The sequence below is a fragment of the Emys orbicularis genome, chromosome 7 (genome assembly GCF_028017835.1).
Source record: "Emys orbicularis isolate rEmyOrb1 chromosome 7, rEmyOrb1.hap1, whole genome shotgun sequence".
In the NCBI taxonomy this organism is placed as follows: Eukaryota; Metazoa; Chordata; order Testudines; family Emydidae; genus Emys; species Emys orbicularis.
The window spans coordinates 91,270,796-91,342,884 of NC_088689.1; the positions used below are offsets into that span (position 1 = coordinate 91,270,796).

At 41.5% G+C, this 72,089-nt stretch overlaps 1 protein-coding gene across 1 annotated transcript; it reads left to right on the forward strand.

Annotated features, from left to right (window-relative positions):
• The first annotated feature begins 14,144 nt into the window (after nucleotides 1-14,144).
• Nucleotides 14,145-50,193, forward strand: SLC6A1 (solute carrier family 6 member 1). The gene is made up of 14 exons (XM_065408722.1): nucleotides 14,145-14,382; nucleotides 15,061-15,192; nucleotides 16,861-16,961; nucleotides 23,582-23,691; nucleotides 23,821-23,953; nucleotides 27,506-27,640; nucleotides 27,763-27,866; nucleotides 28,246-28,370; nucleotides 35,609-35,721; nucleotides 38,120-38,251; nucleotides 38,921-39,023; nucleotides 40,788-40,888; nucleotides 46,013-46,180; nucleotides 50,089-50,193. Exons 1-14 carry the CDS (start codon nucleotides 14,145-14,147, stop codon nucleotides 50,191-50,193), a joined length of 1,800 nt encoding a protein of 599 aa, XP_065264794.1.
• The last annotated feature ends 21,896 nt before the right edge of the window (nucleotides 50,194-72,089 follow it).

Below are 72,089 nucleotides of genomic sequence, written 5' to 3' on the forward strand. Positions count from 1 at the left end.
TGCCAGGCTATGAAGACTGCAGGCTCCCTGCAAACTCAGAAAAGGGCTCAACAAAAGGGAGTGCTGGCATGCAGCAGTCTAGCGCCGTATGGCAAATCCCTCTCTAGTGGCCTGCAGGAATTGCCCTTACTACTTTGATTCTGCAAGGAGCCTTTGCTTGAAGCTTCTCCTTTCCAAGCCTTAGGGGTTCTCTCTCCTCAGCCTCTCTCTGATCAGCACAGCAGCTGCTCTGATGTCCTCTGGGCTTCCTCTCCCTCCATCCCTGGAGCGGCTGCTGGTAGAGCCTTCAGACCTTCTCTCCCTTTCTCTCTGCCTAGCAGAGTGGGCTTGCTGTGCTTCTGGGTACCATCTGCTGCTGTGTGGGTGGATGAGTGTATATGCCTGTGTGGGGTCAGCCAGAATCCTTCCAGGAACTGCCCCTGGGACAGAGCACTTCTACCTCTCTATCCTCCAGCATAGTCACTGGCTGCAATGGCTAAAGCAGGGCCCTTCCTGAACCAGGCAACCAGCTTGCAAAAGCCATATTTTAAAAAGAAATGTATAAGGCAGCTATGGCCATTGGCATCATCGGAGAAATAAAAATGACTGACCTATATGTAAGCTCCTTTCACTATCGGGATATCCAAAACACTAAACACGCGAAGGTGGCAGCCTTTAAACACTGCTCAGCAGCCCTGTACTGCTACTTCCCTAAGTGGAGAAATCCTTCTCCAACTGAAATTGCAGGGGGAATTTTAGGTAAGCACAAAGTAATCAACCAACTGAAGTGGAGCTAGGGTACCAAGTTATCACCTCTACAAGAAAAATTCCCTGGGATTTATAATGCAATAAGCAGCCAGGACCTTAGTTTTACTTCTTGTTATTCTAACAGATGGCATCTGCAGCAACCCCTTTGCTCCTGCTGTGCTTTGGGTTTTGGCTAGTGAATGCATATCATTATAAACCCATTAGCCACACACACTCTCTCTCTCTTCTGCCCCGAATCTTCCCTCCACACCACAAAGTATTGGAGAGCTACTGCAGAGCACAGTGGGTGTGGAGTCTCACTGTCTCTCTGAGGCTTTCCCTACCCTTACTGTGCAGTAGAACGGGGTGAGCTGTGAGAAAATTTTGCAAATCTATACTCCAGAATCTTATGGTCAAGTTTTAAACCAAAACTAACAGCCCTGTGACTTCAGTAAGAGGTTTGTTAAAGTGCTTCATTCTGCTTTACAAACTCAAAGATGACATGGATAAATAAACCAATACATTTTCTGTGAATATTTTTTCAAATTTTGAAATGAATTTGCTCACACTCTTTTTACATGTGCTTTCCATTCGAGTGGCTGAAGTTCTTCTGGCATGAACGCTCATGAAAAATAAATTTCAAAACTGCACTTGCTAAAACCTACCCTCGCACTTGCATGCATGAGTATTTGCTCCAGAAGTACTTTAGCACCTATCTTTTCAAGGAACAGAAAGAGCATCATGTGATTTTTCCGGCTGAAAATTAAATAATGCAGAAAAACAACTATTACTTAGCTTACCTAGATGGTACGCCCTTTGGGGCAGGGATCATCTTTTCCTTGTGTCTGTACGGTACCTAACACCACCGTGGTGTTTGATTGCCACTTCTATGTGTTTCCACAATGCAAATAATATAGAATCTTTTATACCTACTGTATCATGCATATCAGAAATACACCTCTACCCCGATATAACGCTGTCCTCGGGAGCCAAAAAATCTTACCGCGTTATAGGTGAAACCACGTTATATTGAACTTGCTTTGATCCGCCGGAGTGCTGCTTTACCGCGTTATATCCGAATTCGTGTTCTATTAGGTCATGTTATATCGGGGTAGAGGTGTACAATGAAGTCCTAGAAGGACTGTAGCAAGGCAGTATAGTCAAGTGGATAGAGCAATGGACTGGGACTCAAAGCATCTGTGTTGTAATTCCAGCTCTCTCACTAATCTACTAAGGGCATGTCTTCACTGGCAACGTTAAAGTGCTCTCCCAGTGCGCTAAGAAAACCACCACCACAGGGTCTCAACATTGATATGGCTACAGCTTTAACTTTCAGTGCATCAACTTTGTGTTTTACTCGCCGGCCAAAACAAATATCAGGAAGTCTTGCATAGTTCCAGCTTAGAGTTTTCTAATGGAAAGGGAGGTTTTCCTTATGTGTAATTATTGTACTGCTGCTTGAAAGATGATGGTTGAAAAATCTGAACCAAAAACAGGAAAAAGAAATGTTCCTTCCTTTTTTTTGGTTCATCATTTTGTTGCTCAAAGCAAAATGCAGCCCCTGTGTGACAGGGTGCTAAGCAGAAAACTGCTTAGCCACCCCTCTGTCACTCCAGCTCCAATTAGGGGAGGTGAACTGGAGCTGGGTAGATCACCTGGCCCTGATTGGGGAAGCTGAAACAGCTGCTGCCTCATCAGGCTGGGGCTGGATAAAAGCCCAGGGGAAGGAAGCCAAGGGAGGAGCTGGAAAGAGGGAAGCGGCATTAGAGGAAAGGCAGTGAGGGGAAGCAGAGAGAGAGAGAGCTTGCCCCCTCTCTCCTTCCGGTGGATTGTAAGAAGGGGATTATATGTATGGTGGAAAGGTGGTGGGAACACAACCTGTAAATTAAAGCACCAGGTGAGCACTGCACCAAGGTCTCTGTGTGACCTTCTCAGCCCAGCAGGGGCGAGCCAGGAGGGCTCTGTTATACCCTGATTTTCTCTCTGGTGTCAGCACACAGAAATCATAATTTTCAGTACTGCTGCTTACTGTTTTTTCCCCCTATTTTGTTTATTTCATAAAATGGCTTTGTGAAACCCAGCATTACTGTGACAAAACCAATCCTTAATGCCAGCATCAGATCCCCAGCTGAGAGCTCACAAGAGCTGTGGCAAACCCAATCAAGTAAATGCAAGGAAATTGAAGCTAACTTGTTTTGAAACCCATAGTAGAGGTAGCTTGAAAGGTCAGAGGTAGGACAACTGTGGGTAAGAAAAGTGTGGCTGTCCCACAGAATAACCTGCAGGGAGTTTTACATTAACCACAAGACCTGCAAAACCTCATCACCAATGTCCATCTTCGGTTTTGGCCCAAAGGATTTCCACATTGAATTCAGTGGGACTCTGCATAGCTGCAGGGTCCATGTGTAGGGGAGCTCCTTACCGTGTTGGAGCCTTAGATTTGAAATAGCCCTTAGGTTTTAAATAAGTGAATGGCCTGTCTATGCTTATTATTATTTACCTTTTGAAGAGTGCACATCTGCATTTGCCTAAAATAAGTGATTACATAGCTGGTTAGTGTCAGATATGATAACAGAATGCACATTTATGCCTCTCTAAACTGGATGGCAGGTTGCAAGGGGAGTAACTTTAGTACACAATAGGCTAATTTTTTTTAAAATGTCCATTTAGCAAGACCAGTCTAGGGTTTGAATTTTGCCCCCCAAAAGAATTCTGTTAAAAAGAATGGCCATTCAGAGCATTACAAATCTGAGTACCTGCCTACTGAGACTTGCACATCCAACTGCATTTCCTTCACTACTTGTGTCTGTGACAAGTTCCAAGATTTGTAATAGGAAATGTAAATCATGTAGTCCATCAAACAATACAGGAGGCCAAATCTTCTGTTCGTGTAAATAGGCACAACTTTATCCAAAGAAGTGACACCTATTTATACTAGCAAAGGGTCTGGACTATTATGCATGGAAATGTTTAGCAGATATTCCAAACACATTTCACAATCATTTGCTTGTCTTTACATAGCTCCTACAGAAATCATATTAAAAAACATATGGTATACAACAGTGGATATTATTTTATTTTGGGTGATTAAATATTGCTCATACACAGATAACATGGACATTTAGTCCAATATGCAGTTACCCAGTAATCTGTAAGAAGATGTAGTTACAGTGTACTTGCAAAGCATTTACAATTACAGGTGAGCATATAGTGTACATGTGCATTTTTGTTGTTTTTCAGGGTCATCCAATGCATTTACACTTGAAAATTTGGTCTAAAGTGTTTACATTACAAAATGTTTTAAAATGAATATTATCACATCCGTTACCAGGAGTTCCACAAAGGGCCAGATGTTCAAAGGTATCTAGGTGCTTAACATGCAATGGATGATTTTCAGAAGTGCTACTGATAGGAGTCGAGGACTTCTGAAAATCCCACTAGGTCCCTATCTTCATCTTTAGGCACCTAAGTACCTTTCAAAATCTGTCCCAAATGAATGTGTGTGGTAAAATAGTACATGCAGTATAGCATCGTATTTTGCATATGTGTATTGCATAGTAAAGAGGTCACTTATGCAGGCAGTAAATGACAACTATGATATTTTGGCCCTAAGAGGAGCTTGCTCATGGATATCATGGTATGGGAGGTGACCATTTCAAATAGATTCAGCAATCCCAGTTTCATGCACCAAGTCTACTTTGGTATGTTGCTTACACATAGTTTGTTTTACAACTAAAAACTTGTGGTGTATGTAGAGTCAATATCCTTTGAACATAGTTCACCAATACAAATAGAATTCTAACAACAGCTTTCACAATAGGCTTAATTCAGCTACCACTCAAGTCAATGGAAAGAGGCAATGAAAGTTAGATCAGGCCAACAGTGTGTGTGCATATGTAAGGCAATGGTGTTTAGAATTTCATAGAGCTAAGTTGCTAGAACATAGCCTTGAGCCAGGACCTGGGAGCTGTTACACTCCAATGAGGGACACAGTGGATAGTATGGGGTGAAGCTAATGGAATCCTTGACATAGGGGGCTCATTCATTAAAAGGAAGCTTTGGTTTTTCATATGCTTGTGTGTGTGTTTCAGTTTCATAGATTCCAAAGTCAAAAGGAACCATTGTGATAATCTAATCTGATTCTTGTATAACACAGGCTACAGATCTTCCCCAAAATAATTCCTAGAGCATATTGGTTCCATATCCTACCTTCTCGATTTTTGGTACCATTTGTAACAGACGTTGCTGATATCACTGTGTGCTTGAGTTGTATGAGGCCAGTTCTTGCACCCTTGAAATACATCTCTTAGCAGCTTCGGAGAAGGGGATTTAATCCTTTTGTTAATTAAGTGGCAATATAGTGCTCTACCTCTTTCCTGTCCCTCCACTCCCTGATTTATTTACATTACCTTGGCTGCAGTTTGTGCTAAGCTAATAGCCGTGCTTCAGGAATGTGGTCACAATGCAGATCGTTCAAATGGCATCCAAAGAACTGTTTGAGGGGGCACGAAGGGGCAAATCATGCCCATTTCAGCCATCGTGAAGACTCCCTGGCATCCGAACCAGTGAGATTCTGCTATGCAATGAGGGCAGTGAGACAGGAATCCAGGGGGCCACCCAGGAGTGTCCACCCTCAGTGTGACATGGAACTGTAGCAGTTCAGAGTGGGCCATGGGAAGACTGGAAGAGCAGAGGCTTGCTGCTAGATGGTTCTTTCCATTTTCTTCCCCACATCCTTATTTTTTTTTTTTTAATAGGTCAGGATTGAAGTGCATTGGTCAAACTGGGTTCCCAAGCTTGCTCAGCTTAAGGTTGCTTAGCATCTTCCCACCCTGTGGTTGACTGTAGCTGGAGCTTTGATTCCTTATTATCATAAGCACCACACCCATATTCAGAAAACCATTGCATTGTCCTGAGACAGACTTTCCAACTCACTTGAGTTCCTTTGAAAATTTCAGCCTAAGGGAGATGGACACAGATTTGGACACCTGTCTCCATAAAGGCTCCTGGGAAAATCTCAACCTTAAACCCTAAATAAAGGAGTAGGGTGAATATTTTACCATTCGTGTGTATTTAACTAGCCTCCAACAATTCTTTTTTGCCAGAATCAGGGAATACTGGGCCAAATTAATCACTCCCCTGACTTCAGTTGAGCTATTGAAGGGGGAATTTGGACCATTGTATCACAGCATAGATATTGCTATTTTAAAGTGAAAGTTTTAAAATAAATGTCCAGGTTGATAAGCCCAAAATGTCTCTTCTGATTTTTTTCTGTTGACTGGCACAGGCAGTTTTATTCTTTCTATAAGTGGATAATAAAACCCCAAAAAGCAATGTGCATGGAAAACTTAAAGAATGAATCTGAGGAAGCCAAGCAATCATCCCGCAATGATAAAGTTGTGTGAATTTGTGATGGAAGAAATGACCGCACTGCACTTAAAGTGGGGGGAACGTTGTCTGGGCTTGCAGAGGGAAAGGCAGCAGTGTTTTATGGTGGAGGGGGAGGGAATGGGAAATGAGATCAGAAACTGCTGCAAAAGGTGAACAGGAATGTGAGGTCGGAAGGCTCTAAAGGTGCAAGTCCTGGGCATTGGAAGCCCCTTTTTCCATACCACAGGAAAGGCAGCACCCACCTTCCCTCCCCTAGAGGTGGTGAATATCAGATTGGGTTAGGACCTGCTGTGGGCTTTGTGCTAGTCACTCCTTTTTAGGGGGACTGGGAAAGAATTTTTCCCGCACCAGCAGATTGGCTTTGGTGGAGTAAGGTTTTTTCACCTTCCCCAGAGCTGGTGTCAGGGAGGACCTTTTCTGGTAAGAAGAAAAGGTGGTAGAACAATATGTCGCAACTTATTTTGTAAGTGTGGGGCGGATGTCCAGTGCAGGTACTCCATAGGGAAGGCATCCAGTGACCAGATAAGTAGCCTGGTAAAGGACTTAAAAGGAGGTGCTGAATAAAGGAACAGAACAGGGGAGGTGGGTTGGGGACACCTATGATTGGTACGGCAGGGAGCCAATCGCACCCCATTCTTATAGCTCACTTTAACCATTCTACGAGGAGGGTGGGTGGTAAGGTCCAAGCTATGGTTGGCTGAGGGGAACCTGGATGGAAAATGAAGGGGGGCTGGTGCGTGTAATGATTTGAATAAACATGGATTTGCCTGCACTGTACACTTATCTGCCGGGTAGACCCAGACAACTATATAATAAAGTTGTGGCCCGATTAAAATCCATATCAAGTGTCTCCTGTCCTTTCGGCATACCAGACAATTATTATGTATACATAGTGCTTTAAAGAGCTTAGTGCTTGTCCCAGGAAAGCTTAGAAAGGCACAAATGGGTACAGTACAATGCCCAAAGATAGTGCAATGTATTGTAATTCTGACCTGTATGGCCCACCACTGTAGGGGTGAGAAAATAGTTTAGTCTCTCTCTGCTTTTTGCTCAGACAGTCCTTGGCTACCATGATAACATTTCCAACAGGGATGCAAGATATGGTGGTGAGTCAGTGACATAGATCTCAGCCATACTCCCAGCAGGAATATCTATTCTACTTTGCCTTTTCCTCACCTTTCACTAGATTCAGCCCCCTCTTTCTTGAGCACTTAGTATGTGTTAATAACAAGAAAGCACAGCTTCAGTTGAAGTTCCAATGGAAAATGCCACATATTTCAACATAAAAAAGATCTGAATAGGCAGTAGAACACTCAGTACCAGTTAATTTCCCTGTAATATCCTTTGCTGTTCAGCAAATCAGCAAAGTAACATTTGCAGTTCTGTATTTTCATCAGTAGGTTGGGTTAGCAAATTGTACAGTTGTTACTACATAATAGCAGAGTTGCCTGTGGTGAGACACCATGAGTTTCATAGTGTGTCCCTGATGGGGAAGGCCAAATTTTCAAAATGACCTCAACCTCATGTGTGAATCTGACACTGACACACACACACGCTCATTCTTGAGTACATGTGTCTTTGCATGCACAGAAATCCCACATTTTCCCGTGCAAGCTTTGTTTACAGATACAAATCAGCGAGCTAGTTGTTTAGCTATCCAAACTTTGCATATAAATTTAGGGAATGGGGGATTTTGCCTATCCAAAAAATTCTAGCACAAAAATTGCAGATGGAGATTTAGAAGCCACTTTGCAGCAACTGTCCTTGATCTGAGCCTGTGGCAAAGAAAGAGAGGTTGTTAGAAAAGAAATGCGCTATTGTGTGTTACAATGGTACAAAATGGTAAATGAAATGACTGCTACCTTGGAGATGCTGGGAATGATCACAGCTGCTCATCTTTAGCCAATCTCACTGGTGCTCTTGCCATTTACAGTATTGTAAGATTAATTCTTGGTTACCCAGTGCTTACAGCCAGCTGGAGCAGCATTCTGATACCTACATCTGCAATTTTTGGTCCAGATGTTGGCAAAACGATGTTCTTCCCCCCTCTTAAAAATCAGAGATAACACAAAGTTTGCTGTGCTCGCAAACAAACACCAACATGACCAAATGGCAAGGGGAGACTGATTTTTCCCAAGGCCCACACTCCCGCTCCAAAGTTGGCAGCATGCAGACCCAGATGGGAGCCTTTACAAATAATATGGATACAGTGCCAGATGCTCTTACCAAAAGGAAAGTCTCCAAGCCAGAAAATCAAAGTAAATGCGTTTATCTTTTAAATTTAATCTAATGGTTGATGAACTGGAAAGCATGGAAGAAATATCTGATATGTGGAGAAAGCTGGAGATACATGTCATCACCGATCTCTGCAGTCAAAACAACTGTACATAAGCATGGAATATGATGGAGAGAAGAATCAAACATCTTGAGCAAGACACACGTCTCAAGGACATGCTTTATGAACCTGGCTGACTTGTATTTAACAAATCCTTATCCATCAAGTATTAAATATGAAATGGGATATTTAGTATATTTTTAGTGCTTGAAACTAATCCTGCAGAAAGATCCAACAGACTTGCACCATAATACAGAATATGGTAATTTAAAATATGACCAGAGATGTATGATCAGAGGAGATGTGCTCTGAATTGTAGCTCAAAAGGAGGAGGCCTTAATAAGAGAGTGATATAAATTGTTGGTAATTCTCAATTTGAGTCTAGCAGCAAAATGGAGAGAAAAGAACATAATGTTATAAAAATGTATTTGTGATTGATGGATGTGTTCTTTCCACGCCAGATTACAATATTGAGAAGGAGGGTGACAAGATAAGAACGGATATAGCCGGGGGGAAGAGATTGGACATAAGGAGGAGGGGGGGGATGGATACTAGACTAATAGGTCATACTGGCAATACGGTGTCCATACCAAATTGGACGAGTGTGAGAGAGGCTAAACGGCATAAATTAAGATGTTTATACACCAATGCGAGAAGCCTAGGTAACAAAATGGAGGAATTGGAGCTCCTGGTCCGAGAAATGAAACCAGATATTGTAGGGATAACCGAAACGTGGTGGAACGGTAGTCATGACTGGAGTACAGGTATGGAAGGGTATGTGCTGTTTAGGAATGACCGGAACAAAGGTAAAGGTGGGGGAGTAGCACTGTATGTCAATAATGAGGTAAACTGTAAAGAAATAATAAGTGATGGAATGGATAAGACAGAGTCTGTCTGGGCAATACTCACATTGGGTAAAAAAACTACTAGAGCCTGCCCTGGGATAGTGCTTGGGGTGTGCTATAGACCGTCGGGATCTACCCTGGATATGGATAGAGAACTATTTAATGTTTTTAGGGAAGTAAATACTAATAGGAACTGTGTAATCATGGGAGACTTTAACTTCCCGGATATAGATTGGGGAACAAATGCTAGTAAAAATAATAGGGCTCAGATTTTCCTAGACGTGCTAGCTGATGAATTCCTTCATCAAGTAGTTGCTGAACCGACGAGGGGGGATGCCATTTTAGATTTGGTTTTGGTGAGTAGTGAAGACCTCGTTGAGGAAATGGTTGTAGGGGACAACCTTGGCTCAAGTGATCATGAGCTAATTCGGTTTAAACTAAATGGAAGGATTAACAGAATTAAATCTGAGACTAGGGTTTACGATTTCAAAAGGGCTAACTTTAATAAATTAAGGCGACTAGTTAGGGAAGTGGACTGGACTAACATATTTATGGATCTAAAGGCAGAAGGCGCCTGGGATTATTTCAAGTTAAAGTTACAGGAGCTGTCGGAGGCCTGTATCCCGAGAAAGGGAAAACGGTTCGTAGGCACGAGATTTAGACCGAGCTGGATGAGCGAGCGTCTCAGAGGGGTGATTAAGAAAAAACAGAAAGCGTACAAAGAGTGGAAGAGGGGAGGGATCGACAAAGAAACCTACCTTATTGAGGTCAGAGCATGTAGAGATGGAGTGAGAAAGGCCAAAAGCCGTGTAGAGTTGGACCTTGTGAGAGGAATTAAAACCAATAGCAAGAGGTTTTATAGCCATATAAATAGGAAGAAAACAAAGAAAGAAGAAGTGGGACCGCTGAAGACTGTAGATGGAGTGGAGATTAAGGATAATCTAGGCATGGCACAATATCTAAACAAATATTTTGCATCGGTCTTTAATGAGGCTAATGAAGGGCTTAGGAATATAGGCAGCGTGACAGAGGGGAATAAAGGAGGGGGGGTTGACATTACCGTATCCGAGGTAGAAGCCAAACTCAAACAGCTTAACGGGACTAAATTGGGCGGACCGGATGATCTTCATCCGAGAATATTAAAGGAACTGGCGCGAGAAATTGCAAGCCCGTTAGCAATAATTTTTAATGAATCTGTAAACTCGGGGGTGGTACCGTTGGACTGGAGAATAGCTAATGTGGTTCCTATTTTCAAGAAGGGGAGAAAAAGTGACCCGGGTAACTACAGGCCTGTTAGTTTAACATCTGTAATATGCAAGGTCTTGGAAAAAATTTTGAAGGAGAAAGTAGTTAAGGACCTTGAGGTCAGTGGCAATTGGGACAAATTACAACATGGCTTTATGAAAGGCAGATCGTGCCAAACCAACCTGATCTCCTTCTTTGAGAAAGTAACAGATTTTTTAGATAAAGGAAATGCGGTGGATCTAATATACCTCGATTTCAGTAAAGCGTTTGATACGGTACCTCATGAGGAATTATTGGTTAAATTGGAAAAGATGGGGATCGATATGAAAATCCAGAGGTGGATAAAGAACTGGTTAAAGGGGAGACTGCAGCGGGTCGTACTAAAAGGTGAACTGTCAGGTTGGAGGGAGGTGACCAGTGGAGTTCCTCAAGGTTCGGTTTTGGGTCCGATTTTATTTAATCTATTTATTACTGACCTCGGAACCGAATGTAGAAGTGGGCTGATAAAGTTTGCGGATGACACAAAGTTGGGAGGTATTGCCAATTCGGAGAAAGATCGGGATATCCTGCAGGGAGACTTGGATGACCTTGTAAACTGGAGTAATAGTAATAGGATGAAATTTAATAGTGAAAAGTGTAAGGTGATGCATTTAGGGATGACTAACAAGAATTTTAGTTATAAGCTGGGGACGCATCGGTTAGAAGTAACGGAGGAGGAGAAGGACCTCGGAGTCCTGGTTGATCGCAGGATGACTATGAGTCGGCAATGTGACGTGGCCGTGAAAAAAGCTAATGCGGTCTTGGGATGCATTAGGCGAGGTATTTCTAGTAGGGACAAGGAGGTGCTGCTTCCGTTATACAAGGCACTGGTGAGACCTCATTTGGAGTACTGTGTGCAGTTCTGGTCTCCCATGTTTAAAAAGGATGAACTCAAACTGGAACGGGTGCAGAGAAGGGCCACTAGGATGATCCGAGGAATGGAAAACCTGTCGTATGAAAGGAGACTCGAGGAGCTTGGTTTGTTTACCCTAACCAAAAGAAGGCTGAGGGGGGATATGATTGCTCTCTTTAAATATATCAGAGGGATAAATACCAGGGAGGGAGAGGAATTATTTCAGCTCAGTACTAATGTGGACACGAGAACGAATGGATATAAACTGGCCGTCGGGAAGTTTAGGCTTGAAATTAGACGTCGGTTTCTAACCGTCAGAGGGGTGAAGTTCTGGAACAGCCTTCCGAGGGAAACGGAAGATCTCTCTGGCTTTAAGATTAAGCTTGATAAGTTTATGGAGGGGATGGTTTGATGGGATAACGTGATTTTAGTCAATAGGTCAATAACGTGCCATCGCAGGTAATTAGTATCAATGGTCAATGCGGGTCTGGCTGGAGAATCTTGCCCGCATGCTCGGGGTTCTGCTGATCGCCATATTTGGGGTCGGGAAGGAATTTTCCTCCAGGGTAGATTGGCAAAGGCCCTGGAGGTTTTTCGCCTTCCTCCGCAGCATGGGGCAGGGGTCGCTGGCTGGAGGATTCTATGCGACTTGAAGTCTTCAAATCACGATTTGGGGACTTCAACAGCTGAGTCAAGGGAGAGAATTATTCCAGGAGTCGGTGGGTCAGCTTTTGTGGCCTGCATCATGCGGGAGGTCAGACTAGATGATCATATTGGTCCCTTCTGACCTTAAAGTCTATGAGTCTAACTCCAAGTGATTTATCCAAATGAAATCTTTCTATTCAGGGATGTGACCTGTGGATCAAAGAGGAATAGAAAGTACTGTGTGATTTGAAATGTTTCAGAGAAGGACTGTTTATAACTGAGAATCTTTTAAACTCTCAGTTACAATTTCTGTTGATTATAAATACAACCTACAGAGTAAAGCCAATAAACTCTGTCTTCTTTGTTTTTATTTCAGGAAAGTGTGAGTAACTTGTTCTTCCTGGGCTTTGTATCACCCATACTGCTAGCACAGTAACAACATGTATGATTTCTATAGGCAGCATCCAAATAACTTTACAGTGAATCTTGTTGCTTTCATTCCAGAGTTCAGTTTTAATGATTGTTAACTAACTGAATGCATGCTCAGCCCCCTCCTTATTAAAACCATTTGCCCCTTGCAAATGACGTATGGATGTTCAGTATTCAAGAGCTCATATCCTTAAAGATGTTGGTTGAATTGAAATTAAGCCATTGAAGTCAATAGGAATTGCAGATGTGTAGTACTTTGCAGGAGATGTCACAAGTTATTTATAGTACAGTCATGCCTATTTTCTGCTGCTTCTCCTGTGTGTACTCAGGCCACAAAAGAGTAACATGGACATGGTAAAGCTGTGCAGAATGATTGATTCAGTACTAGCAAATGCTGTTTAAATGGCCCAAGGGTGTAACCCATACCAGAAAATACAGGGCAAGGATGGTGTGATCATTATAGCCTGTTACCTTAAATTACAAGGTAGAGTGAATAATCTGTGCTCTGTATGCTAGCCGTTAATTGTAAGAATATATAAGTGTGTGACTTACTTTACTTCAGCCTTTAAGGGTTGAGCCTTGTGGTTCAATATAACCTACTATTTGCAAATTCCTTTGGGAGTCTCCTGGATGAAAGGTGCTGTTATACATGCACCGTCTTAATAATAAGAGGACAGCAATTATCTGTAGAAAATATCACTGTGATAGTCATTATGGCTCCCTGCAAATAAAGAGAACCTGCAATTATCATGGGAATAAATCTTTAACATGTAAATGTAGAATGTCAATGATTTGTTAAAATTTGAACAATGAAAACATTCCTCTTTTAAACTCTTAAAGCAGCAATTTCATTATTGACACATCATGCCTTGGAGCAAAATTATGCACTGGAATGTGGAAATGCTGGGTCCCTGACCAACCTGTAAATTAATTTGAACTCCTATTTTCTGCCAGCAAAACTGCTCCAAATTCTAGTCGAAAAAATATTCCTAATCTTTATTAAAGCATGGGCATTACTTGGGATGTGTGAAGAGCCTTTGTTTAATTTTCATGACTGTTGCCACCGCTCTGCTGCTTTTCTTGGAGCATAAGATAAAGTCAATAAAGACCATCACGTTCTGATAAATGTTATGCTGTGCTATTTGGAATTGTTTAATGCATGTTTATAGAAGCATGAGATCTGAAGCTGACTATGTAGTTTCATGTTTGCTCTCTCACTATTTTATCTCTGATCCTGCTATCATTGAGTCAACACCGAACCTCCCATAAGGCAGGATCAAGCCCTTAGATAAAACATACAGCAAAAGAAGCTTAATAAGGAAAGGCCTCAATTCAAAGGCTATTAAATCAATGGACATTGTCTCATTGATATCAACAGGCTTTGGATCAGGCCTCAAACAAGAGGTTACAGTAGAAGCACTTCTGAATTCTGTTTTGATCTTATGTCTTACAGATTAATAGAGAATCTGATTCTGGGATTTTTGATTGGATCACAAACCATTCCAGCATTGTTTTATTTTACCAAACTCTTAGCTCCCTATTTGGGTAATTAAGAGCCGCAAAGCTGCTGTCCACGTGGACTGGTGCTGAAATTTCTCGTCCACCTGCCAGAGCCTGTCCAGCTAAACCCAGAGACATGGCAACGAATGGAACAAAAGTTGCAGATGGACAAATCTCCACTGAACTTAGTGATGCTTCAATCACCAATGACAAGCCTAAAACCTTGGTAGTGAAAGTACAGAAGAAGAAAACAGATATTCCAGACCGAGACACCTGGAAAGGAAGATTTGACTTTCTTATGTCATGTGTGGGTTATGCCATTGGCTTGGGGAATGTGTGGCGATTTCCATACCTTTGTGGCAAGAACGGCGGAGGTACACATTTTATTTTATGCTTGTAGCCTGCAGTATATATTTAGACTAGACCTCCCCACAACATGTTTATTTTAACATTAAAGTGTAAGTTACTGCTAATCTTTTTTCCACCTATAAAAATAAGAAAATTAATTGTTTGCTTGGTGTGGCAGGGAGGGTGCCATCAAGGAATTGGTTATAGCTCTTTGATTCTCAGGGTGGATTTCACTGCTGTGGGGCCTGTGGAGGTCAGAGCAGCCTGGGGGCTGGCAACTTTAATTAGCCATAGCTGGAGCACATTGCTGTGCCGCTCCTCACCCACTACACCTGGGATGAATTTGTGGGGAGATGGCATGAGGGCTGGCTACACCAGCTGTGAGCTTCCCTATGGCAGGGTAATTCTCATCCGGCCAGATCCAGCTACTTTCCTTCCCCTTTGTGCCACCTGAACTATTTTAAAAGCAAGCATTCCAAATGATATTAGGTGAAGTCCTTTTCTCCTTGACTTTCTACCTCTTAGGGCTACTAGTTGTTCAGAAAGGCATTCATGCATGTTAGTTATTTTGAATAATCAAAATAAAAATGATACCATGAAAAAAATCTGCTGTATAATAGGTATGGAAGTATCGGACTCTTCATAAAAATGTAGATTTAAGATAATTTTTCCCTGTAATGGACCACTTGCTGTATTCCTTTTAGGAGCATTCCTGATTCCATATTTCCTTACTTTAATTTTTGCTGGAGTTCCACTATTTCTTTTGGAATGTTCCCTTGGTCAGTTCACATCTATAGGAGGCCTCGGAGTCTGGAAGCTTGCTCCAATGTTTAAAGGTACAATATGAGATTTGTATTAACATCTACTGTTCTGATACTTCTAGGTCACAGAAACTGTTCAATGCACTTACAGAGCAGATAATGTTCCTTCATTTTTACTTTGCTCATTTTTTTTAAAGAAACATCTGATTTTTTGAACTGGGGCTGAAACTTTCAAAGTCATCTAAAGGATTTAGACACTCAGATTCCATTAAAATTAATAGAAGTTGGGCATCCAAATTTCTTGAGTAGTTCTGAAGATCTCAGAATAAATGTTTTACTTAGTCTTATAAATTTATATTTCTGATAGAAATATAGAATAGTAAAGATTGTTTTGAATAGTTCTATGTTGAGGAGGTATAAAATATAATGGTTTCAGTTCATAGCAGTGTCAGACAATCTCCTTTTATCCTGGTTCATATGGGTTTTCAGCCCCTGTTTTTTATTAATATTATTATTTGTATTACAATAATGCCTAGAGGTCCCAATAGAATAACTTTAAGTTTGAATCTCAGAGCAAAACTTAGTCCAAACTTCTTAGTTTTTCCTGGTTTGAGATGCCAACAATGAGAAACCGTGAGTTTTGTTTTGGTTGTAAATGAAACCACAGCACCCAGAACTAGGACTTTGGGTTAGTAGTGAAACCTGAAATGAAACAAGTTTCAAATATGTATTCAAAAGTTAGTTCTGCTCCACACTACAGTACACATTTTAGCTTTCCTTCATTGCCATCTGTGTGTGTGACTTTCCCCGTTGAATGCAGACCATACCATACTTACTTCCACCTTGTCCCCCTCTTGTCTGGATTACTGCAATAGGACTACACCTGGAAAGCATCTTGGAAAATTCAGGCGATGAGGTTACAGCTTACATAATGGTGTTTCCCACAGATAACACATTACATCTGTGCTCTACAGTATACACCAGATCTTCTCCAAGCACAATTCAAAGTACTGACTTTGGTCGACAAAGTCTTTTATGGTTTGGGTCCCATGTACCTCTGAGATCAGCTTGAATACCATACAGTCCCTCGAGGGGTTCCCGTGGGAAGCTGAGGGTGGGGCATTCTCAGTGGATAGCCCACAACTCTGCTCCCTGCCTTTGGTCCAACACAGCCTGAGTTTGCTGGCTGCTGGGGGATAATTATTCTATGTCCACAGGCATTTTCTGAGGGACCAGGGTTGAGGTGTGGTGACTTACTTGAGGAAGCAACATGGTAGAGTGTGGGTTTGTGGGTTGGGAGCTTTTCATATGTATTGAAACATAGTACTGCACATAAAACTAGGCCTCAGTTTTCAAAAGTACCCACTCATTTTGGGGTGCCAACTAGAGACATCTAGGAGATGCTTGTTTTTGTTATTTTCAGAAATGCTAAGCACCACAACTCCAGTGGAAGTCAATAGAAGCTGCAAGGGTTTATCATGTCACAAAATCAGGGATCAGGTATCTCAATTTGGGTACCCAAAACATGAATCACCTAAAATTAGTGTCCACTTGTTATAACGTTACTTCTAGAGTTTCAACTGGGTGCATTATCAATAAATCAATACGATGTAATTGTTCTGTATATGATGTTTCCCCTTCCAACTGTCACCATTTGTATTAGTGCTGATGTTGTTAAAAACATTGCTAAGAATAGTAGAAAAATCTCTAATATTCACTTTGTTTTGTTTTGTTTTCCTGCAGGCGTGGGGTTAGCAGCTGCTGTCCTGTCCTTTTGGCTAAATATTTACTACATTGTGATTATTTCTTGGGCCATATATTACCTATATAATTCATTTACTACTGTAAGTGTGTGTGTACTTTTGTTTTAATAGAAGAAGCAAAAACTTGTTGCTGATAGCTGCTTAATCCAATCCACCTCCTTGTAAACATTCTTGTAGATTTAAAAAATAATTTTTTTGAGAACTAAATTGAACGGAACCTCTTATATTTAAGTAGAGAAAGTTTAAAAAATATAAACAAAGTACACAAAAACTCCCTTTTTCCCAACAAAAATTTAGAATGAAAAAATGTATTCAAGGTTTTTCATTCAAAAAATTACAAAATGAAACTCAGTGAAAATTTCATTTGGATTCAGTTTTTCTAAAATCCAAAAATTACCAAAATGTGGGAATTTCAGATTTTTTCTCTCTATTTTCAATCATGATTGCATGGAATGAATGAGGTTTAGGGTCCCCTAGACACCCACCACTTTTTTTCTCTTCCTTTTTCTCCTTTTTTATTCTGTAACTTCTCTAATTTTGGAAGAGTTAGAGTGGCAATGTTGCAGTGTTTCATTTTTCCTTTTGCCACTCTGTAACTTTTCCAATGTTAACAAAGTTTTGAAAAGATACAGTGAAAAAAGTGATGGAGGAAAAAAAAACTTTGGACATTATTTAATTTGTTGCACTTAGTGGGAAAAAGAAGGAAGACAGAAAAATGGGGGGAGAAGGAAATTTGAAATGTTTTTGGTTTTCAAAAACTGAAACAAAATAAATTTCAGTTTCAAAGAAGTTTTTGTTTCATTTCAAAATTTCCCCTTAAAAGACCAAAAGTGTTGTCAAAAGACCAAAAATGTTGTCAAAAGACATTTTCATGCAAAATACTATGTTCAAAGAAACCCTATTTTTCATTAGAAAAATATTTCAGTTGAAAAATTTAAATGAGCTCTAAAGTTGAGTATTGTTTTTGTCAACAAGCAATATCACTAAAATAAAGGTCTATTATAACTGGATCTACAGTTGGCACATTGAAATTTTGGACTTATTAATTTCATATTTATTATTCATAATATATTAAGCACCATTGCTGTACAACTGGACCCACTCATGCAGTTTTTATGAAGTTCTTACCCAGTCAAAACTCCTATTAAAATGAATGGGAGTTTTGCCTGAGGACAACACACTTCTTGTAGAGCGCAGTCTAAATCAATCTTCATTCTCTTCCACTATATGCTGAATTGAATTTCATGGAAATTTAAGTGGTATTCCACCCATATGTGTGATCTATAGATTGTATGAGATGCCTTCCATGTAGTTCTCATCAGAGCAAGCATAGGTAAAACAGATCTGATCTTGTGTTCCTTATTTACCAAGATGCTCCACTCTTCTCCCCCAAAGAGAAAGAAAGAAACAAACAACAATGTAGCACTTGGTGAGCACAGAACAACAACTCCTCTTTAGAAACATTTTTCTCTATGCTGCCATGTTGTTATAAGATAGAGGCCCAGATTCTCTGGGCTGGCCAAGCTCTGTTCATCAGAAGACCATGGATGGGGGAGGACAAAGATAGCTTTTCTGCATCTTTGGGGTTCCCCAATCCTGAGATTGGTTCAGTTCCCCTCAGTGCATTTTAGAGCAGCCTCAAGGCAGTTTGTAACTCCAGAGAGGTCTTTTGGAAGCCCTGGATTGCCAGAGTGCAGTGGCACTCCAACCATGCCCCACACCAATGCAGAAGCATGGTTCTGTATTACCGAGGAACCATCTACATAGGGGAAAACTTAAGGAGGTCAGTTAAGACAGCTGTATGACTAATTTGTGCCAATGAAGTGGCTGAAAGGGGCCATGGCAGAGTCAAGAATCTGGCTTAGTTTGTTGATGATGTTTTGTTGTTCAGTATTGTGCATGCCACAATGGAAATTCAGCTTCCATTAGTCTCTTTTGACTTGGCTTTTCTAAGGAAGCTTTACTTTGCTTCTCATTATTTTCTATAGTTTGTATTTAAGAAACTTTTGTTTTCTATAAATTTTAAAAAATGGGTAGAAAAAACAATTTGGTAAAGCCACTTTCAAAACACATTAAATTGAAATGAATACATACTCCATCAGAACTTGCATCTTGTTTCTGGACAAGTGCCTTAGTTAGGGACTTAAGGTGTTTTCATGATTCATAGATTTAAGGCCATAAGGGACAATTATGGTAATCTAGTCTGAGTTCCTGTATAACACAGGCCATAGAACGTCACTCAGTAATTTCTGCATCAGACTCATAATGTCTGTTTCAGCTATAACATATTTTTTAGTCTTGATTTAAAGATTGAAAGTGACAGAGAATCCACCATGTCCCTAAGTGAGTTGTTCCAATGGTCAGTTACCCTCACAGCTAAAAAAGAGTTGGGCCTTATTATTGGTCTCAATTTGTCTAGCTTCAGCTTCCAACCACTGGATCTTATGCTTTTCTCTGCTACATCTATCAGAAATGTCTTCCCTATGTAGGTACTTGTAGACCATGATCAAGTTACCTCTTAACCTTCTCTTGGATAAACTAAATAAAATGAGGTTCTTGAGTGTCTCACTCTGAGGCATATTTTCCAGACCTTGAATAATTCTTGCAGCTCTTTGTTGAACCCTTTCCAGTTTTTCAATATTATTTTTGAAATGGGAACTTCAGAACTGGACACAATATTTCAGTAATGGCCTCACTAATGCTGTATACATAGGTAATACCATCTCTCTATTCCTACTTGAAATTCCTCCTCTTATACATCCAAAGATTGTTTGCTCTCTTACCTACAGCATTGCACTGGAAACTATTGTCCAATTGGCTATCTACCATTACCCCTAAGTTCTTTTCAGTGTCACTCCATTTCAAAATATTGTCTCCCATCTTGTAAGTATGACACAAGTTCTTTGTTGCAAGATATATGACTGCATTTAGCTATATTAAAGTGCACATTGTTCAGACAAAAGTGTACTTGACCAAACAGTCCAGGTCAGTATGTGTAACTGACCTGTCCTTATCATTATTTACCTCTCCACCATTTTTTGTGTTATCTGCAAATGTTACTAGAAATGATTTTATATTTTCTTCCAGATTATTGATAAAAGATATTGAATAGCACTGAGTCAAGAGCAGGTTCCTGTAGAATCCCACTAGAAACACCCCGTAGGAAAATTCCCCATTTATTTATACAGTAATTACTTTGAGATATATCAGCTAACCCAGGAGTTCTCAAACTGGGGGTCAGGACCCCTCAGGGGGTCGTGAGATTATTATATGGGGGGTCGCGAGCTGTCAGCCTCCACCCCAAACCCTGCTTTGCCTCCAGCATTTATAATGGTGTTAAATATATAAAAAAGTGTTTTTAATGTATTGGGGGGGTCGCACTCAGAGGCTTGCTATGTGAAAGGGGTCACCAGTACAAAAGTTTGAGAACCACTGAGCTAACCAGTTATTGAGCCATTTAATTTGCACTATACTGATTTTGCATAGTGCTGATATTTTTATGGGACTAAGTCAAATGTTTCACAAAAGTCTAAGTCTATTAAGTTAATACAGCAGCCTTAATCAAGCAAAACTGTAATCTCAAAAAGGCATCAAATCTGTTTGTTGACTGTCCTTTATTTCTTTACTGCTTGCATCCCATATCAGTCTTTTTATGATCTTTCCCGGCATTTATATCAGGCCAACCAGCCTGTAATATCCTAGGTCATCCCATTAACTCTTTTAAAATATTGGTGCAACATGAAGTTTTTTCCAGTCCTCTGGAACTTTCCCAGTGTTCCAAGATTTATTAAAAATCAATTTTAGTGATTCAGAGAGCCCCTCAGCCAATTCTTTTAATACTTATGGGTGTCCTGTTGATTTAAAAATGTTTGACTTTAATAGTTTCTGTTTAACATCCTTTCCAGTTACTAATGGAATAGAAAGAATTTCCTTATCGCTGTAAGACAGTGGTTCTAAAACTTTTGTACTGGTGACCCCTTTCACATAGCAAGCCTCTGAGTGTGACCCCCTAATAAATTAAAAACACTTTTTTATATATTTAACACCATTATAAATGCTGGAGGCAAAGCAGGGTTTGGGGTGGAGGCTGACAGCTTGCTACTTCCCATGTAATAACCTCGCAACCCCCTGAGGGGTCCCGACCCCCAGTTTGAGAACCCCTGCTGTAAGATGTGAATACATCATCCTGCTTCTTTACAAATACAGAACATAAATATTTATTGAAAACTTCTGCTTTTTTCACTCATGATAAACAATTTTACCATCCTTATCTAATATTGAACAAATATAATATTGACCTCGATACCTGGGAAGCTACTAGAGCAATGTATAAAACATTCCATTTGCAAATAGTTGGAGGATGAAGGAGTGATCACTAGCAGCCAGCATGGATTTAATAAGAACAAATCATGCCAAACCAGCTGGATTTTCTTCTTTGACAAGGTAACTGGTTTGGTGATAGGGGGAATGCAGTGGACATAATATACCTGGACTTTAGCAAGACTTTTGATACAGTCCCACATGACATTCTCATAAGTAAGCTGAAGAAATGGGGGCTCAGCAGAACTACCATTAAGTGGATACATAATTGGTTATACAGTCACAAACAAAGAGTAACTATTAATGGAATGATGTCAGATTGGAGGGAGGTCTTAAGTGGGGTTCCACAGAGATCTGTTCTGGGTCCAGTGTTATTTAACATCTTTATTAATGACCTGGATGTAGGAATAGAGAGCATACTGATCAAATTTGCAAATGGCACAAAGCTAGGGGAGGTTGCAAACATTTTGGGGTATAGAACTAAAGTTGAAAGGGATCTTGATAAATTGGAGAACTGGGCTATAAACAACAAAATGAAATTCAACAAAGGCAAATGTAAGGTGCTACACTTAGGGAAGATAAACCAAATGCACAAATACAGAATGTGGGATAACTGGCTTGGCAGCAGCACTGCTGAAAAGGATCTGGAAGTTGTGATGGATCACAACCTCAACATGAATCAACAATGCAATGCTGTTGTAAAAAAAATCGAATGCAATTTTGGGTTGCAGTAACAGAGGCATAGCATGCAAGTCATGGGCGGTGATAGTACCACTCTACTTGGCGCCAGTTAGGCCTCAGCTGGAGTACTGTGTCCAATTTTGGTCACCACTGTATAAAAAGGACATAGAGAAACTGGAAAGGATCCAGAGGTGGGCAACAAGTATGAGCAAAAGGATGGAATGCAGCCATATGAGCAAAGGCTGGAGGAACTGTGTATTGTTCGTTTGGAAAAGAGGAGATTAAGGGGGGCCACAATAGCAATCTTAAAATACTTGAAAGGCTGCCATTAGAAAGATGGAGAAAAATTGTTCTCTTTTGCCACAGAGGGCAGGACAAGAGGCAATGGGTTCAAATTATAGCATAGCGGATTTAGATTAAATCTCAGGAAAAACTTTCTAGTAAAAGTAAAACCAATAGGACAATGGAACAGACTGTCTAGGGAAGTCGTGGAAGTTCCTTCACTGGAGGTTTTCAAAAAGAGGCTGGATAGCCATCTGTCTTGGATGGTTTAGACACAACAAATCCTTCATCTTGGCCACTATATGACCCTTAAAGTCCCTTCTAACCCTATGGTTCTATGAGATTATGATTCAATACCAATATTAGGATTTTGTTAGTTGATGATGCATTTAAAGAATTTCTTCCTATTTTCCTTAACCTTACTGGCCATAGATTTTTTGTCATTGATACCTTTCAGCTTTCTTAAACATTTTCTTAAAGCGTTCTTAAACAATTCCCAAGTATCTTTCACACTTTTATTTTTTCCTCCCACTCAATTCTGCTCAAGATTGCTTTCAGATCTGGGAAATTGGCCCTCTTAAAGAACCAAGTTTGTTTGTTTGTGACTATATTCTATTTGTACATAACATTTTCTGGATTTTGCATAACATGTTCTTCATGAAACAAAGTTGTTGGTAGTCTGATATATGCTAGGAGTGTAGGATTGGGGTCTAAATTGGAGTATTTTGACTTTCAATTCCCATGAAGTCTCTGATAAACTCACTCTGTGTGCTGTAACATGTGCAATAGTCTGCAATAATATATAAAATCACTGGCTTCCAAAAGTATGACTATCAACAGGGTATATATTTTATTGACAGCAGCGTTGTCCAAAATTACTTGCACAGATATTCAGTCATTAGATTCTGGTTTTTATCAAAACATCAATTCTTAAAGTAAGGAACACTGTTGTATAAAATGCCACTGGAAAATAGCAATTGTAGTTCAAGTTCCTGTAAACATCTCTCCTCCTCAGTCTGAGAGAAAAACTGAAACCTTTGGATATGGTGTGCTCAATAATAGTCACATTTCATTACCTTTAATGGAACAAGGACTCTTGAGCTCCTCTCCAGAGCAGCCATAGCTTAAAGAACTGTCAATACACTCTCACATTTTGAGAGGCATAGCTGATTCTGAAACATTTTTGCCTGATATGGTGAAGAAAGGAGGAAACATTTTCACATTTGATTCATATGACAGAGAAGAAGTTAAATAACTTTTATGGCAGACATTCCTCCAGGGACATACGTGCAGTGCAGAACTCAACCTACATTAGTTTTCGAATCAGCTGTCATTCCTAGTCAGAGAATATACCTGAGGTAATGTTTACTTGTAAAACATTGTTAGTAGCTTGACTCATATTTTTTCTTTTTAAATAGACTCTTCCTTGGAGACAATGTGGAAACGCATGGAACACAGAGCGCTGTTTCTCCAATTACAGTATAGCAAATACCACCAACATGACAAGTGCTGTGGTTGAATTTTGGGAGTAAGCTGAGCAGAATCTCTCTATACATCATTTGTGTGCATATGCATAGTTCAGCTTGTTATAATACATATACATACTCACTTCAGAATAAGCAGTTGTCCAATGCGCCATTCTTTTTGCTGATTCTAGACGCAACATGCACCAAATGACAGATGGACTGGAAAAGCCAGGGCAAATCCGATGGCCATTAGCGATTACACTGGCAATTGCCTGGATTCTAGTGTATTTTTGCATCTGGAAGGGGGTAGGCTGGACAGGAAAGGTAAGATTTAGAACTGTTGTAAGTGCTCTTAAACTAAAACTGTGCCTATTTTGCTCAACCAAGTATTCTGAAAATTCGTAAGGCAAGATGTACTAGTGACAGCCATCTTTCTGGAAAATGCCTCTGAGATATTGAATGCTGCCCTACTACAAAGTTTAAAATCTTCCATTTTTTTCGCCCTGGATTTCTTTGTAAAGCATTTTGTAACAGTGTGTGAAGGGTTTTGATAATTACTCAAAAATTACTTGATAATTACTAAAAATGAGAGCGAGAGAGAGACCAGATTGGTGAGGGAATACCTTTTGTAGCATCAACCTCTATTGGTGGAAGGGGCAAGCTTTCAAGCTTCACAGAGCATTTCCTCAGGTCGGGAGAAAGCAATTATAGTCTCCAAGCTAAATACAAGATGGGACAACTAGTTCAGCATAAGAGGTTCACACATGTTGTAGAACTCCACTTAAAATGAAGTGGGCAATTGCCCATTCATCTCCTGGAACCAACACAGCTACAACAGCACTGCAAACAATGACTAAAAATGTCCATACAAAAATAATGAAAAGCTTCACGAAAAATGGGTCAATTTAAAATCATGTAAAATGGATGTAGATGTGATGTACACCTCCCTGCACCACAGTTGGTGAATCTGACCCAATATGTTTAGTAATGTACCTGTACCTGTCACATGTACTTTGCACAAAATCCTGTGTGTAAGAAGAAATTCACAACTTCATACTTTGGATCAACAAGTAAGTCCTTGCTTAATGAAGCAGCTCTGTGTGTGTTGGCGGGGGGGAGAGGTTATAGTTTAAGGACTTAATTCTTAGCTACCCTACGGCTTCTTTGCACCACAATGGCAGTGTAAAGGGGAGCAGGTTGGTTACATCCAGTTTGAGGCCCCTTTACCTTGCCAGGGCAGGTTATAACAGTCTTCGAATAAATGAGAATCAGGACAAAAAAATTGAAACATGCAACAGTTTGGATATTATCATTCAGGGTCTTCTGTGACCATCAATACTTATAAATCCCATTCTAGACAATTAAGTCTTTATGTTAAACCATAACTCTGCCACTAGGACATATGCTTTCCAATACTCCTGTATTCTCATTACTATATACCTATATTGTGAATATCCGCTGGTGATAGTAATATAATTGCAGTGTATTTACCAAAAACTACATTCACTGTACATTAACTACATGCATTTGAAATGTAGCTACAGTATAATTCTAAGGCCTGGCCTTTATGCAGCTGCACACTAGGTTGGAAAGGGTACAAAGAGCCTTTCCCCCTTGCACAGCCCTTGCTGGGGCCAGACAAAATTGCTGTCGTGCTGCAGGGAAGGTAAGGACTACTCCCTCCCTACTTCCCTGGGGATGGCCTGGGACTGGGAACAGCATTTAGCATAGACCCTTGGGCTTCACTGTGTTTTTATGTTGTGCCCACTACCCCTTTTGTGATTAAAAAACACCTCTCCAAATTAGCAAGTCTTGGGAAGAAGTGCCATGGAGGTATGTGCTGCTGTAGCTCATTGTCTGTAGCAGCAGCTGCAGTCTACTGCTGGGTTGGGGTGCAGGATTCTACACCATCAGTTCCCACATAGGACATTGGCCTTTGTGCAGGGGACCAGGATTTGGCACACCAACAAGATATAAAACACGATCATTCGGCAGCAAAATACAGATAACTGAAAGGAGCTAATTTAGTGACTGTTGAGTGCACGTCTGCTCCCTTGGATCTTGGAGTCATCGTGGATAGTTCTCTGAAAACATCCACACAGTGTGCAGAGGCAGTCAAAAAAGCAAGCAGGATGTTAGGAATCATTAAAAAGGGGGTAGAGAATAAGACGGAAAATATATTATTGCCCTTATATAAATCGATGGTACGCCCACATCTTGAATACTGCGTACAGATGTGGTCTCCTCATCTCAAAAAAGATATACTGGCACTAGAAAAGGTTCAGAGAAGGACAACTAAAATGATTAGAGGTTTGGAACAGGTCCCATATGAGGAGAGATTAAAGAGACTAGGACTTTTCAGCTTGGAAAGGAGGAGACTAAGGGGGGATATGATAGAGGTATATAAAATCATGAGTGATGTGGAGAAAGTAGATAAGGCAAAGTTATTTACTTATTCCCATAATACAAGAACTAGGGGCCACCAAATGAAATTAATGGGCAGCAGGTTTAAAACAAATAAAAGGAAGTTCTTCTTCACACAGCGCACAGTCAACTTGTGGAACTCCTTGCCTGAGAAGGTTGTGAAGGCTAGGACTATAACAGTGTTTAAAAGAGAACTGGATAAATTTATGGCTATTAGCCAGAATGGGTAAGGAATGGTGTCCCTAGCCTCTGTTTGTCAGAGGGTGGAGATGGATGGCAGGAGAGAGATCACTTATGTTCCCTTCATATATAGACTGAAGATGACATTCAGATGATTTGCCACTTATCTGAAGAGAGAACTAGGGCTATGTCTACACTACTGCAGTAAGTGAACCTAAGTTATGCAACTCCAGCTACGTTTTTCACGTAGCTTAGGTCGACTTACTGCGGTGTCTACACAGCACTGGGTCGACGGGAGACACTCTCCCATTGACTTACCTTACTCTTCTTGTTCAGGGTGGAGTACCGGGGTTGACCAGAGAGCGCTCTGCCATCAATTTAGAGGGTCTTCACTAGACCCGCTAAATCAACCCCGGGTGCATCGATCATTGGAGCATACAGCGGTAGTGTAGACATAACCATAATGTAGCTGTCAGATTCAGACTCCACTCTAGTGATGTTACCATACGGCACTGAAGTGAACTTCGCACATAAATTTTGATGTGGCCAATTGAAGGCCTTCTTTTCACTGGTCAGTAAGAGCCACACTCCACTTTCAGGTTAAGCTGATAGTTGGACTTAGCCTGTTCAAAAGAAATGGCTGCCATCCAGAATTTCCCTTCTCCTCCTCCTTTCATACTTTCCCAGGAGGCAGCCAATCCATTTTTGTGGCCTGACTTCACAACAACCTATCCCAGGGCTTTTGGAAGCCAGATGATGTCAAGAACCAATGCAGGGCAATTCTGTCACCAACAAATGTCTTCCACCTCTCCCCTCTCCCTGATGTAGGAGCAGATCTCTGCTAGCAGGGATAGAGCTCATGGGATGGGAAGAACAGAGCCATATGGTGCTCTCCTCCAGGCTGAGCTCTGCATGGAAGTGCTGGTGCTCACACTGCCAGCAATGAGGACAAGAGCAGTGTGAACCAGTGCCTCAGGGGCAACCCTGAACTCTCCCCAGCCTCTGGCCCTAAGAGCAGGTGGCAGAGCAGTTGGAGGGGGGTGTTATTTACATTTGGTGAGTAGAGGATTCTGGACCTGGTATGTGGGAATAAAGAGCAGTATACCATCACTTCCCGACCAAATTTGACCCTTGCCCAGTATTCCGGATTGAAAAACAAATCTGGGTTCCTATCACTGTATTCTTGTGAAGCAAGTAGCTAAAGCTATTGAAAGTTAATATAAAGAGCCCATTCTAACTCCATGCTTACAATTCCTTGTTTCTTTCTGTTAGGTGGTATATTTCTCCGCTACTTATCCATACGTCATGCTGGTTATCCTGTTCTTCCGTGGAGTGACACTGCCTGGGGCAAAGGAAGGCATTTTATTCTATATCACTCCTAACTTCAGTAAGCTTTCTGATTCTGAGGTAAACATTTAATTCTTGTAAACCAAAGTTCCATTCTAATTGCTCACCATTAACAAAGTATCTAAGCAGCCATCAAAGTGTACATCTACGCATAGTAAAAAAAATTTGCTTTCTGCAATTAGGTCTGGCTTGATGCTGCCACGCAGATTTTTTTCTCCTATGGTTTGGGTCTTGGTTCACTGATTGCTCTTGGAAGTTACAACCCTTTCCACAACAATGTTTACAGGTAAACGTATTGTTATATGTATTATAGTAGGACTTAGACATCCCTACTGAGATCAGGGCCGCACTGTGCTGGGGGCTGTACAAATATGTAGCAAGAAACATTTCTGGATCCTAAGAACAAAGAATCTAAATAGAAAAGACCAAAGTAGTAGTATCCCCATTTTACTAATAGGGAATTGAAGCCCAAAGAAATTATGTGACTTGTCCAAGGTCACAGAGAAAGTATGTCAAAGAATTGAATCCAGAAGTGCTGAGTCCCCAGTCAGGTGCCTTAACCATAAGACCATCATCCTTCCTCTCAATGAGGATAATAGAAAGTACTGGAAGGTAATCAGTATTACTTTATTTATTAGTCTAATGCACCTTTTTCTTTGTTTCAGGGATTCCATCATAGTGTGCTGCATAAATTCATGCACAAGTATGTTTGCTGGCTTTGTCATCTTCTCCATTGTTGGATTCATGGCTAATGTCACAAAGAGGTCTCTTGCAGATGTTGCAGCATCAGGTAGGCAACCTATTTCTTTAAGCAATTCAGTGGCATCCATTAGTCTGTTTACAGCAATATATATTTTATCCAATAATTCCATTTAATTATTTGTTCACACTTAAGATAGTCCAAGAAAGGTTTTAGGGCTTGCTGGAGCACAAGCCTCCCATGCTGCTTTGCAGTTAAGATAAAGATGTCTAATGAAGAATGGAATTTCATTGTGTAGTAATCCTTAACCTATTTTGAAATGTATTTTTACAATGTACTAACTCCAAGATTTGTAATGGATTACATTATCCAGTAAAGGGCATATGAAAGGACTAACTAGCAGGTGTTGAGACAGGTGGAAAGTTGCAATGAAACAGGGAACTTTGGAAACATCTGTTGAGTTTTTGCTTAGTTTGATTTCAATGAACTAAAAATAAAAGTGAAGGTTAGTTGAAATGTCCATGTTTCCACCTGGTTTGGAGCTAAACCATGAATCATCCCAGGTTCACTCAGAAAACTTGTGATATTGAGAAAGTTTCCACAAACCTACTCTGAATTCTGAGCTTCCAACAAAATCAGGCTGGTTACACCATTTTTGTTCCAAACGTTTGCACAACCTTTGTGTACCAAAAGAGGCAATAGCCAGGGGCCAGAATCAGGGCTGTCCTTAGGATTTATGGGGCCCTATGCAGTATTATTAAACTGGTGCCCCTATGACTGACGGCAGCCCGGGCTCACATGTGTATTTTAGATCAGGGTGATCTTTTGAAGGATTTAGTTAAAAAACTGTATGTCTGAAGATCCAAGCATTTAAGGCTAAAGATGAATACTCAGATTGTGCATCTAAAAATCTATACAAGGATTTTTTAGATATGTGATTTTATAATCTTCAGCAACACACTAATTAAATATTTTTAAAGCAAATTTTAAACTAAGGTCCTGTAGACTAACATGTTCTGAGTAAAGTAAATATTACAGTAATGCACAACAGTTTTTGTCTGTAAATTCAGAAACTGACAGTATATACCTGGAGGTTGGCAAATGCCTGTTAAATGGCTTCATTACCACTTGAATGGCCCTTTAACAGTTTCAATGTTGTGCTAATAGGTCTGGCAGGCTGGAAGGCTTTTTCACTTTTAAGTACTATATCCCCTCTGGAGGAAGACTCACCAAGCTGCAGCAGCCAGCTGTGTTGGGAGCCTGCAGGAAGGGTCAGAACAGAGATAGGCACTAGTGTGAGGGTGGACACTAAGACTCAGGGGTGCCCCAAATTTTCGGGTGCCCTACGCAGCCAGAACAGCCCTGGCCAGAATAATAAACAATGAAGGGTAACAAGGACATAATTACACCCAAGAAATTATGAGGAAGAAAGACCATCAGCAGACTGGACGCGTGCTGTGAGAAACTACAGGGAAGTCCTTCCACAGCTTTTGTTAATTATATGCCTCTCTGTGCATGTGCTGTCTTACTAACTGTTTGATTAATACATCCAATCAAAGCTGACTTATCCCAAGTCAGTTGTTGTTGAACAAATCTGAACTTGAGGGAATGTTACTTATTGAACTTGTAATTGCAATTAAAAATGCTATTGATTATTGGTTCTTGATTAATTTGTTACTGATTGATTATCAACATATTTAATATTTCCCCTATTAGGCCCTTCAGCTCCTTGTTAACTCAGTTGCACCTTATACACACATACACATACAGAGAGAGAGAGAGATGAATATGAATTGTTTCAAGTCTCTCAAGGCAGTCCAGTATAGGCAGTGCCAGCTCTACCATTTTTGCCGCCCGAATAAAAAAAAAAAAAGCTGCTCAGATTACCGCCCGAACTGCCAAAGCAAAAAAAAAAAAAAAAAGCCGCCTGGACTGTGCCGTCCCAAGAATGGACGGAATGCCGCCCCTTAGCATGTGCCGCTTCCTCCGCTGGTGCCTGGAGCTGGCCCTGAGTATAGGGCCCTAAAGCAGTTAACACTGAACGGGATGACTGCCTAACTGAGTCACTTATTCGCAAACCCAGCTCTTAGGGCACCTACTAAGGATCCAGCTTGTGCTAAGGAGAATGGATGACAGGGACTGCTACTTACAGGAGACAATATTAACAAATGGGGACACGTTCAGCCAGTCTGGTGCTTAACTGGGTGTTAAACAGGTGTGAAAATCTGCGCACCAGCCCTTTGCTGTGATGGTTCCCAAAGTAGAATAAATACAGATGAAATGCAGCGACAATCTGTTCTGTTTGTCTGTTTTTACTCATTCATTCATTATTTCATTGTCCGACTTTCCAATACGGTCATTACTTTTTCCTTACTGACTTATTTTCTAGTGACATGACCCTGTGCCTCTCCAAGTCAATGGCAAAACTTCTGTTAGCAATGGGAGCAGGATTGGGCCCCTTATCAGGACAATTGTTTTATTAGGACAGTAAGCTGGGTCTCCTGGTTAGCAGGAATCTGCTGTATTTTGCTTGAAATTCACTGGCTTGACCTCAAGTGAAAAAGCTTAGCTTACTAGAGCTGGTGCTTGCCACAACTCAGTTACCATGCCAGATATCCATACAGATACACAGCAACTGTAACCTCATGGAGGAACATGCTGATAACTGTAAGTCACTGGCTGTGGGACACCAGAGTAGTGTGTCTTACCATGTTATTATGAATAACCCAATTATAAAATACCTTCTGGTCTTCTTATGAATAGAACTTGAATTGCAAGAACATTAACTGTCTTAAGCAGAATATAGGCACAGAGGAATTAGCCAGAAACCTGTAAGGACATGTAAAGTTCCCATTTGATGGCTGTGAAAGTCAATGGTGTGAGAAATAACCTTCTTGAGTTGTGCACTTGATTTCTATGTGACTGCATAAAGATTTCCAGTGGCACCTGTGAACAGTTGCCAACAATTCCAAACCTGGGTGCCAAATGTTAGGCTTCTAAATGCATTCTGAGGCACCTGAGGCTCAGATCCACAAAGGTCCTTAGGCACTTAAGTCCCCATTTTCGGCTCTACTGTGGTCCACAAAAGTCCTGTTAGGCTGCCACCGAACACTGTAGGTACCTAAACTCACTTGGTGCCTATGTGTTTGAAGTAAAACTTCCCTCCTGCCTTTGGGCAACTGCACTGCTGCCTCACTCTAGGCATCCAGTCGCCTGTCTCAAGTCTAAGTCCCAGAGCAATCCACAGAGCAGGGAAAAACAGGCATTTGTTTGCCTAGCTCATGTGCAGGGCCTGATCCAATACTCACACTCAGTCACTGCCTACTGGATCGGGTCCCATTCAAATTCAGGCCAGAGGTGGTGGTGGCCAAACCCTGCTTATAACTGTTAGCCCAGTGGTTAGATCACTGTCTTGGGATGTGGGAGACTCAGGTTTAATTCCCCCCGCTGTCTGAGGCGGCGAGAGGATTTGAACAGGGGTCTTTTTCTCAGGTGAGTGCTCTGCCCATTGTGCTAAGAGGGGCTCCCTCAATCTCTCCTGTTGAAGCTGTTCCACTGTGGATAAATACTTAAATTTTCCTTGGGCCAGAGAGAGAGTGAGCATCACTCTAAAGCCTGGAGAGGGAACTGAACCTTGGTCTCCCACATCTCAGGTGAGTCCTATTAATACTACGCTAAAGGTTCTAAGGTGGGCAGCAGCCACCACCGTCACCTCCAATTCTTGGCAAGATCTCGTGGGCTCTTCCTTACAATGTGAGATGAGCAGAAAGGAAACAGAAACAGCGAGAATGTTTTCAGTGTGGGTCATTCTCTCTTTACAGTTTGGTTCTTACATTTTTAAAATACCAGACAAATATCAGAATGACCCACAATTACAGAATAGTTATGAGAGCAGTACAGTTATGGGGAAATTATTAAATGACCTTCCTGAATTTTAAAAAACCCACTTTCGACCCAGTTTACAAAAAAGCACTCTATGTTAAGTAAAACACAGTTAATGTGCTAAGAGATCATGAGTGGGCTAGTAATGTTTATTTTGTGTCATAATTATGTTTGGTTTTTTCCCCCAAAATACTGCTTTACCCAATGATGTTTGGACAGTGGAGAGAGAGCTAAGACAGAAGTGGACTAGTTCAGAGAGTTGTGTTGGTTTCTAATCTTGAAGCAAACTCTTCTAATGTTGATATAGGACTTAATACATGGTATTTGTTTTGGATTTTGTCAATATTTTTTTCTTCCACATATTCAGAGCTTCACATCTCCTTGACTCTGAAAAAGTAATATGCAGAATCATGAAACTATGTCTTTGGACTTCGATTTTAATCAATATTATCAGCAGCTGCTCTTGTAAAGAGCCTTTCTGTAGAATCCGAGAGCACCTGACTCTCTGCTCTGTCTAGTGCTGCAATGCTACTTCTCTCAGCGACGTTGGTATAACAGAATATGCAAATAGTAATGAAAAATACCAGCCAGATGGCATTCCCTAGATTTCACAAACAGGAGATAGGCTACATCCATTGGGAAAGGCATCTTATGACATTTGCTATGGCGCTGGCTTTTGGACTATTATGTATATTTCACTTGACAATTACACTACAGATGCTGTGCAATAGCCAGATCTGGTTTGGCGGTTCCATGTTCCTGTTGGGATTTGATTTTGGAAGCAGACTCTGTTTTGCTTATCAACTCATGAAGCAACACTGGAAAAATGTGGTTCATATCCTGCTTTTTATATATATAATCAGAGTGTGGTTTGGATTAAGCTGTGAATAATGTTTGCTCCCTTTTGTTAGGTGTAGGGCATCATTATTATTAGACAGGAGCTAGGGTCCACATGTGGATTTCATACATTGTATATTATATGCGCATTAGTTCAAGGGTGTTTGGAGCTGGGATTTTTGGTCTGATCCAGAGATAGGAACCAACCCCCAAATTTGGATGCAGATCCTAGTTCAGAATCCACAACCCAAAATTATGGAGCAATGCAGATCTGCTATATTGGGTTGGGCCCACCTCTAATATTCTTTTTAAACATGTAGGCTTGATAATACATGACATCTTTTCTGACGGGGTTGCAAGCTGCACTCTGAAATATTTGGTCTTTGAGTCTTGATGTATTTATTCCTGACATCATTTTCTCTAAATGCTCCAATTTCATTTTGTAAGAAGTAGTATGAAGCAAGAGAGTTTTAAAGACACTACCATCACAACCTCTACTCTGTTTCATTGGTGCATATGAACACAGCAAAAGCAAGAGCATATTTCTCTTTCTGGGATTTTTGCCATGTGGGAGGCATTCCAATCATATTTAATAATGCTGATCAGCAAAGGTCAAAGTATATGCAATGAGGATATTGGAAGGTAAGCATCTTGGAAGATGATAACATTCAGATATCTAATGTTGTTTGCTGCTTTGCTGTTCCAAAAACTACAATATGTCCCTGCCAGTTATCACAGATGTACTTATTTTCTGTGAAAACTGATAAAGATTATATTAAATTTACAGTTAATAAGTAGGATATCCACTTTAGGAAGAGGCACTCCAATTTTATTTCTATGATTACTTTAGACTATTATGAGTTTCTCCATCAGCCTACCAACAGCTAGTTCCCAGTGTGCTAGGACAACAAAAACACACTCTTTCCTTTTTTAATAAGGGTCATTTCCCCCTTCACCTTCCACCCCTTGTGTTTCATAGTAAAAAGACCATGAATACTGGGACCAGTGCTGTTCTATGTATTCATAAATGATCTGGACAAAGGAGTGACCAGTGACGTGGCAAAATTTGCGGTTGACACAAAATGACTCAAAATAGTTAAGTCCAAAGCTGAAAGCAAAATATTACAGAAGGATCTCCCTAAACTAGGTGACTGGGCAACAAAATGGCAGCTGAAATTCAATGCTGAAAAGTGCAAAGTAATGCACATTGGAAACAATAATCACAACTACACATACAAAATGGTGGGATCTAAATTAGCTGTTACCACTCAAGAAGGAGATCTTTGAGTCATCGTGGATAGTTCCCTGAATACATCTGCTCAATGTGCAGCAGCAGTCAAAAAAGCGAACGGAATGTTAGGAATCATTAGGAAAAGAATAGATAATAAAACAGAAAATATCATAATGCTACTATATAAATCCACGGTATGCCCACACCTTGAATACAGTGTGCAGTTCTGGTTGCCTCATCTCAAAAAAGATATATTCGAATTGGAAAAGGTACAGAGAAGGGCAAAGAAAATAAGAAGGGGCATGGAACACCTTCCAAACGAAGAGAGATTAAAAAGACTGCGACCATTCATCTTAGAAAAGTGACGTTTAAGGGGGGACATGGTAGAGGTCGATAAAATCATGAATGGTTTGGAGAAAGTGAATAGGGAAATGCTACTTACCCCTTCATATAACACAAGAACTAGTCATCACCAGATGAAATTAATAGGCAGAAGGTTTAAAACTAACAAAAGGAAGTACTTCTTCACATAGTGCGAAGTCATCCTGTGAAACTCGTTGCCAGGGGATGTTGTGAACTGAGTTCAAACAATAATTAGATAAATTCATGGAGGATAGGTCCATCAGTGGCTATTATCCAGATGGCCAGGAATGCAACCTCATGCTCCAGGTGTCCTTAAACCTCCAACTGCCAGAAGCTGGTGCTGGACGACGGGATGGATCATTCAAAATTGCCCTGTTCTGTTCATTCTCTCTGAAGCATCTGGCCCTGATCACTGTCAGAAGACACTTCTTATGTTAGAGTAATGTATATTGCAATAGGAATCATTCCATGAAATAGCAAATGGTCCTATTCAAAATACTGGAAAGTGAATCTGCATCTCTATCAGAGTTATCTTTGATATTCCTTTTATCTATTCTGCATATATCAGAGGGGAACTGTCTCCACATTTCCTAAGGACTGTTCTGGCTGTAGTTACAGCTATCACCAACTGTTTGAGTGTAGGTTAAAGGCAGAGATAGTTCACAAGGAGCCTGAAGATGATGCAAATTCTGTCCCAGGGAGGCAAGCATATTTGCAGTATCGAAACTCACGAAGGCAGCCTTTTAGGAGCAGCATTTTGAACTACTTCTAATTTAAAACATTTGAACCTGAGGTACCACTTACTTTTTTCTCTATAGCAGAGTTTATTTTCTCTCTATTATTTCCCTGATATAGCTATCCCACCCCAACTTGCACCTCATTAGTCTTCAGACTGGCAAACAAACCAAAAACAGAAGTACCATAGAGTGCAAATACTTTCACCATCTTGTTGCATTGTATCAAAGCTAAAATAAAGATATACAATTAATAACCCATATCTTGTTTCTGTTACCAGGTCCTGGACTGGCATTTTTAGCTTATCCAGAAGCCGTGACACAGTTACCTGTCTCTCCATTGTGGGCAATTCTGTTCTTCTCCATGTTGCTTATGCTTGGAATTGACAGCCAGGTAATGTTGCTTACTGTTGATTCTTTTAAAAATACTTTATTTTCTGTAATATGTATGACATGACAAACAGTATGCAGTGTTGTTGTAGCCATGTTGGTGCCAGGATATTAGAGAGGCAAGGTGAGTGAGGTAAATATCTTTTATTGGTGATTCACCTTGTCTGTCTAATAACAGACAGTATCTCTTTCTGTGCATTTCACACTGTAAGCTATCATTGAGTACAGGACCACTTCTAGTGCAATGGGGTAGACAGCTGGGGGAGGGGACCTAAGGGTTTGGGATATTCTGAAGGCCAGCAACTGGTACTGAGCCACTTTCCTTTCCACAGGAACTGCTAGTTCCAAACCTCAGAGTCAACGGCTACAACAAAAGTAGGTACAGTATGCAGGATATGTACTCTGCAAACAAAAAGGCCTCCTCCTTAATTATTAACAATTTTATATTGTTGATTATAAACATTTCTGAGGTGTCCATCACTGAGGCAATATTTGGACATAGTTTAAAGGTTTAGATGCAACAAATATTTCCTGACAAAGGAATTATATACGCTATGGCTCCCTGCAGCACCTGATTTAACAGCTAAACTGATAGCTGGAAAAGTCTAGCTAGTAAACCAAGTGGAAGGAGACTCAAGAACCTACAACTAGCAGAAGATGTGGACCAGGAGGCCATGTTGCATCTCATTCTAAATGTAGTAAATTGCAGAATTAGAAGAATAACCCATAGGTGGAAATTCAAGAGGCAAATGTCTACTACTGAAAAACCTTGTCTCTGGCACCTGAGGGACAAACAGAAGAGAGACAGCCTAGCACAGTTGTCATTGTAGTGTGTGGAAAGGAAGCAGGTCTCTGAGATACTGGGGCCTAAACCAGGAAGGACTTTATACATGTTAACCTTAATCTTGAATTTCACCTGGGAATGAATAGTCAGTACAGAGCTCGGCTATTCTGCCAGTTTGCCGTACTGAAAAACAAGATGCTAAAGAATCACACTTTGGAGAAAATCTTTTCGGGACTTAGAGTGCTTAAAAAAAATGGAAAACTTCATACAGCTTCAAGAACATATTTCCAGCACAGAAAGGGACTAGGTGGCTTATATTTTAATTGCCAAAGGAGTGATAGTATTTTCATTTTCTCTAAATTCCATTAATTTACAAAATACCTGTGTAGACCATGATTCTGCCACTGGTCACAAGCATGAAATCCCTGTATAAAGCCGTTCTGAAGTTCATCATAGATGCAGGGATCCATAAACACAGTTGCAGTGTAAGGGGCCTTAGCAAATAACAATTCTCCATTTGATTACTAAATCATATGGCATTGATAGTACATATGCGAACCTGCGGGACTGCTTACATATGACTAGTACTGTGATAGTCTTTAATTAATTAGAACCAACTTCTGTGTTTTTCTGATAGCCAAACTGATTGATTGCAGCCATTGCCAAGAAGTGTTTAAAAAACAAAAAAGAAAAGCAAGGCATTTTGCCAAGAGATATGAAAAGAAACCAAAGATTCTTATTTTTGCTATTTCCTTCGTCAAGCCTGGAGTTAACTGAAAAACAATAAACCACAACATTCACTCTGGGGAACTACTGTGAAATTAATTGGGTCAAAAATATTCTTGAGAGAGCTTGTCTCTAGGCTACTGTAACAGCTGAGGAAGATAGTCTAATATTATTACAAACAAGATATGTCCACAGGCTGTCAGGCTTGCTTCTTTTTTCTGTCTAACTCCTCCATCAGTTATAGTGCATGAAATGTTTCATTAATAAGAAGAACTGCAAATATTGGCTAAGTCATGATTTCACTTCTAAAAACAACTGTAACTTCACATACAGCAGGCTTGCATGATTTCAGTTGTCATCACGGAAATAACTTTCTATTGGTAATTTTTCTTAAGTTTCCCTATGGGGTTTCAGATCCTCAGCTGGTGTAGACTGGCATTATTCCATTGACTGAATGGAGCTATGGTGATATACACCAAATGAGGATCCAACCCTGAGTTTTTCACCTTCCAATTGAGGTGCCCAGTCTGGCAAGATTTTATGCATTATTTAATGTTCTGCATGTAAGAAATCCCAATCAAGCACATGTACAATTGTTTGCTTAGGCTGTATGCACTTCTTCCATCACAAAAGAAACAACACTTGAACGTATGAAACATATGTTAATTTGTAAGAGTTGTGCCAGAAGGATAATTTTTTGCATAGATTTTAATAACCAGTAAAAGGGATTTTCAGAAGTGTTCAGCATTGGCCTACGGCTGCACCTACTGAATTTTCCATTGACTTCGATGGGAGCAGCTGGAGGGCAGCGCTGAATGCTTTTGAAAATGTTGCTCTAAATCTAACACTGCAATTTTATTGTGTTGTGTATAACCTGTAACTCTACTTGCAGTTCTGTACTGTGGAAGGATTCATAACAGCTTTGGTGGATGAATTTCCAAGGTTACTACGCAATCGAAGAGAAATCTTCATTGCTGTAGTGTGCGTTATTTCCTATCTGATAGGACTGTCCAATATTACTCAGGTAAGTTTTATATAAAGGAATTTTTATTTTGCAAGCTTACCTACAATGTTTATAGTTTCAATCAAGTTCACTAAGAAGCTGAAGAATGGAAAAAACCTTCCACTGTGGCTATAAGGTTAATATATTTATAAGGAAATCTACTAAAGAGAGCAGAAAGTAGAGATCGACAAAAACTATCATTACCCTCTAAAGATTTGCTCAAGACACAAAGATTAGCATATTGAAGTAAATAGAGCTATGCTGATTTACCGCAGTTGGGAATTTCTTCCAAGGTTCCTAAGGATCTTTGAAATCCTTAAATGACAACACTATGAAAAAAAAAAGTATTATTATTAACATTTTTATTATGATTGACTGGTTGCAAATTAGTTCAGAAAAATTACTGAGTGCAGAGCCAATCAGGAGTTTGTAATTTACATATGCAAACTAATTAGTTAACATTATTCTAGTTCTTGGTAACTACTGATCTCTTAAAAGGAAATCAATACAATCTTAAGCATTATATAGCTTTTCAGAAAATTACTATATAAACTACAATTTTAAATAATAATTATAAAATAATAATAATAGATAACTACAAAAATATTAATGAGAAATGTTAACCTGTCTTCAAAACAAATACCAGGTGAAATGTGCTAACTTCAGTCATTTGTTTCTTGTATCTCGTAGGGTGGAATTTATGTGTTCAAGCTGTTTGACTACTACTCTGCAAGTGGAATGAGCCTATTGTTTCTTGTATTCTTTGAGTGTATCTCTATATCCTGGTGCTATGGTATGTGATGTGTTCGTCTCTTTATGCTGCATGGGGTAGTGAGACTATAAGTTTTGTGAAAAAGATGGGCCAATTTCACTTAAGACCCATTTTGTTCCGTATTCTGTTTACCTAAATTTGGGGGCAGATTTTGCTTTCATTTACGTGAGTACAACCTCCCGAGGGCCTGGAAGGCTATGCACATCTTAGTGTAGAATTTGGTCTATGGTGTACGCCTCTCTAAAACACCCCAGAGAATAATATCAGCAGTTGTGCGAAGGAAAGTGTTACATGTGTGTCTTCATATTTATTTGTAATCCTGTGTTAGAATGAGGACGTTTTCTTCCAATCCAGCTCTAGTTGCGTCTTCGCTGCTGGAGTGATACACAGGAATGCAGAACAGATTGGCCCAATATTTTTTCTTTTGAAGATTAAAAGCCTTGCTGAAAAAAAGTTGCTGCCTGTGCACAAGCAAGGCAACAAAATGTATACCACAGGGGTCGGCAACGTTTGGCACGTGGTTCACCAGGGTAAGGACCCTAGCGGGCCGGGCCAGTTTATTTACCTGCTGACACGGCAGGTTCGGCCGATCGCGGCCCCCACTGGCCGCAGTTCGCCGTCCGAGGCCAATGGGGGCGGCGGGAAGCCACGGCCAGCACATCCCTCGGCCCGCGCCACTTCCCGCCGCCCCCATTGGCCCGGGACGGCGAACCGCGGCGAGTGGGGGCCGCGATTGGCCAAACCTGCTGCGTCAGCAGGTAAATAAACTGGCCCGGCCCGCTAGGGTGCTTACCCTGGCGAGCCGCGTGCCGAATGTTGCCGACCCCTGGTATACCATATTCTGCCCTGGGTGTTTGCAAGTTTGATATTGAGTTGGAGCCCCAGTTCCATGCTTACGCCAAAAATGGTCATGTCCATATGTGAATCTTTACGTAAGGGCTTTGCTGACTACCATTTGCCTCATTATGCTTGTCCAAGACAGAATGGTAACAATCATCATTTCTGTGTCAGACAGAAACAATTTAGCAATTTTTATTTTCATTGTGGGCTTGATCAAAAGCCCACGGAAGTCAGTGGGAGACTTTCCATTGCTTATAATGGGCTTTGGAGGTCTTTAATAGGAATAAACCATATTTGGATGGAAAGGAACAATACACCATATGAATCCAACATATGAATAAAAAAGAAATGTAACAGTAGGTATCCCAGATGAGGACAATACGCAGATCTGCAGGTTTGCACTTTTTGGAGGATGACAGAATAGTGGTACATCATACACGTAAACAAAAACTGCTGTTTGCAACTAATGCATCTGTATAAGGCATTAAAGAACACTCTCGTTCCCTCTCCTACTAGTTAAGGCTGAGATTATGAAGGCTTCTTTAGAAAATCCCAGACTAAGTCTCTTATATTCTAACAAAGCTTGAGGAGTTTTTGCTAACCTGAGTGATAGTGTTGTCATTGCAATCTAATGATGTTAAGGAACTTTTCAGCATACTCCTGGAGCTAAATTGACTGCTGGCAGCAATGGGTACAACGTCACTGATTTGATACATAGCCTCCTTTCTCAGTGTGGTGCAATGAGAACAATGTATAAAAGTCCTGTTTTTCATGCCATTTGCATGCATTTTTTTCTCCTGTTCAGTTAACTGCAAAGTTTTTCATAGACTTTGAGAGAAATGCTCCTTGACCACATTACTGAATGTGCATTAAAAGGTCTTTATTATCTCAGACCCGTTATGCTTTCATCATCTGGCATTTCTTCTTTTTATTTCTATGTTCTAGGTGTTAACAGATTTTATGACAACATCCAGGAGATGGTGGGATACAGACCCTGCATCTGGTGGAAACTTTGCTGGTCTTTCTTTACTCCTATCATTGTGGCAGTAAGGAACAAAATTATTATTTATACTGTGATATGAAGGATATAAATGACTTCAATATGTGCTAGAATATAGTCATGCTATCTTAGCACATTAATACAAATCCTGACCGTTAAGACCAATATAAGAGAGAGGAGAATCAGGCCCCTGGAATGCCAATCTTTTGGAATTGGTCTAAGAAACAAATGACTTGCAGAATTCTAGGGTTTATGCTTTCAGAAGTGGTAAGTAGCTTGATGGTGGAGATGGCAAATTGTGTATGGTATATCCTGTACAGTCAGGGCCGGCTCCAGCATTTCATTCTTCGGCGGCAATTCAGCGGCAGGTCCTTGAGGGACTGAGGGACTTGCTGCAGAATTGCCACCGAAGAGCCGGACGTGCCGCCCCTTACCGTTGGCCGCCCCAAGCACCTGCTTGCTGCATTGGTGCCTGGAGCTGGCCCTGTGTACAGTTAAACATAAGGCTGTCCTGTTTCAAGGTCTAGAATGCCCCAAAAGTGCCCACTTCCTGTAAACTATATTCCTTCACAGGTGTTACAAATAGAGACAACAGAATGTGTAAGTGCTGCAAGCTGGAGTCACTTCCTTCATGGAATTCTGTTGACTGTGCCACCAGATTGAGTCATCAACTGCTGGTATCTGCTTTGCTGACAAATCCAGACGAGTTTCTGTGCAACATGAACTATAGCTGTATCTTTAACTGCATGAACCATATTTATTTCTCTCAGGATTAATAAGCAGAGAGAGAGGAACTGCAGCTTTTCTTTAACTAGAAAGAGTTTCGGTTAACCGAATTGGAGGAAATAGAGGGCTAAATTGAGGAGAAAATATTTAATGAACATTGCTGTGTCTCCTTACATCAGAAGGGTCTCAGCCCTCCATTTTTCTGTTCCTCTCTCAACCTTCCCATCTTCAAGCTCATTGTCTCTGTGGGCACTCAACACAAAGACAATGTTGATGCAGTATTAAAATTGAGATTTAAACCCACAAAAATAAGGCAGAAAAATCTTGAAACATTGCCCACTTGTGTGTATATGAGTTATGATTTCACCTTTCCTGGCATAATCAGTAGGGTTGGTCAATGGAAAATTGGGGTTTTGACGAAAATGAAAATTTCCACAAAAAGTATCCACTTTCCTAAGAATGTTTTATTAGAAACCCCAAAAGCTAAAAAAACAGAAGCTTTCAGCGTTAGGGGTTTTCTTTTTTTATTAAAAGTTTAAAATTGCTGCTGACAGTTTTGAATTAAATGATTTTGTTTCTATCAATGTTTCTCATAGGTAAGGGAAGGAAACATTTTCTGATCATCTCTAATAACTGCATAGACCCATTTCAGCAAGGTATGTAAGCATGTATCTGACGTTAAGCTTGTGACTTTACTGAAATTACTCTCTTGCTTAAAATCAGACACATGCTTAAGTATCTTACTGAACATTTAAAAATTTGAGTTGAATATGTAGAGATGCAAAAATAGTTAATCAAATGTCACATCATTTTCACATGAATCATGCAGGAAGTCCCATTTGAAGTTAATGGTCCAAATTTTGCTAGATGTTATACTGATGTGAATCTGCAGTAACTCTATTGAAGCCAGTGATAAAAGCAGACTTGATGGAATCTTCTCATCTGGTTCAGCAAATCCTTTCTACTGGTCAAATTAATGAATTTTGTTTATGGTTATGGCCAATATGGTAACAAAATTATCTAATATTAATAAAAGCTAAAAATTTAATTGTGTTGCATCATATATTATATTTAGTAGGGAGAAACACTAAACTAATTTTAAATGTATTTACATTTAATTTCAATTATGTTATAAAAACTACAATTAATCTGAAAGTTTTACAATTTACAAAAGGACTTTTCATTAGCTTGCTCATAACAAGTCACTATACTCATTACAAAAACATATAATTCGGACTTTTAAGCCCTCTAGCTCACGTTGTTCAATGTTATGTAATGTTCAATGTTATGAAAACTGCATAATGCATAAATACAAAAGGTAAAGTTAAAGTTACTTTTCAAATAAATGGGATTTCCTGACTGCTGAGAAGTTTAAGCTTCAGCATAGCATCATGTTAATGTCATTCTTTAATATAAAGTGTATGACTGTATGTGCATAGAAGCTGGATCAAAGGCCTAGATGGAGAAATAACTCTACAAATTGGGAGGCTAATGGTTTGTTACTGGAGTCCATGCCTGTTTTACAAACATGTTGCCATCTGGTTTTCTTGTATAAATTAGAGGTTATGGGATGCAACCTATTCAGAAAGAAGTTCTTTATTTCATATTCAGAGGCAGATTATGCTATCCTTACACTGAAATAAAAACACATTACTTCACCAGTGGTCCTATTTGAAACCAGAAGGATTATTTAGATACCACTCACCATGAGTGAGGGAATCAGAACCTGGCTCTTGGTTGTGTGCAAGACACAGCGCACATACAGATGCATGCATTCAGATTCTGGAATCATATATAAGGCATGTGTACAGTTAAAGTTGGTGCCTTACTCATTAAAGGATTAATGAGCAATCATTTGTAATAGCTGAAGGCCACAGCCAAACAGATCAACAATACTAAAGAGAACTGACACAGTATTTTGAGTGTTCCTTGCACTCATCCATTCCCCAAATGCAGTGACCCACCTCTCAATTCTCTGAAAATAATTATTAAAGAAACATTGTTTGGGAAACTGTATAAATTGCAATGGAAGGAGTGAGGGGAGCATAATTGCTTTTTATTGTAAAAATCTTTATTTCTGGGAATCCATTGTTCACATTGAGTTCACAGGTGATGATAATGTGATCTAAAAGCTGCCATCTTACATTTCCCTCTTTGGCAAAACTTTCTATGTGTGGCCTTTGCAAATAAAGGTTGAACTTGTGAGCAAAGTGAGCTTTGCTTTCTTTCTTGATTCAGTTAACAAGGTTGCCCCTGAGGTATGCTGCGTTAGCCATTTGCAGCATGCTAGGAAAGAAAGGACTTTGTTTTGGTGAATTTATAGAAAAATGACTGCATTAAATATCAAAAGGTAATTTTTTCAACATGATGAATGGGGGATTAGATGGACATCACTTGATAGTGCAAGTCCATTTAGTACAAGATGGCATCGGGGTGGTACAAAGCAAATGGTATTCCACATGCAGTATATTGAAAACTTTTCTCTGTCTTACCAACAAAAGTCAGTCCTATTGTACCTGGTGAGTGGAGGTGCTGGCCTTCCATTCCATGTTTTGCTCTGTGATATAGACAAAAATCTGCAACAACTCCACTTTAGCCTCAAGCTTCAGTAGATTGCGCTCCCACTAGAACTGGACTGAAAACTGTTTCCCTGTCCAGTGAGAAGTGGAGATTTCAAAAATTCTCTCATCCCAAATCAGGATGGAGAGTCAAAATTTCACTGTTGTGAACCACTAAACCAAAAAAGCATTCAGTTCAGGTCAATTGACATGTTTTGCTTTGATTTTGATCTGTTTAAACAAACAGAGGATTAAAAGAAAGTTAGACTAAGTTATTGCTACTCGAAAAACCCCAAACTTTCTATTGCAAAAATGTTGAAATGGCATCTTTCAAAACATTTTTGAGTTGGTAGATTCACCCAAACTGAGACACACACACTCATGATCTCTTCTCTCTGTTCTTGTAATTGAACAGGAGTAAGAACTTGACAAGAATCACATGCAATATATTTATCCCCTAAATCCAATGCATACAATAGACAGCAACTGAAATAAGAAAGAACTAGGGACACAGTTTCAAGAGGGAATGAGCAGTTCCCTGCAGGCACAAACACCAAAATTTGGCCATACTTGTGAAAATCTAACCTGTTTTCTTTGTATGTGCAATTATAGCTTCAATAAGTGGCCAGATCCTCAGCGAGTATAAATCATTATAGCTCTATCAACTTAAATGGAGCGATGAAATTTTATACTAGCGAGTAGCTGACCCAAAGCTATGATTCTTTTTCAGTTAGTTTTTGTCAACATAGTATACCTTCATTTTGGGGCTAAGATGCTACCTGCCATGCTTTAGACCTAAGTGAATGGTTATGGCTGACCTGGCCAACAGCTGTAATATCTGCCAAAGCTGTTTAATTGTAGGATGCTCTGTCCTTTTAACAAGTGCGTTTAATTAAAAACCTATAGGCCAAATTCTGGCAAGTGCTTTGAAAAAGGCCTAATATAAATTGAAAGGAAGAACACCTTTCTCTTAAATTATGTCATCATATATACTGCAAAAGCATTGTTCTGTCTTCTGGTTAAGTTCCACACATGCATACCTTCCAGGATCTATTCCTAAGAGTAGAGATAACCTGCCTAGGGCATATGCATTGAGGATGCTAAAAGGTCAAGGAGTTTATGCACAAAAACATGTAGACCAAAGCCGAACTCCTAGGCCAGAACATGGTCTCTGGTCATGGAGCATCTTTGGAGCCTGCCTGGGAGGTTTTTGAAGGGACACTAAACAATGACCGATAACTTCCGCGTCAGCCTGCTACAGGGGGCTGTTGGTTTTCTGGCATGAGCTAGTAGTCATCACAAGTCAAACTTTGGCCCAATGCAGCCAGTATGTACATCACAGATTCACATCTATTTTAGTACTGTTACGCTGTTTAACATTTTACAGGGTATTACAGTAAAAAGCCTAAAGCAGTTAAATGCCTCCCATTCCTCAAACTAATGCTTCTTGGCATCTCACAGGGGTGGACTGGAGCAGGGCAGGGCCAAAAATGGGACTCAGCCAGAATTCAGTTCCTACTTTCCCCTAGCTCTGTGGGAGAAGTGACCCATGCCAGCTGTTTCCCTGCCTCAGTTCAGTTCCCCTTCTGCAGTGGCAGAGCTGTGCCGGCTGGCACAGAGTGTGGGGTGGAGAGGGCCGAGCCAAGGTTCTTTCACCTTGCAGCAGTGACTGCTATCCCCCATCCCCAAGTAGGGTCTGGTGATGTGGGTAGCTCATACAGGGAAGTAAGGGGACACTTTTTGCCTACCTTCCTTTCCTCATCTCTCCATGGGGATGGAGGCAGGCTGAGGATTGAGCCCAGTAAGTCCAGCAGAGTGGTTTGAAAGACACAGAGATGAATGTAGGTCACAGCGAAGTCTCACTATTTTTTTCCATTTTTTTTCAGGGAGTGTTTATCTTCAGCGCTGTGCAAATGACTCCTCTCAAGATGGGCAGTTATGTTTTCCCAAAATGGGGCCAAGGAGTTGGCTGGTTCATGGCTCTCTCGTCTATGGTGCTGATTCCAGGCTACATGGCATACATGTTTCTTACCTTAAAAGGCTCCTTAAAACAGGTAAGGCTTTTTTATTTATGTGAGCATGATTATACTGTACTTTGTAAGCTATACGTACAGTGATACTTGACATGTGATTGGTGAGCTTAGTTGCCTTGGCATCAGTTGTCTTAGCTCAGTCATTTTGCAGTGAACGGAAGAATGTGGAAGCCATGATTACTCTTCCTGTCCTCAGTTTAGCATATAGTCTTTCTGAAGACGTCAGATCTTAACATAGCTTGCTACCATAACAATGTCAGCTCTGGAAGCCTGCCAGCTACAAAGTACGAGGATGGCAAACAAAATGGCCGATCTTTAGCCCAATAAGTGCAATTTACTCCTAACACAGTAGGCAGCAGGCAGCTGTAGCACAATAGTACACACAATAGATCAATGATAAGGCTGATGTAGTTCTAGGGATCTGAGGGCCAGATCCGCAGCAGCAAGTCAGTATAGCTCCCTTGACTCTAGTGGCTTTAGATAAATTGACACCATCTGAGGCTCTGGCTGTGATTATAGAATATCAGGGTTGGAAGGGACCTCAGGAGGTCATCTAGTCCCAACCCCCTGCTCAAAGCAGGACCAATCCCCAGACTGATTTTTGCCCCAGATCCCTAAATGGCCCCCTCAAGGATTGAGCTCACAACCCTGGGTTTAGCAGGCCAATGCTCAAACCACTGAGCTATCCCTCCCTGTTACTGAAGACCTGGGCCCAAATTCTCCACTGTGTCCAACCTGCTCTGGGCTACAGAGAGTTGGTTGTGGCTGCCTGCCCTCAGCACAATGTAGAGCAGGATCCTGCTCTAACTTGTGGTGCTGGCATAAGGGCACTTACAGCAGTGGAGCTCAGCTTCACCAAGCCCCCAGCCCACCACCTCCATCCCTCCTGCCCCGTTGACGTAACAGCACCAAGTGGCCTTAGCAGACTGGAAAATCTGGGCTCTGCTGCCTTATCTTGCAGTTCTTCCTTAGGCAAAATTCCCAGTGAGGTTGAATAAAAATCTCCCTGTGTAATGCGTGAAGGATTTGGCTGCTGCTGAAGAACATAAACCCCCCCAGAAGTCCATACAGATAATGATTCCCACAAGGAAATTGGTCACTCCTGCCTATATCGCTGCTCTTGATGAGACTGGACATCCCGCATGGTGTAACTGGAGTCCACATGCTGTAGCCCTATTATTTTTGTGGGACTACTCTCATGAGCAAAGGCTGCAGGATAGGCCAGTGCACGCTGCACAGGAGCCCTCACCGGGAGGTCTGGGATCTGTTCCTGGCTTGCCACAAACTTCCTGCTGTCTTGGAGCAAGTCACTGAAAGGCGACATATAAGCCAACGCAAAGTGTTTGGTTTTTACCCTTCCTGGCTCCTTTAGCATGTATGAAGGTGACATCATAAATGTGTATTTAGAAAGGCCTAGATCCTCAAACTTACATAGGCTCCTAACTTCCCTGGGATAGTGATGTCACACGAGGCCATGACATGAGTGACAGCTCTGCCTCTTGAAGTGGGCCCCTCCCTAGGGGAGGGAGAGAAGCTTTGTGCAATATCATTATTTGTACTCTAAAAGATCTTGCCAAAGTCCTCCAGAAATGACGGAAGTGAAGACCTAGGGATGTGGTGGATTCTGTCACTTGAAGATTTGTAACTTGAGAGGAGACCTTTCCAAATTATATGCTATAGCTCAATCCAAAGTTATGGGCTTGATGCAAAAATCACTGGGTTAGGTTTCATCGTTTATGCCATGAACGAAATCAGATTAGGTGATCATAATGGTCCCTTTTGGCCTGAATCTCTGAACCTGAGAGAGAGAAATTCATCTTGAGACCACCCAAAAGTATCCCCAGACATATTGTCCCAGATCCAGTGGTGTGGTTAAGCTGTGGTGTAGGATAGGGGTTGAGGGGGAAAGGGTGGCAGCAAAGGAAGCCTTAGCCCACTTTTGTGTTCTCCCAGTCTTGGAGCTGTTCTGGCCCCTGACATAGTTGAGCAGCCTGGAGGCTGCTTTAATTTATATCTGTCTGCCCAGTGCCCCAAAGTGCTATTCTGGCAGCAGGGAAATTGCCCCCAAAATCAGGTCAATTGAATACAATTATGCTTTACCATTGTTTAATCTTTCAATTAAACAACTTGAATAAAGGTCTTTTTTTCATTCTGCAAGTGTATTCTTAATCTCTCTCTGCCTCGTTTTCCCATCTATAAAATGGGGATGACAGCACTTCCAATTTAACAGGGATGTTGAGAGGCTTATACCATTAATATTTCTAAAGCTGTTTGAGACCATCAGACAGATGCCTATAGAACAGCAAAATGTTACATATTTCATTACATAACTATCTAACATCATCACCAAATAGATTTTATCTGAGCACATACTTTACACATTGTGATTCTTGTTTCAGAGAAAGATTTCTTCAGCAAAATTGCAGGAATATACATTTCCTCCCTTCATGACTGTAGGAGCCAAAGCTTGTCAGATTCATGTCAGATTTTCTAGAATATTCCTTAAGTCAGTTTATAAACAGCAGTCCTGGCAAGAAGACAGATGACCCTAAGCACAGCTGACTAGTGATGTCTCATGAATTGCTCAGATCTGCTGCCCAAACACTTGTCTTTACTCAGCCTTAAAGCCTCACTGATGTTTCATGGAAGACTATGAAAAACTTTCTATTTTTTGAGACACTGATGGTGGTGTGTCATATTTTTGGAATCTCTTTTCCCTAATTATTATTAGTACTGGGATATGTATATGGAAATAGAACCTTAGGAGCAGATCTGCTTTTCGGAGGTGCTATATGATACCATGACAGAAGTTCACCAACTTGGTTCCCCTTTATCTTAAGATTCTATTTAGAAAGGATTGATAAATGATTACAGACATGAATAACATTATAGACGTTTAAAAGAATAGCAGTAGACGGTGTGTAGTTATAAATTGGACTCAAACAATAACATTTGATTAGCTATTTTTAAAACATCATTTATCAACCCTTTATAAACTATAAGTAGTAACTGAATATAGAGTTTGACTGCTAACTATAGATAGGCAAACCATGCAGATAAAGTTATAACAATGTTAACCTTTATCTGAAATTCAAAGTGATCTTCTGTACAGGGTCGAAATTTTCTAGTTAAGATTATTTTTCACATTTTTGCAGAATGAAAACAAATGTCTAAATGTTGGAATTTCCCACAGAATGGAAATTCCATTTTCTGACCAGCTCTAAAACTTACTTGCTGATCACAGATTCAATCCTGCAAGTCTTTTGCTAAAGAACTCTCACTCAGGACCTTTGACATTACCAATGCAGGATTATGATTTCAAGTGAGCTACAGAAAGTGACTGAGGATCAGACACGTTATTTTTTTAATATGTCCTGAGTAATAAAAACATCAAGGGAGGAAAAAAGTATAGCAATCATGTACAATGTAAGCCAAACTGTTTAAAGTTAGACAGTTAGCAGCACTGTTAGGTCTAAAGCCATGCATTGTGACAGGGGGAATAAGCTCTTCATTGTCATGTACCTACATTAAACATTGTTTTCTTTAACACAATGTCAAAAGCTAACCAAAACCATCAAAGTACGTTGATGTCTGGGTGCATCTTATGCAATAATTGGAACAAGATTTGTTTCCAAAAAAGTATGATTTGCCTAGCAGAAACCCCTTTGTCTTGATTAAGCCAAATTCCATTTACAAATAATTCCCATTCCTGTCCTGATTAAGAAGACCAAATACTCACTTTTAATGGTGTTCGTTACTAAGATGTTTAGCAAATGTGACTGCATAGATATTTAAACCTTTGCATCAGCAGGTGGAATGGACAGGATTGTCTCTCTCAACAGCAATGGCCAGAGAAAGATGTTTAGATTGGACGTGAAGTTTAGAAATATTCAGTGACTTCTTCTCACTCTTTTTTTTTTTTTAAATAGCGCATCCAAGTAATGATTCAGCCAAGTGAAGACATTACTCATCCTGAAAATGGTCCGGACCAGGCCCAGCAGAGCAACTCTGCAAACAAAGAGGCATATATCTAAATTTCTGTGTTGGAGAGGTACAAATGCTACTCTGGAAAAAAAAAATGGTTGAATATGGCCACAAATTTATGTCTGAGAATATAATTACCTACCTCTAGTGGCAAAAAGAAAAAAAGAAAAAAAAAAAGACCATCACCACTATAAGGGAATTGATGGGGGTACAATCAAACCATTTGGGGGGCCCAAATGTTGGAAGTGTTATGTTTTCTGGCAATCCACAGACTGTTAATGTTTTTATCCTTTCACAATAAGAGTTAACTATCTTGGAATTTGTAAACTAAGGTGCAGGACATTTTTAATCTATCTTTTAGCATAACAATTTGATGTTTTGTGCTGATGATTTTTAGTAGTTTAATGATAATATTTCTTACAGCAGAATCCCAAGACTGTTATTTCTGACTTTGCAGGAAGTACAATTAAATTTGAAAGCTGTTTTTTACAGACAAAGAATTTTGTACACAGATGACTTCCAATGAAAATTTCGCTCTTGAAATTCGTATTAACAAACACTATTCTTTTTTTGGTTCTCTTTAATTATTTTTCAGGCAACTTACGTTTAGCTATGTTATAAACCACTCCGATACATGTTCAATTCGATTGATATTTATATAAATACAGTATAAACAATTTCTTACATACTAGCTAAATACATTATCTACACTTAGGCTTTCTGCATTTACTTCCACAAACTCATAATATAGTCTTATAGTGAAATATACTGTATCTTTTAAAAACATTTTATTTCTATTTTTATATTTATAAATTTCAGATACACATTGTAGAAGCAAAATGTTTCATTCTAATGTTTTAGCAAAATGCATAATAATATGAAACTATTATGAGCTCTTCCCAGGTTAAAGCAGTACAAAACTATTTGTAGTTGAAGCCAGGTAGTGTTTCTGTTTATATTACCCCATTAACAAGAATATTGTATTGCCACCAAAATAGAAACCAAAACAATAGTTTAAATATTGAACCATCTCCCTATAATTCTAATTTAGAGCTTTAGATCATGGACTGTGGTATTCAGTCTGTTTAAAGGTCTTTCAACACAGTTCGTAACTAACAAGTAAATTATAAGTTGTGGACCACTCTAGCACTTTGAAGACAAATTTTTTATTCTTTTGATTTTTTTCATTGATATACATATTGTTCGTGGTGATGATGAAGGCACAAGGTTATTGCTATAATACAAAAAGCTCCATTATGGGTTCTACTCTGAATTTCCCACACAGCTAAAACTCCCACTGAAGCTAATGAAAGTTCTTCCTGTGTAGAGAATGCAAGATCAGGTCCTATTCAGTGTTTCTTATTTGGCAGCTATAAGTAGGATGGCAAGAGTTATGGGAAATGCAGTATTTGATGTTTGATTGTAAATGACTGTGACAGAACTGTGCAATGAAACATGCTTTTTCAGCAAACTTTTGTGCAACGTACGATGTTAGATAGCACACATTTTATGTAGAACTACTATGTGAAAAACATATTAACTAACTGTGAACGTCGGGTTTTTTGTTGTTTTTGTCTGAAGGTGACAAACATATGTTCCTGCAATAAGGTATTATTCTCAGAATGTCAAGCACATTATTGTAGAAAATATATATATACATATATTTCAACCTATGTCATAAAATCACAAAGTATTGTTTAGTAGCTTCTAAACTGTTTCATACAATAGGTCAACTGTAAAAATATTCTGAAATCTAAGATACATTCTAAATGTCTATAGCTGAATTCATACCTAAATGCAAAAGTCTTGTAAGTTTTCAGGGTTTAGAAAAAAAAATCATACATACACATGATAATTGTGATTCTCATTAGACTAAGAAGAAAAATTCCAACTTTCGCTTTATTGTTTAATGTAATCAAGTCCCATGTTGTTCTAAGAAAAATGCAGTATTTAATGTTTGATTGTAAACAATTATGACAGATGTTTGGCAGACCTGCTCTTTAGCAGAGCTCTGTACAAACTATTATCATATATAGCACAAAAAATAGTGTTGTAGAACTACTGTGTGTAAACTGTGAATAGCTGTATCTTTTTGTAGTATTTGCCCTAAAGAAGAAAAATTATTGTATGATCATATATGTTTTTTGCAATAAGGAATTATTCTCTGAACACCAAGCAAATCTATCTCTATATAAAAATATATATGTAATATATACATATTCTAAAATATATACAGAGCCTGTTTAAAAGAGTACAGTATTATTTAGTAAATTGCAACCTGTTCTATGGACCAAATGTAAAATATTTATAAATTAAGATGCATTTTAAATGTCTATACATGGTGTCATAATTAAAGCACGGTTGTTATGTAACTTTCCAAGAGTTTAGAAAAAAAATAAAGGTTATATTATACATTAAATGATGTGATGTTTTTATATCCTGCACTAGGTGAAAACAAGGTTTGTTCAGATAGCTTTATTTTCCTATCCCATGAAGCAAATTCTAAACTTTTAAGAAATTAGTGTTATCACACTCTGTATATGTGTATTTATCCATCAGTATGGTGCAATTATAAATTAGTCAATAATTTGCCTGTAATTACACAATAACCAAGGTTCGCAGGAAAGGTGTTGTATAACCCCTCCCAAACCAATCGTTTCTTTATTTCAGGTCTCTTGCAGCAGCAGTGGCACACAACTGTCACCATTATTGGTTTTCATTTGGAATAAATAGTTTAAGTTAATACTCAACAGCTAACCACACAATACAATTGACAAATTGACATTCAAGTATATCATCTGAACCAGCCTTACTGGTAGTTATGTAGAAACCAGAGAATAAAGGGTCCAATTGTGGAATCCTCACTACGGTAAATAACCCTTCCCCAAATGTTCTCAGGGAATGTAGTTGGCCTGATCCCCACTGCCTTGCAAGTAGGGTGACCAGATGTCCTGATTTTATAGAGACAGTCCCGATTTTGGGGTCTTTTTCTTATATAGGCTCCTATTACCCCCCACACCTGTCCCGATTTTTCACACTTGCTGTCTGGTCACCCTACTTGCAAGTTGTATAGGAAGCATTTTGTATCCACATTGGACAGGCATAAGACATTGATTTAGCAAAGCCCTGAAGGCAATGGGATTTAGCCCCTGCTGAAGTGCTTTGCTGAATAGGGAGGGACTTTAGCACATGCTTAGCTGTATTAAGGCCTAAACAACTACAGAAAATACAAGGCAATGGAGAATCTGGCCCAAGGTATATACCTGTATAAGAGTTATTCACCAAAGTAGGATCGGGTAATGCAAGCCTGATACTTCTTTGTAAATAAAACACTATTCCATTGCCAAGCAATAAAAAAAACAACATGGTTTATGGTGCTGACAAAAAGCAATGTATTGCTCCCAGCTGTGATGCAGCAGTGAATTTCAACAAAATTTCAGGAGTTTACCATATCAGAGATGACAATGAACCAACAACAAAGTACTCATGGTGGGTGCTGATCCATTAGGAAGTTGAAACACAGGAGAGAAAAAAAAAATCAAAATGAAAAAATTGGCAGTGAAAGAAACAGTTTGAGCACATCAGTGTTGTTTAGGCGTTTAAAAAAAGCCACAGAAGTAAAAACTGTGGAAAAGCCTAAAATATCTACTTATTGGCTGAAATTTTCAAAGCTGCTTTAGCCAAGCAAGTTCCATTAAAATTAGGTAGCTTTGAAAAGCTAAACCCTTGTAATTATTAGGCAATCCTCGTTGTGTGTATTTTCAAAGGGAAAGCCATTTGTAATGGAATGAAGCATTCTAGCATGAGCTTTATGTTAAAATGCTGCCTGGGATGCACAGAGGCATGGCAGCTACCTCTCTCTCCAAACTGGAAGCAGGAGAACATTAACCCCTGGCCTGGCTTTTCTCCATTGCCTGGGTCTCTGAAAAACAGTTACTTCAAAGCTGGTGCATATACTCCCTTACCTGACAAAGGTGTACTTCCCCAATTAGTCCTAGTCCAGCAATGCCTACACTCAACAGTGAGGCTGCTGCTGGCTTCATGATGAGTGTACCATAACCCTGCTTTGGAGTCTTAATGTGCTCCTAGTCTGTTTGTTTTTTAATTAATTTTTTCCCCCATTGGTGGTCTTCCCCTCATCTTTTTTTAAAAAAACCACTGGGAGGAAAATGACTTTATTTTACAATTTTATCAGAACATGGAACTTATTTGAGAGGGTGGAGGCAACTTCCAAACACATGTTTCTTTTGAAAATTTTTGACCAAGTCTAAATCTCATTCATGGTATTTTGTGGGCTAGTGTCTTTAAATTAAACATCACATGACAAACACCACATTTCGGGCAGGTAGTAGCATTGGCCCTGAGCTAGGCATGAGCAAGGAAAGCAGTTCTAGTTTAAGGATAGCTAGTTAACACAGTGATATTTCCATGTTCTCCCCGAGGAACTTTCTCTCCCTCTCCTGAAGGAATCCTGACAGCAATTGGATGAGAAAATGCCAATAAGGTCACTTCTGCCCTCCAGCACGCCCCCTATGAACTTCTTATATTTGGTTATCAGGAGTATTCGTTTGAACTGCTTGTGTTTTAACTCTAAAATAATGCTGGTGTTTTAGTGTTCACACCCCAAAAAACCAAAGCTGTGTTGGGAACACAAGACCCCTCTATGCAATGCCTTAAATTTAGTACAACTACTACAATTATTTAGTTGGGCTAAACACCGAGAGAAGACAGTTTAGCATTATCAAGATCAAGTCCGATGTGGCTGCACTTTCAGTTACATTGCTATAACTAATACAGCATGCAAAAGAAAAGCTTGTTCTGCTATATTCAATTTTCAGAGGCACCAAAGGGTTGTCCGATGCTGGAGGCTGCTGCTGTGTGCTATGTACTTGTTTGTACTGTTCACTCCTGCCCTTTTGTGCCATGACACAATGTTGGATGCAGCTGGGATTTGACACTATTGCATGTTGCAAAGCTTTTTGATTATGGTTCTGTCATGGGCCTGCAGGCCCCTGAATGGGCATCCTTGGCTAGGTGGCTGGCTCCTATGGAGCCCTGGCATAGGGGCTTCAACAGCATCCCAAAGTGCATGGGAGCATGCATCAGAGCCAGCTGATCTTTAACCTACCTCATGCCAATCACATTCTATTTGGTTCAGTTCTGCTTTGCTTACCAAAGTGAAAAGGAGAATCTAGCCGCCCCCCACTCCCCCTTTCTTTAACAAGCGGCTAAGAACCCTTTCAGCTGTAAGCTATTAGTTAAGTGGTTAATTTTTACAGACATTTAATCATTAGTGAGGGGGGGGGTAGTTCAGTGAGTAAATATTTAAAACTGTTCTTGCTCTCCCCCTGTGTGCACAGAAGGTGAAATTCACCCAGCCAGAATAAGTCTCTGAAACACTGGTGGTGCCTGGGTGGCACCAAGGGAACAAAATCCTCACCAAGATTGAGGATAAAACGGAAAACAACTAGATCTACTCAAAGTTTCTTCAGAATTTCCCATTTTTCATTGTTTTCCCCCTTATCTCCCCCCCTCCCCCAACACACACACTTTTCTGTGGCAAAATAAAAAGGAAAAAATTGAGGCCAAACGGGGGAAATGGAGAAATAGCAAAAGTGCAAAGAAAAACTTTGTAATGCTCATGAAAAATTACAAGTGTACAAAAAAAATCATTTATCTTCCAAACCGCTGTAAATAACATATCTTCAGATTGCTAAATAAGGTTCCCCAGTTTTTCAACCAGTACTAAAGATAACAAGTAGGCCAGCTCTCTTCCCTGCCAAAATTTACCAGAAAGAAGCTTGCATATCACCTTAGGAAAAAACAGTTCACCTGGGGATCCAATTACCCAGAATTGTCCTTGATCCTTTTCCATTTTTCAGTCTTTAGGCATGCCAACAATCTCCTTCCCACAATGCTCAGCTGCACCAGCTCTTGACACAACTAAGATCAGCATGAACATGAATGCTTGTGGCAGGCCAGAGAGAAAATTCCGTGAGCGAATTTTCCTCAACGAAATGCAAATGCTAATCCAATATTTTAAATAGTATCCTTCACTGTTGGCCTGTTAACACAAAAAGCCCCAACTAGATTTTTTCTGGTAGTTTTCTATGCTTAAATAATAGAATTCTGATGTGTATGTATGTGCACGTCAGTGATAAAGTGTGAAAATTTTGAAACTATGATTCTTTGTTTCCCTACAACTAATCTGAAGAAAGCATAAAACAGACAGAAGACAATGCCTTTTGAGTAAGCCTGTAGGTCAGTTGTTCTCAACCGGGGGTACTAAGAATTCTTCCAAGGGCTACATCAACTGATCTAGATATTTCCATAATTTTACAATAGGATACATAAAAAGCACTAGCACTGAAAAACTGTATACTTTCTCATTTTCACCATATAATTATAAAATAAATCAACTGGAATATAAATATTGTACTTACATTTCAGTGTATAGTGCATAGAGCAGTATAAACAAGTCATTGTCTGTATGAAATGTTAGTTTGTACTGGCTTTGCTAGTGCTTTTTATGTAGCCTGTTGTAAAACTAGACAAATATCTAGATGAGTTGAGGTACCCCTGGAAGACTTCTGCGTACCCCCAGGGTACGTGTACCCTTGGCTGAGAACCACTGTTCTAAACCTATTATTTTTGTTGCTCTCCCTTGGACTCTCACCACATTGTTCACATTTTTCATGAAGTGTGGTGCCCAGAATTGAACACAGCTGAGGCCTCACGAGTCGTGAGCAGGGGGACAATTATACAGTGGAGGTAACATACAACAGGCCTGTTAATACAGCCCAGAATAGTATTAGTCTTTTCAGCAACTGCATCACATTGTTGACTAATATTCAATTTTTGATCCACTATAACCCCCCAATCCTTTTGAGCAGTGTTACCACCGACCCAGTTATTCCCCATTTTGTACTTGTGCATTTGATTTTTCCTTCCCAAGTGTAGTACTTTTGTATGGTGCTACTGTGGCTCTAAAGAGAATGAATAGAATCTCCAGAGTGTGGGAGCTGACAGTGGGAGGAGGCAGTTGGTTTTAGGTTGAACTGATGGAGTTAAGATGCTCTGTATATATGTTAATAAAGACTCTTAAGTTACTAGCAATGAATTACTTGAATATTAAAACAACAAATGGGACCAGAACTAGGGTAAGTGATAAAAAGAACCAGAAGAAGTTAAAAACAAAAAACCCTGAGGTGAAAGTTACTCAGAAGTGAAAAACAAGTTTGAATGGAATAAGGTGGATCGATTAAGAGTTCCTGCACTTCTAAAAATGCCAAGAAATGCTGCAGAAAATTGGGAAAGTTTTAAACAAGAATTTGATTTATTTTGAGGGCATCAGGATTTACTCAGGAGGAAGCTGAACAAAAGATTGCCATTTTTTTTAATATTGCAAGTACTGAAGGAATTTCATTATATAAGTCATTTGAGCTCAAATGTTAGAGAACAAGCTGAAAATGAGTTTGTCTTAAAAAATTTTGAGGAATATTGTTTACCAAAAAGGAATGAAACATTGGAAATATTTCAGTTTCACTCCAGAAATCAAATGGATGAAGAGACTTTTGAATAAGAAGTCAGACATGTAATTTCCAAAATCTGTCTGAGTCAATGATAAGAGATCAAATTGTGATGGGTATAAAAAGATATCAGAGTAAGAAAAAGACTTTGTTAGAAGAGCTAGATCGAAAACTGGAAAAAAGCAGTAAGAATTTGCCAATCTGATTAACTTAATCAGCAACAATTGCACATTTTAGAAAGAAAACAAATTGATGTGAATATGAACTTAATAAGAAAAAGTAAAAAAACAAATCTATAGAGGAAACCAATGAAAGTTAAAATATGTGAGCATATGAAAGAATGTTCTAGATGTGGAAGGAGGCATCAACCTAGATAATATTCAACATATGTTCAAATCAGTCATTTTGCAAAATTTTGTAAACTGAGATGTCTGAAAAAAATTAGAAATATTCCTTTAGTTCAAAATTCAAAAGTTTCAGAGAAGATATTGAGTAAGAAAACCAGAGCTGTCATTACAGATGAAGAAAATTTATTTCTGGGTATTTTGAAATACTCTGTGAACTACAAGGAGGATTGGACAGTTTCACTATCTACTAATAGAACATTTATTTAATATGTAATAGGTATAGGTGCACAAACTAAAGTAATTTCAGAAGAAATTATAAAATGCCTAAAAGTAAAACCTGTAGTAAGGGAACAAATACATATTAATTTACGATTGTATAGTGGTGAAAAAAATCCTGTTATAGGTAATTTATGAATTACAGGTGTAAGCTAAAGATAATTTAGAAAACATAAGATTTGTAGTAGTTAAGGGACAAGGAATTTCTATTTTAGATTTATCACTAAATCTAATTTGCAGATTTCAGATTATTCAGGATTCTGAAATACTGGAAACAGAACGTTAATTTACAGTTATGCCCTGGCATTGGTAAATTGGATGCAATGTATAAAATACAGTTAAATGAAGCAAAGAAACCAGTTATACATGCAACTAGAAAAATACCCTTAGCTTTTAAGAAATAGGCTACAAAAGGAATTGGAAAGGTTAGTTAATTTAGATATCACTAAAAGAGTGGAAGAGCTGAGTGAGTTGGTGAATTCATTAATAATAGTAACAAGAAAGATAGATCCTTATGGTTATGTTTAGATCCAAAAGACTTAAGGTAGTATGTTAAAAAGGAACATTTTAAAATATTTCATAGGAAAAAAATATTTGGACAAATAGGAGGAAAATACTTTTCTTCTTTAGATGCTTTTAATAGGTTTTGGCAAATACCATTGGCACAAGGAAGTCACTTGCTATGTATGTTTAGCACATCTTTTGAATGCTACTCTTTTAAAAAAGATTCCCTTTTGGATTATGTTCAGCTCCAGAGGTATTTCATAGAGAAATACAAAAGATTTTTGAAAATATAGATGTCACACAAGTGTACATAGATGATATAATAATGAGGAAGAACTCTAGAAGAGCATGATATAAGATTAACTAATTAAAGCATTATCTAGAGCAAAAGAAGCAGAATTTGAAATAAATGTTATTAGAGTGCAGGAATTAAAGTTTCTAGGAGAAATACTGACCAGTCAAGGATTACAGATTGCTCCACAATGAATACAAGCCATTGATAATATTGTTTAACCAATAGAAAAGGAAACTTGACAGAACATTTTGGGTATAGTTAATTTAATAGAAAAATACATACCTATCCTATCAGAAAAAACAACAGATTTAATGGCTTTACTTTTTAAAAATAATCAATGATCTGGGACTGTCAACATCAACAAGAATTTAAGCAGCTTAAGTAACTAATAAAAATAGCAGCAGTATAAAACTATTTGATAGTAAGAGATGTTCAAATTGTCTTCCAAACAAGGCCTAGAAACAGTTCCACTACAACAGTATGGTGATCCATGGAAACCAGTTGCTTATAAATCTAGAGATATGGCAAAAACAGAATATCTGCATGCTCAGACAGAAAAAGATGCTTTGGCATTAGCTTTTGCAGGCAAAAAAAAAAAAAATCACATTTATATTTAGCAGAGCTGTACTGGCAGAAACAGAGCATAAATCATTAGTTAATATTTCCAAAAGGAACGTGACATCCGGAGCCATGATAGAGGATTGCACAAACTACCTTATTTGAAACTGAATGATGGACTATGAAGCTATAATGGTAGAAATTGGGCTCAGAAAGCTACTGTAACAAAAGAGGTAGCAGCTCAATCTTATGATGTCATGACTAATAATGGTCAAATGTATAGATGAAAGTGGAGACATTTGCAATGGTTACCTGGAAGACCAGACTCAGCTGAAAGAAGAAATGATACAGTACAGCAACAAGAGCACCAAGAAAATGAAAATGACATAATTCCACTAAGCAATAGGAACAAATTCAATATGTGGAAGAAAACAAGTCCTCACTCTGCGTTTGCTAGCAAGAAGTCAGAGACAGTTTATTACGAGCAATTGCAAGGGAAGACTGCGGTCAGACAGGGGGTCCCCCTGACCTTAGGCAGATCTTCCCCCTACAAGCAGCATAAGACAAGTATTTATAGGTTCCCGTTACATACATCAACGGCTAACAGTTAGTCTTTGATTATACAAACTTTTTCCAGACACTACCTTATTTCAAGGTTTTTGCTTAAGTCAGCATTCCATTTTTATTAACTAAAGCAAGGCGAAAACTGTATCACTTACAACTCTCGCATTGTTAGGGTCAAAATTACCTTTTGCTCAAAACTTTAAAATGGCCTAAAGACATTTACCCCTAGATCCTCCTTTTTCTCTTATTTTCTGCTTCCACAAATAATACACAAATATAGAAATTAGACAGTCATTGCCTCAGAGGAGACCTGTTAAAAGATTTATAGAAAGTTAAGATAATTCTGATATATATATAAAAGAATAAATTTGTGCTAAAAATTGAAAGAAGAGGTGGTGTTATTGTGGCTTTAAGAGAATGAATGGGATCTCCAGGAAGTTGGTTTTAGGTTAGACTGATTGAGTTAAGATGGTTATCACTACATATCTAATAAAGACTGTTGTTAAGTTACTAGCCATGAATTAATATTAAGACTAGTGGATTACTTGAATATAAAACAAAATACTTTGCACTTTTCTTTACTGAATTTGAGCATGCTGATTTCAGACCACTTCTCTAATTTGTCAAGGTCATTTTGAATTCTAATTCTGTCCTCCAAGGTGCCTGAAGCCCCTTCCTCCCTCCAAGCTTTATGTCATCTGGAAATTTTATAAGCATACGCTCCATTCCACTCCAAGTAAATTATGAAAATATTGAATGGTACCAGACCCAGGACTGACCCCATGAGTCCTCATTAGATACACCCTCCCAGTATGACAGCAAACCATCGATAACTACTCTGAGTATGGTATTCAACCAGTTGTACACTCACCTTATAGTAATTTCATCTGGACCACATTTCCCTAGGTTGCTCATGTAAATGTCACATGGGACTGTGCAAAAGCCTTACTAAAATCAAGATATATCATGTCTTCTGCTTTCCCCCCATTCACTAGGCCAGTAACCCTGCCAAAGACAATTAGATTTGTTTGGCATGATCTGTTCTTGACAAATCCATCTGGCTATTGCTTATAACCCTCTTAGCCTCAAGGTGTCTACGATGTTTTTGTTTAATAATTTGCTCCAGTATCTTTCCAGGTATTGAAGTTAAACTGAACAGTCTATAAATCCCTGGCTCCTTTTTGTTCCCCTCTTTAAAGATAGATACTATGTTTGCCCTTCTCCAGTCCTCACCCGTCCTTCCTGAGTTCTCAAAGATAATTGCTAATGATTCTGAAATTGTTTCAGTTAGTTCCTTAAGTACCATAGGTTGATTTCCTAAGGCCCTGTTGACTTGAATACATCTGACTTATTTAAATATTCTTTCCCTATTTTCGCTTGCGTCCTTCCCCCTTTCTAATTGTTTTGAATATCTATATTAACCTTTTTAGTGAAGACAGAAACAAAATAATCATTAAACACCTCAGGTGTCTTGATATCATCCATTATTAGCTCTCCTTCCCTGCGAAGTAGCAGACCTACACTTTCCTTCATCTTTCTCTTGCTTCTAATATATTTAAAGAACCTCTTCTTGTTGCCTTTTATGTCCCTTGCTAGTATAACTCATGCTCTTCCTTAGCCTTTCTGCTTTTTGTCTTTATATGGTTGTACTATTTTTTTGTACTCCTCCTTAGCAATTCATCCATGTTTCCACTTTCTGTAGGATGCCTTTTTTATTTTCAGATCATTAAAGAGCTCCTGATGGAATCATATTGACCTCGTACTATTCTTCCTATCTTTCATTCACATTAGGTGAGTTTGCAGCTTTGCCTTTAATATTATTTCCTTGAGAAACTGCCAGCTCTCCTAAACTCCTTTATCCTTTTCTTCGGATGGGACCCTTACCTACCAGTTCTCTGAGTTTCTGAAAGTCTGCTTTTCTGAAGTCCACTGTCCTCATTCTACTGCTCTCACTCCTTCCATTCCTTAGAATGAAATGAATCATGAATGCGAGTGACTAATCCTCTAAGCATTTGCATTGTATGTTTGTCAGTTCTGTCCTGTCTGGCTTACTTTTGCTCTTCTAAGCTATGCGGGCGTCAACCCAGCAAACTAATCCTAGAATGCAATAAGATGTGACATTTCTTCCTGCTTCAGACATAAAGGCAGAAGACTTGTGACTAACTAAAAATACTTACTGATTTTTATAAAATAATAACTGTTTTCCCCCTTTGTTGAAATTTCTATTCTCGATTTTATTTGAAAAGGCCTTTGTTAGCCTAAAGGGGATGAGTTTGAGCCTTTCAGTAGCTGACATCTTTTTCGTGAAGATTTAATTCATGTATGTATTGCTGGTCTTCTGTGCAAAGATTAGTTTAAACATGATACAGCTGATACTGATATTTTCATGTTTTACATGTACTTTGCAGGGACTGATTCTTTATTCTGCTGGAGAAAAAAAATACATTGAGCAAAACCCCAGCATTCAGTTTAGAGTTGTATGTCATTGGAGCATTTTGTTAGAAGGTGTGGTATTTCAGTGATGACCAAGGATACGTCTACACTACACACCACTTGTGGTGGCATATAGCGTATGTGTATCCACATGCCACAGTGAAAAACAGGCTGTGTCCACCCTGTGGCATGTACATGTGTCAGTGAAAGGCTCTGGCAGGGAGGACATTAGTTCCACATCTGCAAAATGGGGATAGCAGTAAATCCCTAGTTCTTCTTCAAGTGGTGTCCCTGTGGGTGCTCCACTGCAGGTGTTGGTGTGTCCCTGTGCCTTCGCTCTGAGATTTTTACAGCAGTACTCGTACCAGTCACGCATGCGCAGAGCCTGCCCCCCCACACACACACACTCTGAGTGTACCTTACTAGTACGCGTGCGTGACCGGTCTCCTCAGTTCCTTCTCTACCGTCCCTGGTCTGAGATGGCGCTCAGCAGACTCGTTAGAGACTTTTCTCTTCCTTCATTCATATACCTTCCCTGTTAGTTAGTTTGTTACCAGTAGTAATTAGATAATGTTTTCCTGTCTTTTCTCGCTAAAACTACAAAAAAAATTTTTTTTTCTTTGTTCTTGTCAGCGGCAGCCGCTTCTGACATGCCTGCTCCCCAGGCTTTAAGCACTGCTCTAATTGCAATGATGCCATCCCTCTTTCGGATGGCCATTCCAAATGTATAAAATGTTTGGGGGAGTCCCACATCCCCCCAAAATGTGCTCACTGCAGCAAACTTCAATCCAGGGAATGTAAGGACAGGGAGCTGAGATTAAAACTGCTCCTCCTTCAGAAATCTCTAGGGCCAGCTTCAGACCCAGGTCCCAACTCAACTACACACCACAGCCCCCCTGTGACAGATTTTTGTTACCAATCTGCCTGAGGCCACAATTGATCAGGTCTAAATTTTAAAGCTTTATTGATAAAATAATAAAATAACAGCAGAGAGTGCTGGGAATGCTCCCATGTCATTCAGGGGAAGAAAGAAAGCGTTAAGAAAGAAAGAAAGCGACTTCCCCCCTTCTGTCTTGGCAGGTAGCAGTGGCTTTGGGCTGGAGTCAGCTTCTTATCTTCGGACTGAGCTTGCTAGCTGCAGTGTTGAGTTAACTGTTCTCTGCTTTCTTCTTTCTCTCCCCGTCCCCCCCCCCCCCCCGGCCTCTCGTACTCCTGCAAAAGAATCTTCCAGTCTCCAATCACACACCTTTAACCCTCCGCAAAATGCTTTGTGATTCTTGCAACAGTGTTAGCAATATACAGTGCTGATCTACCTTCCCAGGGGACTTCCTAATGGGAGGGGGCCATTGGGTTGTGACACCCCCACCTCAAAGAAAGACAAAAAGACTTCAAAAAAAAGGGCACCCTCTCTCACCGGCAAAGAGTTCTTTGTGGGACAAGACTTTTCCGGGCAGGTCTACAGCCTCCCTCCCGGCACTTCCCTGACTGAGCACTTTTGAAACGCGGAGCTCCTCCGGTGCTGCACGAAACCCGCCTATGGCTGCGGCAGTAATGCGAAGCTCTGGTGCCGAGGCTTCAGGCTTCCAGTTGCCTGCCTCTCTCATGGCACCATTCGGCACCGTGACGGAAGCGGTGCTGACACACGTCGACATGTCTGACCTACCACAGGCTATTCTTGCTCTCCCGGCACCGTCTCCCACTGAACTGACTGGCAATGAAACAATGCTCAGGACACCAGTGCAGAGGAACCTTTCTTCACAGCAGATTCCTCTTGCACAGCACTCAACTCCAGCACCTCAATTTACACAGCCGAGGGACCTGCTGGTGTCACCTATCCTGCAGTCACCCCTACTTAATGCCTATTTCTCTCCAAATGCTCAGTCAGGATCCAGACAGCCTTCCTCCAGTGATGAGGAAGCTGGTCTGCAGGGGGAGTTTTCACCATATCAAATCTCCCACCCTCAGACCCCAATCAATAGAGTTCATAGAAAAATCACCTCGTCATACTCTCAGGAACCTGCCCCATGGTGCAAGAACCCCTGGATGGCACCACCCATGCCCTTCCCACCACAGTGGCAATATTGGGCTCCATGGGCATCTTATCCTCGAGACAACACTCGCTATATCGCCACAGCCAGGCGTGACACCTGCCCGCCACCGCCAGCTGACGAACCTGCCACTGACGTAAGGGTCCAGGCAGCACCATCACAACTGCAGGATCACTCACGACCTGCCTCCAACCCAGTAGACCCACTTGTTATGCCTGATGAAGCCCTACTGCTTCCTCCCCAGTCATCTTCAGACGACTTCTCAAAATTTCAAGATCTTTTCAAAAGAGTTGCAAGTGAATTAAGAATTAGCTTGGAGGAGGTTCCTGAACAGCAGCATGAGTTAACGGACATCCTGCAACCCTCTTCTTCCTCTAGGATTGAATTACCGATCAGCGCAGCCCTTTTGGAACCTGCTAAAGCCATCTGGCAGACTCTCGCTGCAAGCCTACCAACTTGTAAGCGAGCAGACCACAAGTACTTCATCCCTTCCAAGGGCTGTGAATTCCTTTTTACACATCCAGCACCAAACTCGTTGGTAGTAGATGCAGTCAACCAAAAGACCAAGCACCAGTTCTTCTTCGAGTGCTTGCTCATATCGATTCAAATTAGGTGTGCGCGCGCCGCGTGCACGATCGTTGGAGAATTTTCTACCCTAGCAACACCCGGTGGGTCGGCTGTGGAGCCCCCTGGAGTGGCGCCTTCATGGCGCCGGATATATACCCCAGCCGACCCAGCGCCCCCTCAGTTCCTTCTTACCGCCCCTGACGGTCGTTGGAACTGTGGAGCGCGGCATAGCTGTTCTCCACTCTCCCTAGCTTATCCTGTTAATTCTGTAGATAGCTGTAGTTATAGTTGTTGTATAGTGTTAGATAGTTATTCATCTTCATTGTTAAATAGTTGTAAATAGTTAGCGGGGGTTAAGGGGGTTGTTCTCCCCCCTTTTCCCCCCGGCGCATAGCCGGGCTCATGTCCAAGGCTCCTGGCTTTAAGCCGTGCGCATCCTGTGCTAAGCCTATGCCAACGTGATCCGCACGACTCGTGTCTGAAGTGTCTAGGAGAGTCCCATCAGACAGATAAGTGCAAGATCTGTAAGGCCTTCAGACCAAGAACCAAAAAGGAGCGGGACTTTAGGCTCAGGCAGCTCCTCATGGAGGCGGCACTTAGCCCAGATCCTCCCTTGGCGCGCCAAGCCCCGGCACCGAGCGCCTCGGTGCGCAGCGCCCCTGCGGCACCGACCGGTACTGCACCGCGGGCAGAATCGGATAAGGCCTCATGGCACCGGCCTCCTTCGGCATCGCGGCCGCCACAGGGGCCTCGGCGCCGTTCCCTGTCTCCGGGGCACAAGAAATCCCGCAAGGCACAGGAGACCGCTGTCCTGCAGACGCCGGCTCCCCCAGTGCCGGTGGGAGAGCCGCGTCTGCCTTTAGAGCGCCAGAAGTCGCAGATATCTGCTACACCGTTGACTCCGGCACCACGGCCGTTGAGTCCGGTGCGAACTGGCTCACCACCTCGATCAGTGGTGGAGCCTTGTCTCCCGTCGACTCCGGAGACCTTCGCGATGGCGAAAGACCTTATCGCTCTCACGGAGCCGGCACCATCTCAACCCGCGGCACCGCCCGCTCCTCGCACAGTGCAATCCAGGGGCAAGCCTGCCCTGGTATGCCCGCCATCTCCGGGCGTGGACTCACAGCACCGCTCCAGGTCTCGGAGCAGGTCCCGACGCCGCTCGCAGTCCCGGCGCCGACTATCACCTCGGCACCGGTCGTACTCGCGGCCTAGGTCCTCTTCACGGCACCGGTCTACGTCTCGGCACTGTCAGGATCATCGGTACCGATCGGACTCACGACATAGTTCTCGGCACTGGTACGAGCGCCGCTCCAGTTCGAGGCGCTGCTCCCGGTACCAGGTCTACTCGCGGTCGTCGTCGTCTAGGTCCAGATCCGGATCTCGGCACCGACATGGCCAGCAGCACCGATCCCGATCACGGTACCGCTCACCGGCACCGCGTAGGGACCGATCTCCTACGGACCGGCACCGATCGGCACCGTATCGTGCTGAGCCCATTCAGACGCGTTCGGCACCGCCTTGGCCCTCGAGATCAGCGTCTCGCTCCTCCGACGGGGCTTCGAGATCAGCATACCCTCCTCAGGGTCAGGCTGCTGCTGCTGACTTGGGCCACTGGCAGGAGGCGGCAGAGGACCCTGCGCAGGACCCTACGCATTGGTCTTTCTGGACCCCGTGGGCATATCACCAGGCGCAAAGGGCTCCACCATCAGCCTCTCGCTCGGCACGCTCTGAGCCCAGAGTCCCGGAGGCCACCATCTCCCGTCCTCCCCCAGGGGGCATGGAGGCTCCCGTGCCTACACCACCTCAGGCCCTGGACCCCGGGGCAGGCGATGCTCCGCTTCAGGGACCCTTAGAACAGGACCCTCCTTTAGACCCCTTGCCCCCGGAGGCATCCTCCTCATCTTCCCCCGATGAGGCGGTGGCGGGCACAACAGCCTCGGGCCTGCCCCCAATAGATCTTCGTGCCCACCAGGACCTATTACGTAGGGTGGCGCGTAATATGGACCTCCAGGCAGAGGAGATAGTAGAGGTGCAGGACCCGGTGGTGAGCATCCTCTCGGCTGATGCCCGATCCCGGGTAGCATTGCCACTAATTCGGACGATTCAGGCTAATGCCACTACCATATGGCAAACTTCTGCCTCTATTCCACCCACAGCCAGAGGCGTAGAGAGGAAGTACTTCGTCCCTTCCAAGGACTATGAGTACTTATATACTCATCCCCCACCATGCTCACTGGTTGTGTCTTCTGTAAATGCAAGAGAGCGTCACGGCCAGCAGGCGGCAGCGCCCAAATCGAAGGACGCTAAGCGCTTCGATTTGTTCAGGCGTAAGGTGTACTCGGCGGGAGCTCTGCAGCTTAGAGCGGCAAACCAACAGGCACTCTTGAGCCGCTATAGCTTCAACTCATGGAACTCCATGGGAAAATTCAAAGAGTTGGTTCCCCAGGACTCAAGGGAAGAGTTCGGGGCCTTAGTGGAGGAGGGTAAGAAGGTGGCGAGGACCTCCTTACAAGCCTCATTGGACATAGCGGACTCGGCCGCCAGGACGCTGGCATCAGGCATCGCCATGTGGCGAGTCTCCTGGCTCCAGGTCTCGGGCTTGCCGCCGGAACTGCAGCAGACCCTGCAGGATTTACCTTTCGAGGGCCAGGGGTTGTTCTCGGAGAAGACGGACTCTCGGCTGCAGAGCCTCAAGGACTCGAGAACCATCATGCGCTCCCTGGGGATGCATGTCCCAGGGCTCCAGCACAGACCCTTTAGGCCCCAGCCTCAAAGGTTCTACCCTCCCTCGCCTCGTCCGAGACAGGACTTCGCCAGAAGGCGGGAACGAGGTGGTAGGCGAAGGTCGACCGGCCCTCAACCCGGTCAGAACCAGGGCCCGCCTAGACCACCTTCAGGTCCTAGACAAAGCTTTTGAAGGTGCGGTCGAGGATGGCGCCCCAGCCACTACCCAGGATCCATCTCCCTCTTTTCGGGATCGCCTCTCCCGTTTCCACCGTGCTTGGTCCCTCATAACATCAGACTGTTGGGTCCTTCGCACGGTGGAGAGGGGTTACGCTATCCAATTTTCTTCGTTCCCCCCCTCCCACCCCCCCTCCCTGTCCCTCTTCAGGGACCCTTCTCACGAGCATCTCCTTATACAGGAGGTTTTTGGCCTCCTATCTATGGGAGCCATAGAGGAGGTGCCACCAGAGTTAAGGGGCAGGGGGTTTTATTCCCACTACTTCCTGATCCCCAAGTCAAAAGGGGGTCTGCGACCCGTTTTAGACTTACGCAGACTCAACAAATTCATAGTAAAGTTGAAGTTCCGCATGGTCTCCTTGGGGACCATTATCCCTTCCCTGGATCCTGGAGACTGGTTCGCCGCCCTCGACATGAAGGACGCATATTTTCATATAGCAATCTACCCCCCTCACAGGTGCTTCCTTCGATTTGTGGTAAACAAAGTGCACTACCAATTTGCAGTCCTTCCCTTCGGCTTGTCCGCGGCTCCGAGAGTGTTCACAAAATGTATGGCTGTCGTGGCAGCATACCTTCGTCGACAAGGGATACAGGTGTTCCTGTATTTAGACGACTGGCTGGTGCGCGGCCGCACCAGGGAGCAAGTTCAAGCTCACGTCCACATAATACTACAAACATTCCACGAGTTGGGAATTCTACTCAACAAAGAGAAGTCCACTCTGGAGCCAACCCAGAGGATAGAATTTATTGGGGCAGTCCAGACTCGCCCGAGCTATTCTACCAGACAATCGTTTTCATACCGTCACAAGCATCATTCGAGGGCTCCGGGCCTTTCTGATTACCACAATAAGGACGTGCCTTGCCCTATTGGGTCACATGGCCTCTTGCACTTATGTAACCAGGCACGCCAGACTTCGACTTCGCCAACTTCAGGCCTGGATATCGTCAGTGTACCGCCCTTATCGACACAGCCTAAACATGGTGGTCACAATCCCGACCTCGGTCCTGGCCTCTCTCACCTGGTGGCTGGACCGCAAGGCGGTTTGCGCAGGAGTGCCGTTCCACGCCCCTCAACCCTCCCTGCACCTGGTCACGGACGCCTCATCTCTAGGTTGGGGCACTCACCTCGGGGAGCACCATACCCAGGGAATGTGGACCGCACCCCAACTAGCCCTGCACATCAATGTTCGAGAGCTGATAGCGGTGCACCTAGCCTGTCAGGCATTTCTCTGTCTCCTACAGGGCCGTTGCGTGTCAGTCCTCACCGACAACACCACAGCCATGTTTTACATCAACAAGCAAGGAGGAGCCCGGTCGTCGCTTCTATGCCAAGAGGCCATTCGTCTGTGGGAATTCTGCATCGCCCACTCGATACATCTCACGGCATCGTTCCTTCCTGGAGTCCAGAACACGCTAGCGGACCGTCTCAGCAGGTCCTTCCAGACGCACGAGTGGTCAATTCGCCCGGACATCATCTATTCCGTCTTCCAGAGGTGGGGATTTCCCCAGGTCGACCTGTTCACATCTCGAGCCAACAGGAAGTGCCGCGCGTTCTGCTCCCTACAAGGGCGATCTCTGGGCTCCCTGTCGGACGCGTTCCTTCTAACGTGGAAGGACCACCTGTTTTACGCTTTTCCTCCGTTCCCACTGGTCCACAGGGTACTGCTCAAGCTACGCAGAGACCAGGCACGGGTGATTCTAGTCGCTCCAGCTTGGCCAAGGCAGCACTGGTACACCACGCTGTTGGAGCTATCGGTTCAAACACCGATCACGCTTCCCTTGTGCCCAGATCTGATCTCTCAGGATCACGGCCGACTGTGTCACCCCGACCTGCAGTCGCTCCACCTCACAGCGTGGATGCTCCATGGCTGAATCGGACAGAGCGGCAACGCTCGCATTCCGTCCAACAGATTCTGCTGGGAAGTAAAAAGCCCTCTACACGGACTACTTACTTAGCCAAGTAGAAGCGTTTCTCCTGTTGGTGCGAGCAGCGAGCCATGCCCCCCTTGCAGGCGTCAATTCCTCTTATACTTGAATATCTCCTATCCCTAAAACAGCAGGGCTTGGCGATATCTTCGGTCAGGGTTCCACCCAGGAGAACACGCTTCCTCGGTCTTCTCTAACCCGATGGTCGTCAGATTCCTCAAGGGCTTAGGCCGACTGTACCCACAGCAATGCCAGCCCGTTCCGACGTGGGATCTCAACCTGGTTCTCTCCAAGCTCACAGGGCCCCCGTTCGAGCCATTGGCTACCTGTTCACTCCTGTACCTATCTTGGAAGACAGCCTTCCTTGTAGCCATCACTTCAGCAAGGCGCGTTTCTGAACTCAGGGCGCTTACGTCTGAGCCTCCATACACAGTTTTCCATAAGGACAAGGTGCAGCTTCGCCCCCACCCTGCCTTTCTTTCCAAGGTAGTTTCACCTTTTCATGTGAACCAGGATATATTTCTCCCGGTCTTCCATCCTAAGCCGCACGCTACCCGTCAAGACCAGCGTATGCATTCCTTGGACGTACGCAGGGCCCTGGCTTTCTATATTGACCGTACAAAGCCGTTTAGGAAGACGACACAACTCTTCGTTGCAGTGGCCGACCGGATGAAAGGCTCACCGGTCTCCTCACAGTGCCTGTCCTCTTGGATCACGTCCTGCATTGTGGTTGCTACGACCTGGCCGGTGTCCCGACGCCGCGCCTCACCGCCCACTCCACGAGGGCCCAAGCCTCCTCGACCGCCTTCCTGGCTCAGGTCCCGATCCAGGACATTTGTAAGGCGGCGGTTTGGTCATTGGTCCACACATTCGCCGCTCACTATGTGCTGGTACAGCAATCCAGAGACGATGCTGCATTCGGATCAGCGGTTTTGCACACAGCGATGTCTCACTCTGACCCCACCGCCTAGGTAAGGCTTGGGAGTCACCTAATTGGAATCGATATGAGCAAGCACTCGAAGAAGAAAAAACGGTTACTCACCTTTGTAACTGTTGTTCTTCGAGATGTGTTGCTCATATCCATTCCAAACCCGCCCCCCTTCCCCACTGTCAGAGTAACCGGCAAGAAGGAACTGAGGGGGCGCTGGGTCGGCTGGGGTATATTTCCGGCGCCATGAAGGCGCCACTCCAGGGGGCTCCACAGCCAACCCACCGGGTGTTGCTAGGGTAGAAAATTCTCTGACGATCGTGCACGCAGCGCGCACACACCTAATTGGAATGGATATGAGCAACACATCTCTAAGAACAACAGTTACAAAGGTGAGTAACCATTTTTTTCCCCACTCCACCCCATCTGATAAGGACAGTAAGCAATTAGATCTGCTCGGATGCAAAATATACGCATCTTCTACGTTACAATTTTGCATTGCTAATTATACTGCCGTTCTGGCAAAATATGACCACAAAAATTACAACAAATTCATGGACTTTATTGATGAAATTCTGGAAGAAAAGAAACAACAATTTACGGCTCTAGTTTCCAAGGGACAAATCATCTCACATACCACTCTTCAAGCATCCCTCGATGCAGCCAATACTGCAGCAAGATCTACTGCTACAGCAGTTGCCATGTGCCAAGGTTCATGGCTCTCCTCCTCCTCCTTTCCTCGAGAGGTCCAGAGTACCATTGAAGATCTTCCCTTCGATGGCGACAAACTCTTTGCCTCCACGATGAACGACGTACTTCACTCAATGAAGAACTCAAGGGCAACTCTCTGGTCCCTGGGAATTCAAATACCTATGGCCAGAAGGTGACAATATAGATATCAACCTTACCAGCACCCACGGTACCCTGCATACACCCAGCAATTCCATAGGTCACCTGAGCAACAACAGCAGCAGCAATGCCAGGGACCCAGAGACCAGCATCGCTGC

What these genes read in the sequence shown, in the direction of transcription:
- SLC6A1 (XM_065408722.1), top strand. Translation starts at nt 14,145, where the DNA reads ATGGCAACGAATGGAACAAAAGTTGCAGATGGACAAATCTCCACTGAA. An exon ending in GTAAGCTTTCTGATTCTGAG is followed by an intron (nt 27,641 to 27,762) that starts GTAAACATTTAA and finishes TTCTGCAATTAG; the next exon opens with GTCTGGCTTGATGCTGCCAC. An exon ending in TAAAAGGCTCCTTAAAACAG is followed by an intron (nt 46,181 to 50,088) that starts GTAAGGCTTTTT and finishes TTTTTTAAATAG; the next exon opens with CGCATCCAAGTAATGATTCA.